The 72,089-nt window shown below is 37.3% G+C and overlaps 1 protein-coding gene and 1 long non-coding RNA gene across 2 annotated transcripts; both read left to right on the plus strand.

Annotated features, from left to right (window-relative positions):
- Nucleotides 1-9,051: 9,051 nt before the first annotated feature.
- LOC110913062 lies at nt 9,052-10,995 on the plus strand. Its single transcript, XR_002578352.2, has 3 exons — nt 9,052-9,669; nt 9,784-9,850; nt 10,837-10,995. It is a non-coding gene; the product is annotated as an uncharacterized LOC110913062 (long non-coding RNA).
- Nucleotides 10,996-34,973: 23,978 nt separating this feature from the next.
- LOC110913063 (protein TIFY 11B) lies at nt 34,974-35,903 on the plus strand. The gene is made up of 2 exons (XM_022157930.2): nt 34,974-35,201; nt 35,281-35,903. The coding sequence occupies exons 1-2, from the start codon at nt 35,060-35,062 to the stop codon at nt 35,757-35,759; spliced, it is 621 nt and encodes a 206-aa protein (XP_022013622.1). The 5' UTR covers nt 34,974-35,059; the 3' UTR covers nt 35,760-35,903.
- The last annotated feature ends 36,186 nt before the right edge of the window (nt 35,904-72,089 follow it).

Genomic DNA, 72,089 nt, shown 5'->3' on the forward strand with positions numbered 1-72,089 from the left:
CCTACTTATTCTACTGACTCGAGCAGGAATCACCCAAGCTCGGCCAGAGGCGGTTTGGAACTTAAGTTTAACGTTTAACCCGAAATCGGTATATCTCTCGGTAGAACCCGAATCTTGAACCATGTGTTTGTTTAGATTGATTTGTAAATCGGTTCAAGTCCCGTTTTCACCTTTTTGAGTGTAAAAGAGTTGAAAGATAGATGAAAACCCATCTTCCAATCCTTTCCCACCGTGAAATGTTAAGATCTTTGGAAGATTTTAGGTTATTTATGTGGAAATCGGTTAGATCTAAGTTATTCATGGTGGAATGATGCCAAAACTTAGTGTTCTTGAAGAACACATGATGACATCACCCAAGAACACCTAGATCTTGGTGATTTCATGGATGAAATCCAAGTTTTGAAAGATAGAAAGGTGTAGAATCGATTAATGAACAAAAACGTACAAGGATTAGAGCGAAATACTTACCGGTTTGAGAGAAATCTGAGATTTAGTGAGAAGAAGAGGCTGGTCGGTCAGAGCTTTTCCAAAAGTGGAAAGTTTGACAAGGACAGCCCTATTTATAGGCTTCCAAAAGAGGAAAGGGTCAGCTGATCGAACAGCATCCCTGATCGAGCAGCTGCCCGATCGAACAGCCTGTTCGATCGGCTAGCCTGTTCGATCAGGTTGCCCTGTTCGATCGGCTTGCCTGGTTTTGAGTGTTTCGCGACGATTTTTGATATTTCGACTTCGATGAACGATGATTTGAGAATGATAGAATTCCTAATCAAATTACTTTTAGTCTCAACTACTATATCTAACATACGAGCATCCTTACAACCATTTCGGGTTCGATTTCCATTGAGTTTGATTCACCTTTGATTCTTGATTGACTTTGATTGATTCACCACACACTTTAACATAAAGTAAACATGCACAAGCAACACGTAAGGCACACACACACGTATAAAAGCATTAAAATTATCCATACTTGAGTTCGATGATTGATTTGATTAGCTTGATTATTGATTGACTAGCTTTATTGCATTGTTACTTCCTATCATTCACAGTCGGTCGTTGTTTCACAGTTCGGCTATCGGCCGATTAGTTTGATTATGCAACACTTACTCCAAATAATATGAAAATCAAAATGAAACTAAAATGAAATTAATCTTTATTGATCTTTAATTCCAATAACAGTCAACACTTGACTTTGACTTTGACTTTTGGAAAACACGGGGTGTTACACAAAACCCATGCGGCATGCGTCCATTTGGCTCACCTTTTTTCAAAGGGCAAAACCCATGCGGCATGCGTCCATTTGGCTCACTTTTTTCAAAGGGCCAAAACCCATGCGGCATGCGTCCATTTGGCTCACTTTTTTCAAAGGGCCAAAACCCATGCGGCATGCGTCCATTTGGCTCACTTTTTCCAGAGAGCCAATAACCAAACGGCACGCGTCCACTTGGCTCACTTTATATTCACCAACTTCAACGCGATGCACAGAAGCCACAACTCTCATAAGTCCAGAATCCCTCCTAGACGATCAACTCAACTAGAAGGCACACTGGACTGGGGGGACTTGAAGAGGTATGGTCCCAATTCCCTGCCTACATGGCAGGGACCACACCACTTTTTGTGCACACAAGGCACCCACGTCACCAAGACCTTCTAGAAGCTTGCAGAAGACATCTAGGCGGTTCATAGCTGGCATCAAAGATGCTTTGCCCAACATAAAGGACAACACGTGTCACCATTAAGAGAAGGCCACATAGGCCTGCGACGATCCAGGGAGCAAGTCTGACGCAACCAGTACGAGGTATCCAGCGTAAGCAAATAGAAGGACGCCACGTGTACCACTACACCCTTCGCGACAGAGCAGACCAAGAGGATATTCCCCTTGGTCGGACAGCTGGCGCACACTCACAGCTGGCACAGCTGCTTCCTCCTTCTTCACCATCCGGCTATAAATAGGACCCTTCATCATTCAGGTTAAGCATCTTGGCTCTCTTTACTTACTCCATACACACACTGTTTTATTCACCTCAGAGCAGTACTTATTCTCACGCCGGAGCCTGGTTAAGAGGGAAAACCCCCTTTTCCCCTCTTAACGAGACTAACGGTGTTTACTGTTTTGCAGATCTCAGGCCTTTGATACGAGCAAGAGAAGAGGTTGAACCCCATAAGTGAAACGACCCTCTTGGTTATCCTTTGTGCTAACCATTGTTTCAACAAGTTCTCAACTAGCTAACATATAAAAGAGATAGTTATTTAACAGACCTAAATTTGTATATTTTAACTAATTAAATTGTATTTTTCTCATAAAGAAATTTTAGTGGCTAAAACTATGATAATTTATCCAAAATAAATACATGTTTTTTTGAGATGGGAAGAAAGGAATTCATAAACTTGCACAAGATGTTTACTTGGGCGTCAAGTTTTCCAATGTTACATTTTATTCCCAGTCGTAGAAATATTCATGGCTTTGTTTTCTTGGTCACGAAGGTTGCTTGATAAAGCAAAATGTTTGGTAAAAAAGGAATATGTGATATGTTGGGACTAAAGAAGTAGATTTTTTTTCCATAATTAGGATTGCGACCCGCCACAATACGGCGGGGATTCTTTAGTTATAACTAAGTCGATCTACGACCTGCACGTTATGTTAAACCTGTCAAATGGGAAAAAAAATAGAGGATGTAAAAACGTTCACCCACACACGCACGTTGCGTCGTATTAACTCGCAAAATTTAGAAGGAAACGTAAAAACGTTAAAACAAAGATGCACGTTGCGATGTGTTAAGTCACAAAATTTAAAACCAAGCATAAAGCGAAAAATTTGTGGAAAATGAAAACTATAAATAACCAAAGTTGAAAGTAAAAAAAGTTGTGAGAATAGATTGCAAAAGATAAAAACTTTTGGGGTAAAAGTAAAAAAACAAATAGTTTTGGGTTAAAAGTAATATATGAAATACTTTTGGGTGAAATGTAAAAAAATCAATTTTTTTTTTTTGGAAAAGCCCCAAAGTCAAGGTAAAAACGTTGAACCACACATGCACGTTGCGCCGTGTTAATTTGCAAAATTTGAAACAAAACATAAAAAAGTTGAACCACAGTCGTACGTTGCGTCGTATTAACTCGAAAAATTTAGAACTATATGTAAAACAAAAATTTGCGAAAGATGAAAAGTATAAGTGACAAAAAATGTGAAGTTAAATTGCAAATAATGAAAAGTTTTAGGTTAAAGTTAAAAAAACAAATTATGTTGAGTTAAAATTGCAAAGGTAAAAACCTTTGGATTAAAAGTAAAAAATCAAGTTTTTTTTTTAAAAATTCCCAAAGCATAACGTACAAGTTTGCCTAAATTTGTTGCTTATTTATAGTAATAAAATAAAATAAAATTAGAAACAGATTTTCAATATTTGATAATTAATTAATTTTTTAATAGAGTAAACTTTTGTTTCACTCCCTGTGGTTTGGTCGTTTTAATGGTTTTACCTCAATACTTTAAAAATAGTCATTTTACTCTGATAGTTTACCATGTTTTTTCCATTTTGTTCCCCGACTCTTAACTCTGTTAAATCATTCAACTAATGGCATGGTATTTCAGTAATTTTATATATAAGTAATTAATTATATATTATTAATTCTTCCCTTCTTCTCTTTTCCCCAAAACTCTTCTCCACTTCATCTTCCTCGTTCTTCACCACCGCCATCTCCACCTTTCACCACCACCACCTTCCACCTAAATAGAAGTGGTGGTGAAGAATGAGGATGATGAAGCCAAGTTTTCTCAACTCAAGTGGGTTTTCATTTTATCCATCCTCTCTCTCTCTCTCTCTCTCTCTCTCTATATATATATATATATATATATATATATATATATATATACAGGGGCGGCTATGAGGGTGTGCGGGGAGGACTTCCGCACAGGGCCCGTGATTTCGAGGGGCACGTGTTTTTTTAAACCGATATATATATGTTAATAAATAGTAATCGAATCAAACAATATACATAAAATGATCTTTGGTGCTGTGGCGCGCGTGGTTTGGTTAGTTTTGATGGGCCCCGTGAGACCCGGGTTCGAGTCCCTTGGTTCACTTCTTTTTTATTGAGTTTCATTTAACAGTTTTCAATAATTGCATAACTGGTCCCTGCAATTAAAAGTTCTAAAGAATTACCAAATCAGTCTCTTCAATTAGGAAATTAGTTTAATCTAAAATTTATAACTAGGTCAGTTATTTCTTTTGTAATTATTAACGGGACTAACAAGTTTCATTCATAAAATTAATATTTTAAACCCGAAAAAACTAGTTATAGTAGTTTCTAAATACGCGAATCTAATATAAATAAAAAAAAGTTCGTTTAGGATCCGGTTTTCAAAACGGATGGGTATTGGAGATCCGTTTTTGGCGGATGTTACACATTGTTTATCGAATAATACGATTTTGTCATTTTTCGTAAATGCCTTGTTTATCGCTAAGATATAAGGGCACATTTTTTTGACCTCGAACAGGGTACATGAATTCTCAGAGACGCCACTGTGTATATATATATGAATTATGATTATTATTTAGTGATTGGTTTAACTGATTTTAATAAAGTAGAATGTAATAGTGAAAAGAAAAGGCCACTACATAAAAACCAAGTTTCATAAACTATTGAGTTTAAGTTGAATGAAAATGCAAGGCCGAGGCGTAATTATGTTTAAAGAAGAAATAAAGCAAAGGGCAAATGACGTATTAGCAAGCAAGCTAGGCTTAATTAATATGATTCATAAGTTTAGATTTGTGCTACAATGATATAAAAAACATTCTATCTCCAAAATAAATGTTGAAAAGAGTTTTGCCAATACAAGACAAACAACAGCATCCCCAGAATCCCAGCTAAACCCCATGACGAACTCCCAATTCCTAGCATCCATGATGACGACGATGAATCATACTCGCACTCACTCCATGATGATGATGACGACGAAGACAAAGAAGAAGTGGATTTAATGGCAACGATCAACCCCAAAAGCAGCATAGGCATAACAAATCCCGAGTTGGTCTCCAAATGTGTTTCCTTATTCACATACAACGGCGAGAGCACCACCGCGGCGACCATGGCTAAAACCATCGCCACTCCTCTTCTTTGCGACGTCTCACACGCCATTAGATTTAGGTAATTAGAAGATTGTAACAATGGGGGGCATGCATGGGTTAGTATTATTTATATATACAAGGGGAAAGAAAGAAAGAAAGCAATTAAAAGCTTGAAAATGGATCCACGGAAAAAGTGTAAGATGACAGCCGTCCAAAAAGAAAGTAATGGGAACATCATCATCAACTTCTCCGGCCTTTAGGTTTTGGATTAAACTTCCTTTCCAAACAAAGAATCTTTCTTTCTTTATTTATTTATTTATTTATCATTTTGTTTCCATTTCCTATATATACGTTGATGATGTTTATTTTCTTATATTTTTGTTTATGTAAGTTTTCTTAGACATGAATATGTTGTACAAAGATTATATACTTGTAAACGTTATAAAATCTTAGTTATATATATTCGTTTAAGAAACAAACGAAGCATAGACATACATCACGATAAACAAACGATTTTAAAAAGATTTTGAATATTTGATTTGTATGGAACCCTATGTTTGTAAGTTATAACGGAAACGGATTGGAATTTCTAGAAGAAATTGGAGTTTGTATGAATTAACTTCCGAGTTTATTAAATCTTTGAGCCCGAGTTTATGTAAATGTTGGGCCCGGGTTTATGTGAATTGTTGGGCCGGGGTTATATAAACAGTAGGATCGAGGAATCTAACGTCGAATCAAATAACTCGCACGAATATCGATAAATTTAACGTTTAATTCCAACGAAATTGGACGTATACTGGTCGTATAAGGTTATACGGACCGTATAAAGTGTCATATACATTATATACGACCAGACAAAAATCTTATTCTAACATGGTGTACGCGGGCCGTATAAGGTTATACGTCCCGTATAGAATAAAGTCAACTGACAAAGGCTGTGCCATTACCATGTGTGATTATTAACTCTCTTTTATCTATAATACCTTATTAAGAGAACTGAGTTTTCTATCCTTTTTTTTGTAATTTTGCCATGGGTACAAATCTTGAAGCACCATGTACAAATGAAGCAAGCCATTTTAGAGGGGGGAGGGGAACTTGGACATTCTCCAAAGTTTTAAGACACTTTGAGGGCAATCTAGACATTTCATCCATGGAATCCATGCTCACTTATGTCTTCCATTAATTGAATTAAATTAAGGAATTAAATAAAAGTTTTATAATAATTAAAGGAATTAATTGATTAAATTAAAGGTTAGACATCAATTTTTGGGATTTTCATGATTTAATAGTATGTATAAATATAATAAATAGATTTATATGGACTATATCTATACTATATTATAAAACATTTCACAATGGTTCATGCAAAAGTTAAGTATTAATTACAAGCTATAATGCTTATGGTACAACACTTAATTAGCATAGTAAAAGGGGCAAAATTGTATTTCTGCATTACTATTAAAATGAATAAAATTTATAAAGAAATTCATTAATTTAGGCATTTAAAGTAATTGAATTTGGTTTTATGCCATTTAAGAGGTAAATATTAAACAGTGGGCCTATGTAAATTAACTTAAATATTGGTTTTATGCCATTTAAAAAGGTGAACACAAAACGGTGTAGACGGTAGTGTCGTTTTGTTTATAGTGCTGAAGTTTCAAATTGTTGTATCATAAATGAAATTAATTTAAAACTAAAACCATTAAGTGAAACCATTAACTGGTCCATATTACCTACCTAGATAACCGAAAATGATAATAAAAAGAATTCAAAGAGTTGTTGTCTGCTTCATGGTTTCTTAATGAACAAGTTGAATTACAACAAATCAGCTGAAGAGTTGCATGATCGATCCATATTTAAACCCTTCAACCTCTCATTCGAAGTCACGCGAACCTCACATTTGTTTTGGGTGGAGGTATTACATCCGTGAACCACAAACACACCTGCTACGAGTCCCCGTTGCACTACCATCCAGACATCGAATCCCTGTACTACCATCCATGTGTTCAAATGTTTCGATTAGTTCCCAACCAGCGACCTAGGTACTGAAGTCGGTTATTCTGAAAGATGATATAAAACCAAAGTTTACTTTTATTGGGATTGAAGTTGAAGATGATATTTTGAAGCCGAAGAACGAGTATCTTGGATTGTTCGAAAACTGCTGATATTCGAGCGGCTACGATTGATATTTCCTAAGCCGGGTTTGAAGGATCTTGCAATTGATATTTTGGGGCTTTACATGAAGAAGCTGAAGCATGTGTGTATAAGCAACTGAGAGGCTAGAGAGTTGAATGAAAATCAACTCGAGTACGCATGTGTCGATGCTTATGCTTCGTACAAGGTCGGTCGCAGGGTTTTACTTTAAAATGAAATAAGTTAATGGTGGTTTTTTGTTTCTTTTGGATTATTTGAACTATGTACGCTTTTCGTTTCGGTTTCGATTTCAGCCTATGAACGCTACATGAGATTAAAAAACAAGTTTAACCCCCAACAATTCACATTTTCTCAGTTTGGTTTTAGGTTTTGAACAATCTGCCATAAATCCGACTTGAAGTCAGCCAACTTATATAGATTATGTTTTCTTTGTCTATATGCATCTTCCCTTTGTCTCTTGTAGCTTCAAATTATGCAATGTCAGAATTTTAACTGAGAATTAAACACCTACAAGTCTAGACCTAATATTGAAAAAAAAAAAAAGAACTGAAAAGATATGAAAAAAACCATTTGAAATTCTACCATTCCATGCGTTAGAAAAATGCAACTTTTGTAAGTCAGACTCATGGCTTCTCGAACACCAATTAAGATTGTAGGCTTATAAAATTGATTAGGCAAAACAGTGCAAAATGTCGTTGTCGTTCAATTTTCGAACTGACCTAGAAACTACTAAGGTAAGAGTTACGACCATTCATTAATTACATATTTTCCATATATGTTGTAAGTGTTAATTTTATCTACGATTACCGTTAAATTGTTTCTGGTGGTTGGAACTCTAAGAACGTGCAAATTGAACTATGTATACCAAGGTTTCATAACTAAGTAATTTAGCTCGGCCTTATTAGTCTTATATTTCTGTGAGTCAGAATTTAATATTTTGATTCCTACCACACCTCCAACATAGCTAAATTCTTATATCTGTAGCCATCCATTTGCCAGTGTGAATATTCAATTACCCAATCAAATATTGCATAACTACTGAAATTAGTAGTGTACATATTCTGAGATTTCAACATTGTATAATAGATTTTTTAAAGCCATTTGTAACAGACATCATAAGTTGGGACACCCGCCTTTCAACGCACGGATATTCCCACTGGTAACTCAATAAGTTAAAAGCAAGGGCGCAGGATTTAAGGGGCAGGGAAGGGCGCCCGACCCCCTGAATTTTTCGGTCCGTAGTGTTATATATGTACGTTTCGTATATGATTTTGTAGGTATACACGTTTTCGACCCCCCCCCCCCCCCGGTTTTATAAAAAATAGCTATATACGTTTTCGACCCCCTGGTTTTAATTTTTTTTATTTATATAGCCAATATAAAATATTTAATTAGCCCAAATCATTATATTTGGTAGAATACTAACCCAAATCAAATCATTATATAGCCCAACTTAAAAGCCCACCCTATCCAAAAAAACTCAAATTCGTTTACTTTGAATCTTTCTGTAACTATGTCTAATTTTATTTATTTAATCTTATTGTGATTTGATTTAGAAAGAAATTAGAGTTTGAAATTTAGGGTGATTTGTTAACTTGTTTTGTTATTAGATTATGCTATGAGAAAGAATAAAATGATAACTTCTTTTTTAATGTTTGAGAACGTTTTTTTATTTCTCGGCCTGAATCGAATCACTGACGTCCGACTCGAACATCCACCTCAAAACTACGCGACAAGAATTTTTTTAGGTCCGTTACCTTTCGACCCCCCGAACTTTTTTTCAAGTTTCGCCACCGGTTAAAAATACCTCCTAAATAAGCTAACCCAAACACCCCCTAGACTCTTCACCAGAATCGTATCGTAGATTTCAAACACCCCCAAGGCCTGGCCTGGCCTGGGGATAGGTAATTTAGGGTTTATAGATTCTTCTTCTTGTTCTTCATGTCTTGCAATTCCAGAGTCTGTTTTGATTTCAAGATTCGTTGATTATTATTAGTCCCGCTGATTCGGCTTGGGTTTTGATTAGAGATTGTGAGGCTGATTTAACAGAAAAATTTCCATATACCGAAATCTTTTACTTCAATGTCGTTGGCAGGCCCCGAAGATCTCTATCTCTCTTGTATTTTTCTCCAATAACGTATGTTCATATTTTTTTATAATATCATCACAAAGATTGGTGTCAAGTCATTCTGTTATTAGTCAGCTCAGCTGAACAAAGTTTAGGCAATAACATGCTACCAATACAAGTCAGTCGGTTGTTTTACCATTTCCAAAGATGAATCTCTTGATGTTTGTATCGGTTCGTGCTTTACTATAAGGCGTTCCGTCTAACTCTGTTGAGCGCTTTTAGTAGTAAAAATGTTGAGAAGTTGGTTTTGAAGGTGCGTGTGAAAGAGTAATTGTTTTATTGTGATATCCCACTAGGTTTATATGTAATCTGTGGCAGTGGCAGGTGAGAATGTTGTTTTAATTGGCGACCTGATAAGACTTTCTTCATTTCACCTTTTGTTTCATGTTGATAGATTAATAACTCTTTTTTTTTTTTTTTCTGATAATGCTTGCTTAGGAACTGGAGAAGGAAGAACTTCCCCCTCCTCATATGACTCGGGTTTCCGAAGCTGAGATAAAAAAGGGTAATTAATTTTAAAAACTCTACGTACCTTCTTATGCTTTGTTTAAGTGTATGATAACCAACAACACATATCTTCTTTGTCCCATTATTTCTTTGCTTTTTTGGGGGGATAAAATGTGTGGAAGTCTAACAACTTTTTTATTGAGGCCAAACATATACTGAATACTTACCGACGTATGTATCTTGTTTCATATCATTTGACGGAAAAGAAGCCAGGTAGCAAAAAATCGAAAATGCTCGTTTGATGAGGTGTGAACATGTTTGTTATTGGTTAAAGCTGTTGTCTTTTCAATAAAACTAAGGGCATTTTCGGCATCTGGTTTGTTTTTGCACTTGTTGAAACCTGATTCATACTTGGTTGAGGACTTGAGGTAGTTAAAAATTAAACATATATATGGGTAGCCTTAGTGATAAGAGTTGAATACTTTCACATATTCTATCTCTTTGTTATTTTTTCTTTTTATTTTGTGAATATTTCTTTCCGGGAATATTTTTGACAGACAGAGAGAGATAAAGGAGTAGTTGAGTGAAGTTAAATCAACAACCCCATTGAAAAAGATGAAATTGTTATCATAAAATACAAGATATTTTTTATGGATTACTAGCCATACAAAAATAAATAAATAAATAAAAAAGAAAACTAGCCTTAAAAAACAAAACACAGTTGTTACGCCTGTGACTCCTAGCAACTATGTTTTGTAGCATATTCTAGTAGCACGTGTATAATATGGTTTCTTTTGCTGATGAACATCACATGTGACCCCCTTCCAGATTTTTGTTTTTGTAGGGCATCTCATTTCATTTCATTTCTTTTTATAAAAATTCAACAACCTTTACCTCCAGCAACCATATGATTACACCACATACAAACCAAAATTAAAACACACCACAATCTAGTTCTCTTTAAAAAAATATAGAAATAGTTGTGGTAAAACTGACATATCCTTTAATTTGGTAAGAAATGAATATGAAAATTGAATATGACAGGCTTAGAAGGTGGAGAGGGATGCTACGGGTACAATGAGTAGAAAAAGGATGGAATTTCTGGATATGGACTAAATCTGGTTCTCTGTACTAATGTCATGAGTAGATATTGTTTGTGTTATCATTGTGTTTTGCCAGAATCCAAATGCTCTTTTCTTTTTATCTAACGCCCCAGCCACATCAGCCCTTTAACACTCCAAACTCCAAACGAGTGGCGTAACAGGTGTGAGAGGAGAGGTGGGTGTGTGGACCCCCTATGGGCCAATGAAATGTTGAGGGACGCCAAATCACACTGTATCGCATTGTTTTTGTCATAAAATCAGCTTCGTTTGCGTTTTCTTTAAATGGGCAACCCACCTTACCTGCTACTTCTACTGTGCTAACACAACCTCCAACTTCCATGAACAGAAGCTCTAAAACACAAAAATAAAGAGAGAAAACAAAAGCTCTAAAACACACAAAGAAAGAAGGTGATGATGGTGTGGGACAGTAAAGAAGTTAACGTGTTTTTTTCATTGTAAAACATCCATTTTTTTCAACAAAATAATGCTATTTATTATTATTATTATTATTATTATTATTATTATTATTATTATTATTATTATTATTATTATTATTATTATTATTATTATTATTATTATTATTATTATTATTATTATTTTACAAACAAACACACACAACCTCTAATTTTACCTCAAATTTACATATTTGTTCATCATGAGACTTGAAACGCTTAACATCACATGAAGTAGCATCTTTTCTTCGCACCTTTGGATAAGAATGCTGTTTGGCATACTTTAAATTGGGTTGGGTGGATACTAAGAATTTATGTCGACATATTCAAATCATCTTAAAAAACTGTTTATAAATTTTTGAGTCAACACTTGTGATCGTTGCCAGGAAATTTATGGAAAAAATGGTTTGGTCTTTGAATTTGATAGCTTTCTCCGTCCATGGCTGCGCCCTTGTTGCAATTTGTGGGACTGCACCTTCAAAACTGTGGCCCCGTTAAATATTGATTTCTCTTTATAATAGATTGATGATAAATTGTTTTATTCGATTATAATTTTTTTTTAGTGTGGTAATAGAGTGGAAATGTATTTGTAAGTATGGGTGTAGGACAAAAAAAATGAGTGTTTTTAAGAATTGTTGGATTGTGACGTGGAAGCTGAGAGGACACATCTATGGGTGTTTTTTATTTCCTTGTTTTGGGGTATACAACGCTCTATGGGCATGTTTGGCTAAGCTTTTTCAACCCAACTTATGACTTATTGACTTAATCAAAAAGCTAAAAATGAGTTTTAGTGTTTGACAAACTTAAAAGTCCTTTTCAAAATGACTTTTTGAAAAGGAGAAAAAGTTATCAAAAAGTCATTTTTTGAGAAGTTAGGGACTTGTGACTTTTTGATCAGCTTATAACTTTTCAAAGACCAAATTACCAGATACCCCTGATTTAACACTCCTTATATTTGTTGACTTATGAAAGAATGTCCCTTTTAGTCATTTTACATCAACAAGCTAAGCCAAACACTTTTTAGAAAACAACTTATTGACTTATTGGTTTTTCCCACCCCAGAAGTTAATACAAACACTTTTTTAAAAACTCATTTTCAAAAATTCATAAGTCAATAAGTCCTTTTCACAAAAAGTCCTTTTTAGGTAAAATAAGCTTAGCCAAACATGTCCTATGTATCCTCTTAACGTTTTTGCTAAGTGTGTGTGGTGTGGTGTGTAGTTGCAGGTTGCCAATCCACCTTTGATATTAGTACATATTAGTACAAAGTCTCTAGACAATTAGAAGGCAGAGAAATAGCTTGTCTATTAGACCTTTCGTAATGGGCGTGATTACCCCATTCCACGCCCCCTAATCCCTATCACGCCCACACACCGCCCTCTCCCTCGTAAATTCCCCCTTTGCATGACTCTTAGTTTGATTCACACCTTCATCACACATTTCTACACTATTCACCTCCTCTATTGGTTGGTTTTGTTTGATTCACCCAATTACACCCATTTTTTGCTTCAAATACTTTGTTGATATGGCCTTCACATGGCGGAAAACATCCCCAGCTATGAGGATGAACCACTACGGATGGTCTTAGGGTGTTAAACAAAAATTAACATAACAAAACATATCTAAGCATAATAACCACTAACAAAATCTTAACACTATATTATGTATACGATGCTGGTATATACGGCCCCTTATAAGTTATAAAACATTCGGAGGACCGCTAAACCGACAAAAATAAATAGTATATATTCAAATCGATTGGCTTGATTCAATTTGGGTTTGAGTAGTTTTGTTACTTATGAACACTCTCTTCTGTGAATGGTTAACTTTACTGATCTTTAAGTACAAGTCTACCTTTGCCAGATCGGCATGTATGATGCGGTGGGTAATTGAGGAGTTGCAGTTCCGTTGAGAGCGTGACGGTCTAATCCCCGACTGCTCTCACTGCCTCGACAATATGCAGATCAACCTGCGACACCCAGGGGCGGACTGTCACACCCCTATTTTCCACGTGTCACCGGTGGGCCCGGTGGGGAGTATCGTGACATAGTTGATATCATCATAGTCAAACAACACAAATTTAAAATGCACAGCGGAAGCAAAAAAGATAGATTTATTTCAACCGAATAAATATTGTAATATTAAGTATCACAAACAGTTGAAATAGATCCACAGGCGGATCAAAAGAAAAAGGAAACTTGTTCAACATATTTATTTGCATCCAAGCTTATTACACGTAGTACCTGCACTTAATCTTTTTGGGAAAATGCGTCAGTTTACACTGGTAAATACAATTTAACTGACTCATTTTGAAAAGGTTTAAAATTGATTTGAGTGCACATGGCACAAAAAGATTTTTATAACTTGGGATAGTTATTTGAATATAAACTTGTAAAAGATTTACATGTTTCTTATGTGTCCAGTAGCCCGGGTCTACACCGGGTTAAAGATCAATAGACACACCACATGATATAACCCCGCAGCGGTTTAACCCAAAACCGGCGGTTATACCTTAATATTTATGCACAACGGGTGTACGCCTACACCCGTATGCTTAGGTCGTGGACATTTCGTAAAATGATGCCAAGGATATCCGAGACATGGTCATTAACCCCCCAAAGGCTTTAAGCAAACATAACAATTTTAACGGGTCATTTCAATGATTTAACCTACATTTGATTAAAGATTCAATGCCCGACCAAGCGGTATTTTATATACCGTACCCCAAACCCGTATAGGGAAAATAAGTTAAAAGTATTTACCTGAGCAAGTATAGTCACAATAAGCAAGTGCAAATATCTTTTACTGGATCTCCTATTCTGGAACGAAGGTTTATAATAACCTATTAGAATCTTAACGGGTCTTTAATTTAGCCTAAGCTTAGACCGGTTAGTTTTAAAGAAAGAATACGGTTCAAACGCATAATAAAGCGAAGACCGGTTTAGAATGTGGTTTTGACCCGACAAGCTTGCATGCTTGTTTAATATGGGTAACTTAAACACATTCTGGATTTTGAGACAAAGACGGTATGGTTTGACCCGTTACGGCTAATATACGTAAACTAGTTACATAAGCCGATCCAAACGCGAAAAGTGCGTAACGAGTAACCATATGAATCATATACAAGTTCCCTAAGTTAATATGCACTAAATATGTTGTGACATCAGTAAGATATCTCCTATTATGCCCAAAATGATTTAAAACTCAAACTATGCCTCATAAGGGCATTTTGGTCTTTTTAAAGGGTATAAAAGAGTTTAATTAGTAACCTGAGTTACAGGTCTGAATAAACCAGTAATTATACTCATTTTAATGGGTTATAACAGTAGGGTATCATATATATGTGAAATTTATTAATTATAACCATACTCTGCACCGAAGGGGCATTTTGGTAATTTCACATAAGCCTAAAAGGTCAAAACTGGAAATCTGAGTTTAAAACCTTTGTTTACTGTTATAATATAAAATTTACTGAATATATAAGTAGGTATCAAACTTTATATATATAAACTAGTTTTGATACATACTATGTCGTTAAAACGCTTAAAAAGGCGATTTAGAGCCATTTCCGGGTTTTGTATAGAAAGCTGATATTTTTAATATTCCAGAAGGCTCAAAATAATTTATTTAACATATTGAATCAGTAGAAAAAGGTTTGAGGCCAAAAGGATTTATAAAACTCATTTTATAGCCCAAAAGGGCAAAACCGGCAATAACCGAACTAAGCTTAGAACTCTAAGTTATGCTCAGCCTAAAAATAAATAAAAATCTCCAAAAATCCCAAAATATTATTTTATATCAGTAGGTAAAAAGTTTGATATTAAAATTTGGGTTTAGATAGGCTATATGCTAATTACGCCATTTAATTACTAAGAAGGCTTCTAATTACGCTAATGAGCATAACTCTAAATCTAGACCTCAAACTGATGCCAAATTTTAGGTACAAGTTTATAAATCAGTAATTAAGGTGTCTACTCTTTTATATTTTCAATAATCATAATTTAAGGTGAAAAGGGCATAATAGTGAACATTTTGGCAATTAACGGAAACTTGCATAATAATCGGATATCTAATGAACCAGGTTGTATAATCACAGAGGGTTATACTAACATGTAACTAGGTCCAAAAGAAGCTCTAAGGCAATCCTAAACTAGGCTTAAACGGGTCAGAACTGAAAGTCAAAGCATAAGTCAAACTATGCGACTTTCGGTTCCAAACCGAGCCTAAACTGAAAATTGTCGAGTTGAACATGTTTAGACATGTTCTTATATTAATTACCAAGTTATATTAATGATAAAACAGGTTACATGGATCCTACATTGCTAATTATGTATTAATTTGAAATAAAGCTTTCTGTTGACTTTTTTTAATTAGCTTTGACCCGACAATTGACATAGTTAGAGTGGGAATCAGAGAGTACCCTTTTAAGGGTTTGATACCCACATAATTACCTACTTATAGGTATTTTAAATTCGAGATTTGACTGGATAATTATTGAGTAATCTCGAAGTCAAACCTTAATTACGACGGTTTGACTTTTAGCTAATTAACTAAGCTAAACTGAATTAAAGGAGGTTAAGGACACTTACAAGAGTCCTAATTATGCTTAGGGATCCTAGGAGAAGGTGGTTGTTGTCCAGAGAGCTCCAAAGATTAAATGAAATGAGCTTGAATGAAGTAATTAAAATGTTACAACTTCACTTCCTTATATAGTGAACAAAATGACACAAGATCATGCCAAAGTAGTCTACTAATGTTGCATGATCATCCCATGTGTCCCTACGTTGCTATATTCCAGTTACCAAGTCCCTGATTTCAAAAACCACACTACTAAGGCGGTGCAACACGCTGAACAGGCAGCTGTCCAAAACCTGCTGCCAGCGACAAAGTTACGGACCGTAAGCTGAAGCCTTTGAGGTTCGTAAGCACCTACTTGCGGACAGTAAGCCTATACGGATACGGTCCGTAATCGACCCTGGTCTGATGCGCCCAGGTATGCCTCTTGCGGACCGTAAGCTTGGACCCTTACTGTCCGTAACCGATGGTCTGAGGACAAAAATTTTGCAACTTTCAAGTCTTGACCATGCAACTCTTACAAGTCCGAATCTCATGCTATCCTTTTCAGTTGAGGTTCCCTTTGCTCAGCCCTTGCATGCTTTGCATGCACTTACACCACTTTGGCTCTATGTGTAAGGTTTTTGAAGTGTAGGAAAATCAAGAATTCACCTTTGGATTCTTATGGAGGTTGGCCATGCCTTATTAAACTAAATTCAACTTTTTTTAAACAAGAATTAAATCAGGATTTTGTAGTAACATTTTTAAAGAACCCAATTTCCATATAAGAATGGAATTTATCTATTTAGGAACAACCGGTTAACATATTAGATGTTTATCATAACGATTTAAGGATCTTGGGATTTATAACTTGGGTCGCTCAGAGGTATTTTAATAACATGTCACCCTTCATAAATCCTACCATACATCTTTTATTTGATCCGGGTTCCTGACACGTTTGTCTTACATGACACGTGTCTTTATTTTATTAGGTATGATTTTACGAGGTGTTACATCCTCACCCCCTTAAAAGAAATCTCGATCTCGAGATTTACTGAAACAATTGAGGGTATTTTTCTTTCATTGTGGACTCTAACTCCCACGTATATTCGGGACCTCTACGGGCATCCCATTTGACCTTTACAATAGGTACATGCTTCCTCCGAAGCTTCTTAACCTGTCGATCCTCAATCGACAAAGGTTTTTCCACAAATTTCAAGCTCTCATCTATGTGCACATCTGTGTGTGGTATGACTAGAGATTCATCAGCTAGACATTTCTTCAGATTGCAGACGTGGAATACATTGTGAATACCACTGAGCTCTTCAGGTAAGTTTAACTTATAAGCCATTGTTCCTACACATTCGATGATCTCGAATGGTCCTATATATCTTGGGCTTAACTTACCTTTCTTGCCAAATCGCATCACCCCTTTCCAGGGTGATACCTTAAGCAGAACTTTATCACCAACCTCAAACTTCAGAGGTTTTCGCCTTTTATCCGCATAGCTTTTCTGCCTATCCCTGGCAGCTTTCAGGCAGTCACGAATCTAGACAATCTTGTCCGTCGTTTCAAAGACTAGGTCAGGACCTGATAACTGAGCTTCTCCTACTTCAGCCCAACAAATAGGCGTTCTGCATTTTCTACCATATAATGCCTCAAAAGGCGCAGCCTGAATGCTGGTATGATAGCTATTATTGTAGGAGAACTCGACCAATGGTAGGTGCTTATCCCAACTGCCACCTAGATCAATCACACATGCACGTAGCATGTCTTCCAAAGTTTGGATGGTACGCTCACTCTGTCCGTCCGTCTGAGGGTGGTAAGTTGTACTGAAATTTAAGCGCGTGCCCAAAGACTGCTGGAAACTTTTCCAAAAATGTGACGTGTATCTGGTATCTCTGTCAGAGATAATAGCCACTGGTACTCCATGCAGAGATACAATCTTATCAACATACAGTTGGGCTAACATGTCAGAACTATAAGTTTCCTTAATAGGTAGGAAATGTGCTGACTTAGTCAGTCTATCTACTATCACCCATATAGTATCATTTCCTTTCTTTGTCTTAGGCAACTTGGTGATGGAATCCACTGTCACCATTTCCCATTTCCAAGTGGGAATTTCAGGCTGTTGTAGCAAACCTGACGGCTTCTGATGTTCAGCTTTAACTTGCGCACACGTCTAACATTTAGCTACATAGGCAGCTATAGACTTCTTCAAGCCTATCCACCAATAGTTTGCCTTTAATTCCTGATACATCTTATCAGCTCCAGGATGAACGGAATATTTGGAACTGTGGGCTTCCTGAAGGATGACATCCCGAAGTCCTCCATAAACAGGAACCCATATCCTTCCATTTAATCTCAGGATTCCGTCTTTGCCATAGGATAACTGTTCTTCAGTTACTCCTAACTTTTCATCGGGATAGTTAGCTTCCAACACAGCTTCCTTCTGTGCAGCTAACAACCTTTCATTTAAACTGTTTTTGATCTCAATGCTCTTGGCATTGATTCTTATTAGCTTCACTCTTTCCTTTCTACTCAAGGCATCTGCGACTACATTGGCCTTGCCCGGATGGTATCTTATTTCACAGTCATAATCATTTAAAGTTTCCATCCAACGTCGCTGCCTCATGTTTAAATCCTTCTGATTAAACAGATGCTGAAGGCTTTTGTGATCAGAATAGATCACACATTTAGTTCCATACAGATAATGCCTCCACAGTTTTAGTGTGAATACAACGGCACCCAGCTCCAAGTCATGGGTGGTGTAGTTCTTCTCGTGCACCTTTAACTGTCGTGAAGCATAGGCAATGACCTTGCCTTTTTGCATAAGCACACACCCCATCCCGGTGTGTGATGCATCACAATATACTACAAACTCATCAATTCCTTCAGGTAACGTCAGCACTGGAGCGTTGCTCAACTTCTGCTTCAAAACATCAAAGGATTCTTGCTGCTTAGGCCCCCAATCAAACTTGTTATTCTTTTGGGTGAGAAGAGTCAAGGGTGCTACAATTCTTGAGAAGTTTTCGATGAATCGTCTGTAGTATCCTGATAGTCCTAAGAAACTGCGAATCTCCGTAGGCGTCTTCGACTCTTGCCAGTTCATGATAGCTTCAATCTTAGCGGGATCGACTTGGATACCACGCTCACTAACAACATGTCCAAGAAATTGGACTTCTCGAAGCCAGAATTCACACTTAGAAAATTTGGCATAGAGCTTTTCTTGATGGAGCAGTTTCAGAATACAATGGAGATGCTTCTCGTGGTCAGCTTGGCTCTTTGAGTAAATGAGGATGTCATCGATGAAGACGATGACGAGTTTATCCAGATAAGGCTTGCAGACTCGATTCCTGAGATCTATGAATGCGGCAGGTGCATTTGTGAGCCCAAAAGGCATCACTAGGAACTCGTAATGTCCATAACGAGTCCTAAATGCAGTTTTGTGCACATCTTCATCTTTGACCTTCAATTGATGATAGCCTGACCTCAGATCAATCTCGGAGAAATAGCTTGCTCCTTGAAGCTGATCGAACAGATCGTCGATCCTGGGCAAAGGATACCTATTCTTGATAGTGACCTTATTAAGCTCACGGTAATCGATACATAAACGCATCGACCCATCTTTCTTCTTGACAAACAAGATTGGCGCTCCCCATAGAGATGAGCTTGGTCTAATGAAACCTTTGGCTAGCAAATCATCTAACTGCGTCCTTAATTCCTTCATCTCTGTTGGTGCCAACCTATAAGGTGCTCTTACAATAGGCGCTGCTCCTAGGATGACGACGATTCTGAACTCTACTTGTCTATCTGGTGGCAAACCAGGTAGTTCTTCCAGGAAAACTTCGGGGTATTCAGAAATGACTGGAATATCTTCAATCTTGGGCTTCTGTTCATCAATGGTCACTTGTGCCATATAAATGACACAACCCTTCTTCAAACACCTAGATGCCTTGAGCATAGACGCATGCTCAGGCAGTCCATGCTGGGTATCTCCTTGAATGGTAAGTGGCTCACCAGACGGAGTCTTGATCACCACCTGCTTCTTGTTGCATACAATCTGGGCTTGGTTATGCGATAACCAATCCATGCCTATCACTATATCGAAACCGGCTACATTAAACGGAAGTAAGGACAAAGGAAAAGAGTGGTTCCTAATGGATATGAAATATCCATCTAAAATGGTTGATGCGGTTTCTATGGTTCCATCAGCTAATTCCACTTCATACTTCACACTTAAAGGCTTTAACAAGCATTCTTAATAACTCACAAAACTTATTATCTGTAAAAGATTTATCTGCTCCTGAATCAAATAATACTCTTGCGTAGACATCATTAATAAGAAAAGTACCTGTTATGACATTATCATTCTGGATCTCCTCCTGTGCGTTCATCTGAAAGACCCTGGCATTGGTCTTCTCTCCTTCATCAGCTTTCTTTGCAGCTTATGGGCAATTTGTCTTAATATGCCCTTTTTCATTGCAACTGTAGCAAGTTGCATCCTTCAGTTTCTTGCACTCTAGGGTCTTATACTCAGTTGATTTGCAAATCCCACATGGCCTTGGCTGAGATTGGGATTTTGAGTCATATCTGCACTTCCCAAAATGGTGCTTCTTGCAAACCTTACACTTGGGCTTGTCTCCAGATTGATGCCCATCCTTCTTAGATTCAGACCCCTTCTTGTGGTCATTGTTTCCTCTGTGCTTCTTGCCTGTGCGTCATGAGTTGTCATCCTCACGTTTCCTCTTCTCGGCATCCGTGTTCCTCAGCGATCTTTGCCTGACCGCGTCTGATGTGCGTTAGGTGTAATATAATTTAGGTGTATATTTTAAGCCCTTTTTACACTTTTTAGCCAAGTTTTAAATTTATAAAACACGATATTTACTAACACTAAACACACATATGGGCAAGTGCACCCATCGTGGACGTAGTATAGTGTTGGTAAGATACCGAGGTCGTCCAAGGACACAAGTGCTTTTAGTACCGGTTTCTCCTCAACGTCTAATCAAATCAAAATGTTAGAAAAAAGGTTTTTAAACTAAGAAAAATAAAACTAACTAAAATACTGAAAAATAAAATAAAATAAAAAACAGATAGACAAGATGAATCACTTGGATCCGACTCGTGTGTAGTGTAACCTTTGATTATTTTCGCACTTTTGCACTTATTTAAGAGATTATCTTAGTTATTGTAGTAGGCCCCTCTTTTGAAGGCGACGTTACCCTCAACCCAGTAGTTTGAGTCAGCAAGGATACAATCCTAAAGGGTCGGATTATTGAAAGATAATTAATTAAGTTATTAATGCATAATGTGGTAGGCCCCTCTTTTGAAGGCGACGTTACCCTCAGCTAAGTAGTCTGACTCAGCAGGGATACAGTCCTAAGTAGCTGGGTTAAAGTTTTAATAGTAGTTTAACTTATGAGGGGATCAAAGAGTTTAGACCCCCGCCATCCAATACCTTTGGGTATTGAAGGAGGTCCTACTAAATTTGACCCAGGTCCTTTGCAGGATCTATACACTGAACAACGGCAAGACTCTTACCAAACCGTTCCCTTAACCCCTGACCAGGTAGCCAACATACCTCCATATAGACCGTGGAGATATCAATGGTGAAAATCTTTTATTTTATATAGACAGTAAAATAATGCCAAGACACCACGGACAAACGATAAGGAAGAATCACCTTCAACATAAGAAACTAGTAATTAAAGTCATTAATACAAAACCAATTAAAAAGTGCAAAAGATTAAAAATAAAAAGTATTACACTTAACACTTGTCTTCACCAAGTGATGTAAGAGACTTAGGCAAACATGGCCTTTGATTGTCAAGAACTCTTACGATCAATCTTGGATCCCGAGACGACTCACACACTCTATGATGGACAATGGATGATGGTGGTGGATGATGGTGTTATGGTGGTGGTGGGTGGTGGGTGAAGTGTGAGAGAGGTGGTGTGACAAGGGATGAGTTGCAAGAGCTCCAAACACTCCTATTTATAGGCTGAACAGAAGCTCGGGCACGGCCCCGTGTCCGCTGGGCACGGCCCCGTGTCCATCCGAATCTCTCTCTTCATTAATTGCAATTCGCAATTACAATAATGCGTCTGCAGGAAGCTAACCACGCCCCCGTGTCCGCTGGGCACGGCCCCGTGGTGGGCAACAGAAGCTTCTATGAGTTTGTCTTTTCTGCTGACCTTCGGGCACGGCCCCGTGCTCATTGAGCACGGGGCGTGTTCAGTCTTCTGTCTTTTTTGTTTTGCTTGGGAAGATGCTGTCGGGAGGTCGGGCATGCCACTTTTGTTCCTTTTCTTGTATTTATGTTAGATTTAGCTGTCTTTTTGCTTCTTTTGTTCATTTGAGCTCATTTAATCCTGAAAATACAAAAGGAAGACAAAAGCACACTTTTTCCAACATTAGTACTAAAAAAGGGTTAGTTTTATGCCACAATTGATGTAATCTATATGTTGCATTTTGTGCACATCAGCTTCCAAAGTGAGGGACAAGGATATATCAGCTACAGACCTGAATGTAGTTGGCCGAGAAGCCTTTACACTTGCCTTGATCTCTGGGGCTAAACCCCCAATGAAACGAGCTATTCTTTTGGGTTCCGGGGTCACCAGATAAGGAACCAACCTTGACATTGTATTGAAACTCGTGAGGTAGGTTTGACAATCCAGGTTCTTCATAACCAGAGATAAGAAATCAGCTTCAATCTTTTCAACCTCATGCTGAGGGCAATAGTTTTCCTTGATCAGTGACACAAACTGTTCCCAAGACATATTGTACAATGGGATTTTCCCTGTAGCTTGGATCAAAGACCTCCACCAAGCTAATGTCTCACCCTTAAAGGACTGAGATACAAACTTCACAATATCTCTTTCAGCACACCCACTTATATCTACCATAGTGTCCATTTCATCCAACCAAGTCATGCAATCCACTGCCCCTTTCTCTCCAGTGAAATCCCGGGGTTTGCACGAAACAAAGTATTTATAGGTGCAACCTTTAGCACGTGGTGCATTATCAAACACTATCTTCTTGGAGGGAACACTGTTTTGGTTTGAGGAATGTCGATCATCATCTTTCTTTGATTCCTCTTTTTTAGGTTTAGGTTGGATAGAGGGTGGCTTGCTGTGAGCTTCAGAATGAGTCTTAAGCTTGGAGTGCGGTGTGGATAGGGTCCTACTTAGAGTCCCACTTGACTCACTATTCTGCCGATCCAAAGCCCTTGTAACAGCATTATCAACTAGTGCTTGCAGCTCTGCACCAGTCAGCTGTATCTTAGCATTCTCATGGTTTTCCACCGGATGACTGTTTACCTCATCCGGCCCAGCCATGTAGCTTCAATTGCTACATATAGAAAAATAATGGGCAAGGTTTTATTTAGAAGCTTTTACAATATTTTATGATTTATTAACCATGGTTTTAATAGCCATTTGTGGTTAACTTGTTAATTATTCATGTATTCAAGACCTTTATTATAATCCTATATTTTAATTTAATAATAGCACAAAAAGGGCATAGTCATAGAGACAAATTTAATATATAAACCAAGACTTTTATGGAGTCAAGGTATTAAGGCTTTAATCAAAGTTTATTGCCTTATTCTAGACAGGGAGTTATAAGCTACTACTGTCTTTGGTCCAAAAAGGACATTTGTTATAGCCCGCAGGCACTTCATTCTTAAGGGATGGTTATATAATTAAGGGAATTTAAAATAACCCAATTAAAGGATGACCTATGTGATTTAATCGCATCACAGTTTGTCATGAATGTTAACATGCTTTCAGATGTTAACAAGAATTGGAATCTTTTGTGTAGGTTCTACCATCTTGGCCATGTCTGCAACGACATATAGGCTAGGTTTTACCTTTAAGATTCTTTTAATAGTTAATGCGGAACAGTTCTAAATTGAGATGTTAATATGGATCTGAATCTAATTATGGAACTACCATCTTGGCCCTGTCTTATGATGACACATGGCTAGGTTTTGTCCTTTTTTAGATTTTGCCATTTTAATATAATGCTAGATCTTTTAATAATAGAAATTATTTTCATTTATTTTTTGTTTCATGCTCATACACATAATAAATAACAAACAAATGAAAATTTTAAATTAACCATCTCATTAATAATTCAATCAAGTATATTTTTGCCCTAAACGGGACTTCTACAAAATAACATGCCCACGCAGGGGCAAAACAAACAACAAACCCACGCAGGGGTTAACAAAAGACATGCCCACGCAGGGTCAGAGTACAAAAAGACAAGCCCACGCAGGGGCTGAATACTGAAACAAAAGTCCACGCAGGGACTTGATTACAACCAAATAAAAATAAACAAACAAAGGTCTTCAATGACCCCTTCTTTTGGACTTCCCCTTGAGTAGGTCCGACAGACCTTTGAAGAAGCCTTGACGTTCCCTGCGGTCTTCTTGAACTTCCTGCTCAACTTGGTTCAACCTATCGAGAACCTCTTGTTGGCGTTCTGGCGGGATCAGTTGCGGCTGCGGCGGCTGATACAGAGGTTGAGGAGGTGGTGGACGCTGGTACCCATAAGTTGGGTAACCAGTGGTCCAAAGACCACCATAGGGTCCCTCTGGGTGACGAGCATTATAGTCCCACGCCTCCTGGTACGGGTCCACATTGGCATAGTTGTAGCTGTTGTGGCCCGGTAGCTCGAACGGGTTATATGCCGCTGAACCGGCATAAGCAGGGATTGGGTTATCAAAACCCAATGGTGGCACCGCAGATGCAGAGTTTGCTTCCGAGACGGGGTTTGATGGTCCCCCCATCTGTGGGTCTTCTTCTTGGAGTGGCTGATAGTGGCTGCCACTCGAGGGCTGAGGAGTGCTGATGCGGACTCCTCCTTGCACGGACATCCGCGCGTTTGATCTTCTCCGCCTCGGTGGTTCCGGAAGCAGCTGCTCCACTGGTGGTGTTGGTGGCGGAGTGACTGCCACAAATCGGGAATCCTCGGAAGGATCCTGTTGTTGCTGCTGCTGCTGGTATGGAGACGAGTGTCCAGAGGGTGTAAAATACCAGTCCCACTGGTTGAACCTCGCCTGGTAGCTATCTGGACCGCGGTAAGGCGATCTATGAAACGAGGACCCATCCGAGATCTCGATGGGATGGTTTGGGGTCCGATTGCAGGCTCCACGGGATCCGTATCTTCATCCATGTCGTTGTCACCCGAAAAATGATCTTCAGGTCCTAGTGGGTTGAAACCCACGGGTTCTTGAATGGAATTAGCCAGGTTGAACCAGCTCTGAAAAGCAGGGGTAGGGTCACCGAAAGAATGGTGCGAGTTTGATCGCTGTAGTGGCATGAAGGATGCTTGGGGGTTGTTGGGCTCGTTTTCAGACTGAGGCCCAAATGAGTGAAAGTAGGATGGTGAGGAGCTTAGGGAGACAGATCGCCTCCCGGGTTCGATATACGTCCTCCAGGGCTCCTGAGGACTCGTGCTCATAGTGATCGAGGGTGTACGCCGGTGAGAAGGCCCGACTTCATGGTCATGGCTGGTGAATGGAGCCTTTCCTCGTCCTCGTCTCATCCTGGGTGGCATTCTCAAACCTGCAAACATAATTAAAGATAACAACATGAATATATAAAATAAAAGACAAAATAAAACAAAACAGAATTTGTCCTATGTTCTTTGTCTAGACTCGGAACTCGAGGAATGTGCAATTTGTGCACTGAGATTAAACACAAAAGGCTAGTGTTTAATTCACTCAATGTTGGCTCTGATACCAACCTGTCACACCCCTACTTTCCACGTGTCACCGGTAGGCCCGGTGGGGAGTATCGTGACGTAGTTGATATCATCATAGTCAAACAACACAAATTTAAAATGCACAGCGGAAGCAAAAAGATAGATTTATTTCAACCGAATAAATATTGTAATATTAAGTATCACAAACAGTTGAAATAGATCCACATGCGGATCAAAAGAAAAAGGAAACTTGTTCAACAGATTTATTTGCATCCAACCTTGCGAGACTCTAAATGATGCTAAGGAGAGGCCAGCCTATTACGCGTAGTACCTGCACTTAATCTTTTTGGGAAAATACGTCAGTTTACACTGGTAAATACAATTTAACTGACTCATTTTGAAAAGGTTTAAAATTGATTTGAGTGCACATGGCACAAAAAGATTTTTATAACTTGGGATAATTATTTGAATATAAACTTGTAAAAGATTTACATATTTCTTATGCGTCCAGTAGCCCGGGTCTACACCGGGTTAAAGATCAATAAACACACCACATGATATAATCCCGCAGCGGTTTAACCCAAAACCGGCGGTTATACCTTAATATTTATGCACAACGGGTGTACGCCTACACCCGTATGCTTAGGTCGTGGCCATTTCGTAAAATGATGCCAAGGATATCCGGGACATGGTCATTAACCCCCCAAAGGCTTTAAGCAAACATAACAATTTTAACGGGTCATTTCAATGATTTAACCTACATTTGATTAAAGATTCAATGCCCGACCAAGCGATATTTTATATACCGTACCCCAAGCCCGTATAGGGAAAATAAATTAAAAGTATTTACCTGAGAAAGTATAGTCACAATAAGCAAGTGCAAATATCTTTTACTGGATCTCATATTCTAGAACGAAGGTTTATAATAACCTATTAGAATCCTAACGGGTCTTTAATTTAGCCTAAGCTTAGACCGGTTAGTTTTAAAGAAAGAATACGGTTCAACCGCATAATAAAGCGAAGACCGGTTTAGAATGTGGTTTTGACCCGACAAGCTTGCATGCTTGTTTAATATGGGTAACTTAAACACATTCTGGATTTTGAGACAAAGACGGTATGGTTTGACCCGTTTCGGCTAATATACGTAAACTAGTTACATAAGCCGATCCGAACGCGAAAAGTGCGTAACGAGTAACCATATGAATCATATACAAGTTCCCTAAGTTAATATGCACTAAATATGTTGTGACATCAGTAAGATATCTCCTATTATGCTCAAAATGATTTAAAACTCAAACTATGCCTCATAAGGGCATTTTGGTCTTTTTAAATGGTATAAAAGAGTTTAATTAGTAACCTGAGTTACAGGTCTGAATAAACCAGTAATTACACTCATTTTAATGGGTTATAACAGTAGGGTATCATATATATGTGAAATTTATTAATTATAACCATACTCTGCACCGAAGGGGCATTTTGGTAATTTCACATAAGCCTAAAAGGTCAAAACTGGAAATCTGAGTTTAAAACCTTTGTTTACTGTTATATATAAAAAAATTACTGAATATATAAGTAGGTATCAGACTTTATATATATAAACTAGTTTTGATACATACTATGTCGTTAAAACGCTTAAAAAGGCGATTTAGAGCCATTTCCGGGTTTTGTATAGAAAGCTGATATTTTTAATATTCCAGAAGGCTCAAAATAATTTATTTAACATATTGAATCAGTAGAAAAAGGTTTGAGGCCAAAAGGATTTATAAAACTCATTTTATAGCCCAAAAGGGCAAAACCGGCAATAACCGAACTAAGCTTAGAACTCTAAGTTATGCTCAGCCTAAAAATAAATAAAAATCTCCAAAAATCCCAAAATATTATTTTATATCAGTAAGTAAAAAGTTTGATATTAAAATTTGGGTTTAGATAGGCTATATGCTAATTACGCCATTTAATTACTAAGAAGGCTTCTAATTACGCTAATGAGCATAACTCTAAATCCAGACCTCAAACTGATGTCAAATTTTAGGTACAAGTTTATAAATCAGTAACTAAGGTGTCTACTCTTTTATATTTTCAATAATCATAATTTAAGGTGAAAAGGGCATAATAGTCAACATTTAGGCAATTAACGGAAACTTACATAATAATTGGATATCTAATGAACCAGGTTGTATAATCACAGAGGGTTATACTAACATGTAACTAGGTCCAAAAGAAGCTCTAAGGCAATCCTAAACTAGGTTTAAACGGGTCAGAACTGAAAGTCAAAGCATAAGTCAAACTATGCAACTTTCGGTTCCAAACCGAGCCTAAACTAAAAATTGTCGAGTTGAACATGTTTAGACATGTTCTTATATTAATTACCAAGTTATATTAATGATAAAACAGGTTACATGAATCCTACATTGCTAATTATGTATTAATTTGAAATAAAGCTTTCTGTTGACTTTTTGTAATTAGCTTTGACCCGACAATTGACATAGTTAGAGTGGGAATCAGAGAGTACCCTTTTAAGGGTTTGATACCCACATAATTACCTACTTATAGGTATTTTAAATTCGAGATTTGACTGGATAATTATTGAGTAATCTCGAAGTCAAACCTTAATTACGACGATTTGACTTTTAGCTAATTAACTAAGCTAAACTGAATTAAAGGAGGTTAAGGACACTTACAAGAGTCCTAATTATGATTAGGGATCCTAGGAGAAGGTGGTTGCTGTCCAGGGAGCTCCAGAGATCAAATGAAATGAGCTTGAGTGAAGTGATCAAAATGTTACAACTTCACTTCCTTAAATAGTGAACAAAATGACACAAGATCATGCCAAAGTAGTCTACTAATGTTGAAAGATCATCCCAGGTGTCCCTATGTTGCTATATACCAGTTACCAAGCCCCTGATTCCGAAAACCACACTACTAAGGCGGTGCAACAGGCTGAACAGGCAGCTGTCCAAAACCTGCTGCCAGCGACAGGCTTACGGACCGTAAGCTGAAGCCTTTGCGGTTCGTAAGCACCTTCTTGCGGACGGTAAGCCTATACGAATACGGTCCGTAACCGACCCTGGTTTGATGCGCCCAGGTATGCCTCTTACGGACCGTAAGCTTGGACCCTTACGGTCCGTAACCGATGGTCTGAGGATAAAAATTTTGCAACTTTCAAGTCTTGACCATGCAACTCTTACAAGTCCGAATCTCATGCTATCCTTTTCAGTTGAGGGTCTCTTTGCTCAGCCCTTGCATGCTTTGCATGCACTTACACCACTTTGGCTCTTTGTGTAAGGTTTTTGACGTGTCGGAATATCAAGAATTCACCTTTGGATTCTTATGGAGGTTGGCCATGCCTTATTAAACTAAATTCAACTTTTTTTAAACAAGAATTAAATCAGGATTTTGTAGTAACATTTTTAAAGAACCCAATTCCATATAAGAATGGAATTTATCTATTTAGGAACAACCGGTTAACATATTAGATGTTTATCATAACGATTTAAGGATCTTGGGATTTATAACTTGGGTCGCTCAGAGGTATTTTAATAACATGTCATCCTTCATAAATCCTACCATACATCTTTTATTTGATCCGGGTTCCTGACACGTTTGTCTTACATGACACGTGTCTTTATTTTATTGGGTATGATTTTACGAGGTGTTACACGGACCCACATGATGCGGGTCGGGGTCCACGGACCCCAATGTCTATCTTGAGACATTGTAGATCGTAAGTAAGATTTTAACAATTTCAACTTTGAAAAACTTCTTTCTGCAGATGCCATGGTGACTGGAATAGTTAACAGTATTCTATATGCAATGCATGCTTCTGGGAAATAATCATCTTCTTTCATATGCTCTAAAACATCTATAGGGTTGCTAAATTTACTGGTTAGTAATACACGAAAGAACTTAAGCTCCATATATAGTGCCTCGCCATCAATATCTGAGCTCCCTTCAAACTTGAGTGCATCTTCAAGACGATAACAAGACGACTTAGGATCTTCATCTTTAATAGTCCTCAACTTCTGTGGAAACAAAAAGCCAAATAACCCCTCATACCATTTGAATTGGTCAAATCATTTCTCTAAAGAAGCTATAGCTTAATCAACAATATATAAGAAATAATTTACTCTGAGCTCCCTCCAAAGTCTATACTAGTATCTCTTTTAGGACCTTTCTCGACCAATACTTTAAGCTCATCTGCATTAAGTCTTTCCCACCTTCTTGGATCAAATATATCCACACGTTCTTGCTCTTGTTGCTTTTCAACATTTTCTTGTTGCTTTTCAACGTCTTCTACTTCAACACATTCTTCCTCGTCTTCTACTTCCACGTTCTTGTTCTTGTTCCTATTCTATTTCTACTTCAACCTCTTCTTGTTGATTTTCAACATTAACTATAGGTGGATTAGGCGCCAAAAACTTTTGTATAGCACCAGCTTGAGATTTCACCAATTCTTCCGCTCGTTTCTTTTTTTGATGTTTTTGCCATCCGGATGCTTGTTTAGGAGCCATTAACGCCTAAAAATAATAATCGATGTTCAATTAACAAGAATTTCATACAATGATTCCTCCACTGATGGCAACTTATACAATGATATTTCTTTTACATACATTAATATTTAATACAAGGTTTACAAATTACAACCATTCACGAATCACAACACAACTGTCTAGTATGATTAATATACAATTTACATTGTTATTTGCAGATTACTGCGATCTATCAATATAAGACAATACTCAATAGTCAATTCAATACGATATGCCGTACACAGATACGGGCAACATGGTTCTGATGTTAACAACAATTAACAGACTAACAATTTAACAATTAACACAAAACTGACAAACGGACCTTTTGAGTTCTGAATCTTCTGGTCGATGTTCTTGTTCGCGTCTCTAATCGATGTTGTTCTTGTTCACATCTCTGAATCTTCTGTTGGCAGCAGCCCATGCCCAGTGATTCAATGAAGTTATGATGAAGTGATGATGTTCGACTGTTCGGACCTTTGATGAGTTTGTTCGTCTTATCCTTTCAGATTCTAGGAGTCCATGAAATTCTCGTCATGTGTTATAATTTTTATTAAAATCATATTAGTATTGGGCCAATAAACCTAATGTGTAGTGGGCTAAATTAAAAACCATTAAAATCATATTTGTATTAGTATTTTTTTAAATAATATATATATATATATATATATATATATATATATATATATATATAGTGGAGAGTTCAAATGAGAAGAAATTTTTTGTAAGAAGAAAAAAGAACAAATTGCAACCAATAAGAATGCTTTATTTTACTTCATTTAATATAAGTATTTAATGTTACTATAAGGGTACATTGGTAAATCTACATAGGTCATTAATTTGTAGTCTTTCTAATTAATAGCTAATACATTAAATTTTTTGTAACTTATCTTCAAAATATATATATTTTAAAAAAAATAAAATAAAATAATTTAAAGTGTAGGATAAATTAGAAGTTGTGTAGGATAAATTACGACTTGTGTAAGATAAATTTCAACGTGTAGGATGAATTTCGAAATATGTAGGACAACTTTTTGATGTGTGTAGGCAAAAAAAGTTAGTGTGAAAGATAATAGTCTTTATGACTAATTAATTAGTCAAAAATGATAATAAATGAGATAAGTGGAAAAACTCTTTAATGTTTTACAAAATTACCCTTTGTTCTTTTTCTTCTCAATTAATTTTTCTTCTCAAATGAACCTTCCCCTATATATATATATATATATATATATATATATATATGGTAGGGTTCATGCGAGAACCACCTTTATTGTGAGAAAAGTGAGAACCAATGTGAACACAACAAAATAACCTACAAAAACCTAAAAAAACCTAACCCCCCCCCCACCCACCCACGCTAAATGCTAAAAACTAAACCCCCCAAAAAATCTTAAAAAATCTAAAAAAACACACAAAAAAATTTAATTTTTAATATTTTTATGTAAAATATCGCTACTTTTAGTAGCAAAAAAAATTAATTTTTTTTATTTTTTTAACAACGAAATCCAGCGATTTTACATTAAAAAATATTAAAAAAAACATTGTGTGTTTTTTAGCTATTTTTAGGTATTTTTGGCTGTGTTCACATTGGTTCTCGCAATAAAGGGTGGTTCCTAAATAATCATTCTCCTATATATATATATATATATATATATATATATATATATATATATATATATATATATAATCATGTGTCCCTCGAAATCACGGGCCTTGTGCAGAAGTCCTTCCCGCACATCATGATAGCCTGCCCTGATTCTTTTGGTGGTAAAATTCATGATTTGGTGGTTAATTACTAGATTAGGAAAGGGTTTTGAATTTGGAGGGAATATATTAAATTAACAAGAGAGACTAACATTGTAAATAAAGATATGGGGGTATCTAGGTCTTTTCACATCAAAACAAACATCCATTAACAACATGGATGCTATTGTTCCAAACCGACAACCAGATGGACTCGATTATTCAATTTTGACAAAGAGAAACTGAACGTGTCATTGGGTGTTTGCCACAAAGACCGAAATTGTGGTTACTCTCATTTGTGGTTAGTCTTATTTCTAATACAACTTTAGTTCTCTTTGATTTGTGGTTAGTCTTATTTCTAATACAACTTTAGTTCTCTTTGATTTGTAGCATATTTTTTCTTCGTATCTATGATGAGTGTAAATTATTTATTTATTGAGGTAGATATTTTTTCTTCATATCTATAATGAGTGTAAATTATTTATTTACTGTTTGAAAGGCGGAATCAAACAAACAACCTAGAATCAGTAAAATCACAAATTATATCTGAGGAAGGAGTTCGAGTACGGTTTAGGATAACCTGAAAAATATTAATTTAGATATTAAATTTATTTCTTAATAACAAAAGTTAAATAAAATGATGAATAACTAACTTAATTAATATTAAATTTATTTCTTAATAACAAAGTTAAATAAAATGATAAATAACTAACTTAATTAAACCAAATATAAAATCATTTTTAATGGCATCAAATCCATCACAGCGAACCCATTTGAGCAGCCATGGTCTTAAACCTGTTTAGATTATATTATTTGAAATCGTTTTAAAATTTTACACACTATTTTCATGTTGTTTGTTGGGTCTATTTGACGAAATCGTTTTAATATTGTTTTATCTTTATTTTTATTTAAAAATTATATGGCATATCAATATATTTCTCTACCCGGGTTTCTACACGTCCATCGGACGGGTGTCCACCTAGAGTCATTAATGATTTCATTATAAACTACTAAGTTTATTTCTATATCAAACATGTACACTAACACATACTGTCTTTAACATTGTTTTATAAAGATATGTAACTAAATACAAAGAATTTAAATAATATATTATAATAAGTTTTTTAGTATTTGATTCCGATCGTTATTAGAACAAACCCGTGTATTCACACGGGTGTACATCTAGTACTGAGTTATAAGGTTTGGACTAAAATGGCAAGTTAAAAAGTTTTTAGTGAAAATACAAAAAAAAAAACCCCTATTATAACCGGGGTTTTTAGACGGAGTTAGACAATGTGATCAAATTGGCAAAAAATGTGAAAAGTCAGGAACTCAGAGGAGAAAACAAAACTATTTAGATTAAAGTGACAATTTGATACAAACCTCAAGGACTAAAATCGCAATTTACCTAGATGAATTCGATAATAATTTGAACTAGGGGTAGTTCCCGCGCTTCGCGGCGGGAGCGGCTCACTTTTAACAAATTTTAAATGAAAATGTAAACACAGTGATAACATGAATGATGGAATTCGGTCGGTATATGTTCGCTTTATTACGGTATCAGCACACACTCGTTATAAAACCCGCGCTCCGCGGCGGGGCGACCCAGTTTTTAATAAATTTTGTAGGCTCGGTATGTGTACTTATCTGTATATCTCCGAGTCTCATGTCTTGAAGGTCGTGTCTTATCACCTAATTGTGTATACATCTAAAGTTCCGTGTGTCGCGGCTACTTGTCCAAGTTAATCAGCTAATGTAATATTTATATCCCACGTCTCATATGTCGTGTTTAGGCATATATTAAATAAAATCATATCTGGTTTATGCATACCTAAAGTCCAAACTAATATATATGTTCTTATGTTTTCACATAAATATATATATAGTCGATTACGGTGTCTTAGGTCGTTATGTCTCACACTTGATACGCTATCGGTTAATCGTTTATACATATCTATATCCCCCGGGTGACTGTTGATGACCAAATCTGACCCGACTTGAAACCTCTTAATGAAAAGTTTTGTATTAGTAATAATGTATATCATTTAGTGAAGAAAGTTAAAATCACAAATTATATCTGAGGAAGGAGTTCGAGTACGGTTTAGGATAACCTGAAAAATATTAATTTAGATATTAAATTTATTTCTTAATAACAAAAGTTAAATAAAATGATGAATAACTAACTTAATTAATATTAAATTTATTTCTTAATAACAAAGTTAAATAAAATGATAAATAACTAACTTAATTAAACCAAATATAAAATCATTTTTAATGGCATCAAATCCATCACAGCGAACCCATTTGAGCAGCCATGGTCTTAAACCACCATCCCGACACTAACTGTGTTTGCCAAGAGGCGAACAACCACCAGTATCAACCGTCACCGATGACCACTGTTCACCGCTGACCGGATTTCACCAACAGTTAGCTCCCGAAGTTTTTATTCCCGACTCCGAAACTCTGCCGAACAACAAACAATATCCGGCGACGTCCTTGCTGCCGCCGATCATTACCGTCATTGGAACCACACGACAACCCTCAACAACTTCATGTCACCCGTGGTCTCTCTTGAGTTTCTCTCTCTCTTCCGTATCTCTTTCTACTTTCTATCATGTACTCTCTCCTCTCTAAATTGGAAGAAAATGAAGTAAAAAGGAGGAGAGTGATATGTATGTGTGTAGGGTAGAGAGAGAGAGAGGGGATAGTAATTGTGTATGGAGGTTTCTAGTTGATGTATAATCATATTGAGAGACCAAAGTCTAGTGCCATAAACACAAAATATCCCATAAAGCTGTGGTCAAAAAGCAAAGAACAAAAAGTTGGCTGGCGCAAAGTTGTGTTAGTAATTGATATATATATAATAATAATAATAATAATAATAATAATAATAATAATAATAATAATAATAATAATAATGTGACGTTGCTATTATTAATATAATAATAAATTTGTACAGTTTGTGTGGGCAGCACCGCCCTATTCCTTTTCTCTGGAAAACAATAAACACGTGTGTAATAAACACGAGAAACGATGGGTGATTTTAAATGGATGGGTGTCCCTACCAACCAATAACCTCCTTTCCTTTTAAAATAAAATGCAAACCCTCCATTTCTTTCCACCCTCCTTCCTTATCCATCACCACCAATAATAATAAAGATATTTTAATTAGGTATGTCGCCGCCCACCGGAAAGCCACCGCCGGAGAAGTCAAAGTTTCTCCAGACTTGCAATCGCTTGAGCCTATTTCTCAAAGAAAATAGCAACATCCGAGATCTCAATTTCGGCATCATCAACGCAAAATTTGATGCTACAGGTAGGTACAGTACAATTATGTTTAGATCTCATAATAAATAAGTGAATTATATATAAACTCATCTGTGAACTCGATTCAGGTGTGTTAGAGACAGAAGAAGCTAGGAGGACTATAGACCTGTTAAGCAGCGTAGGCGGTGAAAAATCAGCGCCTCCTGAATATGTTATCTTAGATTCTTCCAGCTGTGGAGTCGAAAACAAAGGTAGCTCATCAGTTAACAAGGCACAGATGACTATTTTTTACGGAGGACAGGTAGTGGTTTTAGACGATGTTCCGGCCGATAGAGCCAGAGATCTCATGTTAATCGCAAATAGCGGTCAGCCTCAGCCTCAGCCTCAGGTTAATGAAAAATCCGAATTGGCATCTAAAAATAAGTTGAAATCTGTTGGTGGTGGTCAAGGAGAGAAGGATTCAGATCTGCCGATTGCGAGAAGAGCATCTCTGCACAAGTTTTTGGCCAAGAGAAAAGACCGGGCCACCGTACGAGCAGCGCCTTATCAACTGCACAACCACTCTCCCGGTGGTTCGTCTTCCGGTAGTTTTGACCTTAATATGTAACCTAAGCAAGCTATCGGTTACTTTTTAGTGCGTGCGTAAACCAGAATTTGACTTCTATTTGGACTGCAATGTAACGTATTCATTTATCGGAGGACTTTGATGTAAATTTAATATGTTAGTATCATTCAAGAGTTTTGTTAGTCATCTTCTTTTGTTTGCTCTACCATATCATCATAGGATTTGTAGTATGTAATTGAATTTAGAAGCTACGGTAGTGATTTTCCGTACCTATGTCCAGCACAACTTTATTTGGTATACGAGATGGTATATTTTATAACAACAACAAACGTATCTAGTAAATCTCAATAAATAGCCAAATCATTTATAAGATCTGAAAGAGGTAGGATGTAGACAAATCTTACTATTATCTCTAAAGATAAAATGGTTGCTTCTGGTAAGACCTTCCACTCCTAAACAAACAAACGATATAAATATAAAGATATAAATACGCACAAAACTAAGAGGATAGAAATAGAAAAACTAAAATATAAAAAGGGTGAGAGAGTGAAATGAATAAAGATAAAATAAAGTAATTTAATTTGGTTTTAAAATAAAATGAAGCACGTGTCTCAAATATAAAAATATCGGTCTAAATTTAATGAATTCATCTCAATATAAAAATATCGGTCTAAATTTAATGAATTCTTTCATGTATGCTTGACAGCTTGAGTGGATCAATAATAGATTACAGAGCCATGAGTTAATAAGAAAAACAAATAGTCAAATCAGGCAAGAAGAATATTTGTGTCACGTTTTTCTTTCATCAATACGATTAGGTACTCGACAAAGACACTGTCGGCCACCTTAGCAAATTTTGTTATTTCAAGTAAAAAAGATATTAAATAATTACTTGGTTTTTTTTTGTTTGCAAATATTATAAAGTATAAATTACAAAACTCGTCCTTTATGTTGATACTAGATTGTAAAGTGTGTTCTTTGTCTTCAAAAAGTATAAAAAAACGTACTCGATGTTTGCAAACCATTGCACGTTATGTCCGTTAGCCCTAATACAGTTATTTTTCATGGTTAAATATGAATAAGTGGACCTCACATCAGTGGCGGAGCCACACTTTGAACAACGGTGTCGTCCGACACCATTGAATTTTGTGTAGCAAATACAACGTATAATAGGAAAAATTCGTGCGACACCATTGTTTTTTACGAGCGACACCATTGTGTTTTTACAAACGAGACCATTGTTTTGTTTTCTTCTAAAATAATTACATAATAAATTTATATTTCAAGAATTAAGCACAGTTACTTGAATTTAATTAGTATACTTTAAATCATTAAAGGTCCATGCTTAATTTTTATTTGAGTTAATTATTGTTTTCGTTCCTGTGGTTTGTCAAAAATCACTATTTCAGTCCATTAGTTTAAAAATTGTGATTTCAGTCCATTAGTTTAAAAATTGCGATTTAAGTCCCTGTGGTTTCACTTTCGTAACCATTTCAGTCCCTGTACTTAACAGAATAATGGATTGAAATGGTTACGAAAGTGAAACCAAAAGGACTGAAATGGTTACGAAAGTGAAACCACAAGGACTGAAATCACAATTTTTAAACTAATGGACTGAAATAGTGATTTTTAACAAACCATAGGGACGAAAACAGTAATTAACTCTTTTTATTTTTTTAATCCAGTAAGCATTATAGCCCTATGTCTAATTGGTTTTGTTCAATTGTTTAACCTAACAAGATATTTGATGATCATTTGAATGATGTTTGCACTTGTTTGTTGTAATGAAAAAGAGGTTTTTTTCAAGTTGCCATTGAAAACATTATGAATCATTTTCAAAACATGAAAAGGCGTACAGAGCAACTATTAAATTCATTTTATTACATATTTCAAATGACTTTGTAATTTGACCCGACTAGATCCGAACCGATCCAAAAAAGTTCGACTCCGGGTTACCATAAACCGGGTATCCATAAAAAATAACACCATAAGAAAAAATTTCTGACTCCGCCACTGCCTCACATAAAGGTATTTTGGTCATTCTACCCTATTTACTCAAATTAATAAATTAAAATCAAACTACTCTTAAATTCTCTCTCTCCCTACCAGATTTATGTATCTTTCTCTCTCTCTTTACTCAGCATCTTCATCTTCTCCAATCCTCTTAACATTTCAACCCTAAATCACCATACCTCCACGATCAACCAACACAAAAGTGGGCAAAGTCACAAGCTTTGCCTTAAAAGAAATCCCAAATACATCAAATTTCCGACATCCTTTTCGATTCTCTTTAGGATACGACACCGTACCGGCCATACTACCACCGTACTGCGGAATCCCGATGTTCCCGATCGCACTATCGTGATTCCCCTTTATGCTATCAGGTGATGATACAATTAAGTTGTTCTTTTCCACTACAAATCGACCCATTACTGATTGATAGTACAAACAAGTCAAGAACAGAAACCCTAGAAGTGATTTAGCCATGATAATCGATTGGTTTGAGCAAGATTAGGGTGGGATTAAAAGAACCCTAATAGATGAGAGTGTGTGTTGAAATCGGGGATTCTGTGTGAAGAAAAATGTTGAACGTGTAAGCGAACAAGAATTGTTGAGTTTTGATGAGGAAAATGGTGTTGTATAAATAACGTACTCGATCAATTGTAGATCAGCTTTCGTTGAATCCTTCACTTCTCTCCATCCTTTTGGGATGAACAAAAACGCTTCTCCGCCGTCACGGCGGAGCTCGTCGCCGGTGAGAAATTAACAATCGTAACAATAATCTGTTGAGATTCCGGTGACGGTTTTGCCCTAATTTGGCTACTGTATGTGTGTGTGTATGTTTTGTAGGTGTGAAATCTGATGTATGGTGTGTTTGTAGGTGTAACAATCAATCGTAGGGGCAGATGTTAGTGGTGGGTTGTGGCTGTAGGGGGCAGATGTTAGTGGTAGGTTTGAGTGGCGGTGAGATGTCGTGTGGGGTGTGTGGAGGTGGTGGTGGTTTAATTGAGTGTATGGAGGTGGTGGTAGTGGTCCGGTGGGGTGCATGGAGGTGGTGGTAGGTGGGTGGTGGTGGTGATGGGAATAGACGGTGGTGGTGAGAACAGTGATTGTTAGAGAGAGAGGTGTTTATGTATAGAATAACAAAATACATATAATAATTTAAGACTTTTTTTCTTTATTATGTTAATGATTATTTATTTTTGTATTTAGAGTAAAATGATCAAAATACCCTCATGTGGGGTCCATTTGGTCATATTTAACCATAAAAATTAACTGAGTTAGGGCTAAAGGACATATCTTGCAAGGGTTTGCAAACATCGAGTATGTTTTTTGTACTTTTTGAAGACAAAGGACACAGTTTGCAATGTAGTGTTAACATAAAGGACGATTTTTGTAATTTACTCTATTACAAATTTGGTTTCAGTGGTTTACTAATTACAGAGTTGGTCCTAGTGGTTGCAAATTTAGCACTCGGGTGATCCTTATCACCAACCCATGTTAATTTTCTCAGTGAAATGTATACGAAATGACTAGATTTCCCCTGAACAATAAAAAAATAAAAATTGCTCACTCTCATCTTCTTCCTTCCTTCCCTCCATCTCTCTAAAACCCACCACCACTGCCACCACCTTCAACCCACCACCACTACCTTCAATCCACCACCTCCACTGTCACCTTCAGGAACTGGAGGCGAGTCAATCACGTGCGATGGTGCATTTTCCTTCTTTCCCTTCTTCTTGCTAGGCGTCGGGGCAGCAGCCTCAGGTGCCGGAGATGTAACATCCCGTGTTACGAAAGTCAAAGTTAAAGTCAAGATTGAAGTCAAAGGAAGAAAAGATTTCTAATTGCGATCTGTCACTCCTTGCTTAATTATTGTTTTGACTTCTTTGACTTGCAATCGAATCTTTTGTTTTATTTGCTTTAGTTGTATTATGTGGAGTATCTGTTAATAATCGAGATTTAATCGATGTTTATCGCTTGTCTTATCGTTTTATCGACTATCGCATCGCAATCACATTCGCAACCCGAATTATGTGTTCTGGATATTGTTTTACGTGTGTGTGCTCTTTATGTGTTACTTGTGCATGTTTAATTATGTTTATGTTTGTGGTGATTAATCGAAATGCAATCGCAACTCTATCGCAATCGAATCGCAAACGACAAACGCCAGTTATTTAGGATGATTGTATATTAGATATAGTAATTGAGTGTTTATTATTATCCTATCGCATCGCTCGCCCGAAACACATCGCAACGCTCAACACGCGAATCGAAACGACAAAACTCAACGCGCCGGACGCCAGGATCGAGTCGCCAACCGATCGAGTGGCCATCCGATCGGATTGCCACCCGATCAGTGACCAATCCAACTCTGCGCACTTTCCTCTTTTGGAAACCCTATAAATACCCTCCTGTCACATCACGTGACAACTCGTATTTCAAACCTCTTTATATGTTTAATGTAACGTTATGTGACTATGTGACTTGGTTGATTTATTTAATGTTATGCTATGTGTTTATGTGTAACAAATGTACGTAACCCAAATCGCATAACAACCATTCAATCGCACAAGCCCGTTTTGGCCGTATTTCTTGTACTCGGACCAAGGGCAGCTCATGATGGGCTGACCCACTCTCTTTTACACACATAACACTTAGGAGAAAGGGTTACTCCTCATAACTTGCAAAAACACACACACACAAAACCCTAATCTCTTTTTCCCCCTCTCTCGAAGCTGACGGAAATTCTCATAGCCGAAGCCATCTCGTGAAGCTTTCTTGATCGGATCACCTTTGTGTTACCTTCTAATCGGTTAGTGTTCTATTGCTGATTTCATGATTGAATGATGTTATGATTCATATGTATTACATGATGGGTTAGGGTTGGTATGTGTTTGATTGTGATGAAAAATTTATGTGGTATGATGTTCATGAAAATCGATTCACATGTGTATGATGTTAAAGAACCGAATACATGATAATCGGCTGGGATATATAATCAATCGGATGAATGTTGTGATTGTTATGATTAGGATGCATGCTAGTAATCAAGTTCGTGAGCCGTGTTGATGATTATGATCGATGTTTATGTTTAGAATATGATTAGAGTTCATATGAATTAATGGAGATTTGCTTGGTTTGATCGAGATTATGCATGGTTGAAACTGTTAGCATTGATTGATTGAATGGAAATTTGGAAACTTTTGAATGATTGTAACAGAATAGCATAATATCCGGATAAGTAAAACGAATCGCACAAGCCTCTCGTTCGCACAAGATCAGGTCACACAAGACCAGACCTGATTGCACAAGACCAATCGCACAACACAAACGCACAAGCTAAGTACAACCGTCTAGGCTCAGGGTACTGTTTAGTGATGCATGATCGCACAAGACATTGTGGATCGCATAAGACAGTGCCGATCGCACAAGGCTTGGACCACACACAGACAATCGGACTGTTGGGCCTTAAAGCCCAATATCCACTCGCACAAGTCTTCCGGATTGCACAAGTCGTCCGGATCGCACAAGACTCATGTTTATTGTTTGGGCCGTTTACATGCTGGACTGCTTATATTTTATTGGGCCGGGTATTATTGGGCTTCAACGGGTGAATCGCACAAGACTGTTAGACTTGTGCGAGCCCATTCTTTTGAATCGCACAAGTCGGACATGTTATGTACTTGACTGTTACGTGTTTGCCATGATCCATACGTGCTCGAAACCTGTTAGTTATGTGTAAACATACGTGCATTACTTGAACCTAGTCCTGACTTGTATGGTAACCATGCTAGGACGTGGTTGACCACTTATAACTCAAGTACCCTTTTCGTGTATCTGCCGAGCAAACCAAGGTGAGTTCACACTCTTACCAAGGCATGGGATTCCCGGGGTTGGGAATGGGATTGAATGATTACTTGTACATTTATCGTTACGGGAATACGTACCACTGACCTCGTTAGGGAAAGGTCACTTATAGATACAGCTAGACTAGTAACACATGGGAAGCCCCCACTAATCTTCGCACACATGCCTGGAAAGGCCGCGATACGAATACTAATCTTCGCAAACATGCCTGGAGGGCCGCGGTACAAATACAACTAGTCTAGAATACATGGGAAACCCCCACTAATCTTCGCAAACATGCCTGGAAGGCCGCGATACAAATAAATATGATACATGGTTTACAAAACGAATACGTGAATTACGAAACGAATACTATAACTAAACAACCAACTGTGAACTCGCTCAACTTTGTTGTTGACTCGTTGTTACATGCCTTACAGGTCATTAGGTACTCATGGAGCTTGCACTGGGAGGCACAGTCGTTGTGGACATGGATCGTGGATGCCACGTTAAACATTTATGACATTTCAAACTTATTACTTGAGTTGGGTTTTACATTTATGCTTCCACTACACACTTGATAATGTTTGGTTTTTGAACACCTTTAGTATTGATGAATGACTTTTACTTAATACTTATAATGTTCAATACGATTGGTGGCTTGATCCTGGTCATGTCACGCCCCCATGCGGTGGTACTCCGCGTGTGGATTTTGGGGGCGTGACAGATTGGTATCAGAGCCATTGGTTATAGTGAACTTGGTTTTAATAAGGGGAAAATGCTTTTATTGAAACCAGACTATAACCTGTACAGTGCTCAACGATCCACAACGACGCTTCGCTCCACGTGCAAGACTCAACATTCTAGGTGATATGGTATATGTTTTATTGCCTACTTGCTAGATTACATAGAACTTTGCTCATGGTATGCTTAGATACACATAACCACTATTGCTTGAGAACACTTGTGTGCTTACTCTCTTCTGTCATCACACTTTTCGCGAACCTCTCTCACTTATGTTCCCTTGATATGAAGATCATGAGTGGACGCGTTAACATGACTCAAGCCCAGTTGACGGCTTTGATTAACGAACAAGTTTCTGCGGCACTTGCAGCCGCACAAGCAGGAGGTATACCCTGCAGTCGCAAACTCACTCTAAAGATCCTACACTCCTAAACCAATTCTTGTGTTAAACCTTGTCCTGTTCTTATACACAACAGGTCAACACGCTCAGCTACCTGTTTGCACTTTCAAGAATTTCATGGACTGTCGTCCTAGCACATTCAGCGGCACTGAAGGAGCAGTTGGACTCCTCCATTGGTTCGAAAAGCTCGAGTCCGTATTTGAGATGTGTGAATGCCCTGAGGCTCGCAGGGTAAAGTACGCCACTGGTACTCTCGAAGGCATTGCGCTGACCTGGTGGAATGCGCAAGTTCAGATTTTAGGATTCGCAGCTGCTAACGCCACCCCTTGGAACGATTTCAAGGAACTAATCAAGCGGGAATACTGCACTCGGGATGACATCCACAAGTTGGAGGTGGAATTCTTTAATCTGAAAATGGCGGGTCGGAGATTGAAGCTTATACTAAAAGGTCAAATGAGCTGGCCATCTTGTGTCCAACTATGGTGGACCCTCCTATCAAGCGTATTGAGTTGTATCTCAAAGGGCTAGCACCAGAAATCCAAAGTCATGTGACATCGGCCAACCTTGATAATATCCAGGATATTACACGCCTTTCTCATCGCCTCACAGAGCAGGCAATGGAACAGAACAAGCTGCACAAACGTATCGGTGCTACTAATGCTACTACTTCCGCTACTCCCAGTGACAACAAGCGGAAATAGGATGGGGATTCCAGCAAGGGTTCAGCTACAGCTCAGTCCCAGGTACAGCAGCGAAAGACTGAAAACTACCAGAGCCCTAGTCAGCAATCTTCTGGTAGTCAAAGACAGGGTGGATATCGAGGAAACCTCCCAAGGTGCAATACATGCAACTGGCACCACAATGGCCAGTGCAACAAGGGTCGTTGCCAGAGGTGTCTCAAGATGGGTCATGAAGCGAAAGATTGCAGGAGCTCGCGACCTGCGAACCAGTAACAACAACCACCAGCTCCACGAAACCAGCAGCAACAACAGCATCGAGGCAACAGGGGATGCTATCAGTGTGGTGCTGAAGGCCACTTCAAGCGAGACTGCCCCCAGTTAAACCAGAATCAGAACAACAACAACAATAATCAGGGCAATGGGAACAACAACGGTGGAAACAATGATAACAATGACGCTAGGGGTCGAGCATTTGTGCTGGGTCAGGGTGATGCAAGGAATGATCCTAACGTAGTGATGTGTAAGTTCCTTCTCGACGACTTTTATGTTACTGTATTATTTGATTCGGGTGCGGATACCAGTTATGTGTCTCTAAAAGTTAGTCAATTGTTAAAGCGTACACCAACACCCTTAAACACCAAACATGTCGTATGTCACGGCCCCGACCCGGTTTGACCCGTTTCAGGAGCCGCGGGACAGAAATCATGCGGTATTTAAATTTTAGGCGACAGCGGAAGTCTTTTTAAAACAAGATCTTTTAATAATTAAAACTGCCCGTTTTATAACTGAGGGACAAAATCCCTTAATTTACAATAATGTGATTTCTCCGGGAAATCTTTATTTTCAAAACATGTTTCTTTTATTTATTTACAATGAGCCACTTTTCTAAGCTGGGAGTGCTTCACGGCACTTCTCTTTCTTTGCTCACAACATATCACCTGAAACATGTTTGAAAAAAGTTTTGTCAGCGGGGAAATACTGAGTGAGTTCATTCAGTTTTTAGGAAATGACCCATAGTTATAAATTACAGCATAAGAGCGATTACAATGGTTCCTATCCTATCTTTATCTGGCCTTCTGTCACAATGGTGACAAGTCACAATGGTGACGATGGTCATACCACTATTAGGTCAATGAACTCTAATAGTGACGTTCCTCTCTAGTAGGTCAATGAACCTAACTGGGAGAAATAGTAATGTGCACAATACCCCACTAACCAATAAATCAAGATATCCACGACTTAGTCCCTGTAATTATAACACTTTGAAAATAATTTGAGGTATTGTAAAACAGTTGATAAAAAGAGAATGACTCACATTGCAGATTTAACGAGCAGTGTATAAGCCTTACTGATTTGCCTGTGATTAACCTAATTTAAATAATAATGCACACACACAACCGGGTTAGTGATCAATACAACATTTACAATAACTCACGAGATCAAATTCTCACAACGAACGACAAAGTGCGATACTTAAACATCCATCGATTTAACGACGAACGACAAAGTATAAACCTATGTGGGCGGCACTTAAACATCCATTGGATATATTGATCAGTCAGAAAATGAATCGTAATAGCGATTGAGTTATTACCCTGATTGCGGCAGCACTTCGTGAATTGTGTGTGTTTGTGAACAATTTCTATGATATCTCAGAGCATAATTCGAATTTTAACGTCGTTTCAGTGTCAGAATTCAAGTCCCAAGGCCCTCTATTTATACTCAAAAATTGCACCCCCCGCTAGTCGCGGAAGAATCCGTGTCACGTGCCGCGTATCGCCTGTGGTGACATTTTTAGGGTAGGGTAGGTACGTGTCCAACTAGCTCAGGTGAGTCGACAGTTTCGATAAATTTAATTTAGACAGCGAGTTTTGATGATAATTATCAATTAGGGTTTACCCCCTGAGTTTTAGGGGCCCTAATCCTGTTTCCGATTGTTCTAAAAATTTTAGGGTTTATGCGGAATTACTTGGGTTCCTCAATTAGGGTTTCCTTAATAGATAATTAACACACTAAGTATTAATTTTAGTGAGAGTTGTTACATCCTCCCCACCTTAAGAAAAATCTCGTCCTCGAGATTTATTGGAATTGTTGAGGATACTTTCTCTTCTCTTCTGATTCCCGTTTGCAAGTGTATTAGGGTCCTATCTTTGAATCCCACTTTACTTGAACTAACACTAATCGTTTGGGTTTTGAGAAACTTGATCTTTCTATCTTCAATTTGTAGTGGTTTCTCTACAAATTCAGCTTTTTATTTACCTCTACATCTTAAAGAGGTACTACCAGGGATTCGTCTGTGAGACATTTCTTGTGATTGGATACATGAAACACATCATGTACTCCTGCTAACTCTTCTGGTAGTTGTAAACGATAAGCTACTGGTCCTATTCGTTGGATTACTGGAAATGGTCCTACGTATCTTGGACTTAGCTTCTTTTCTTACCGAATTTATAAATTCCTATCCAAGTAAATACTTTCAATAGCATTTTGTCTCCAACTCGAACTCCGACGGCTCTTGTTTATTATTTGTATAACTCTTCTAACCGTCTTCAGCCTTTCCTTCGTGATACTAAATATCACAGTCGTAGTCACCGAGGATTTCCTTTTCCTCATGTTTAATTCTTGTTGCTCAAATATGTATCTTAAATTCTTATGCCCCATATGGATAATAAACTTGCTTAGATAATGTTTCCTAATCTTAAGGGTAACTTGTGGCTTCTAATTTTTTTAAGTTTACAAGTGGTATGGCTTTCTTCGTGCTTTTGCAATTACCTTGATGCATACACAATTACCTTTTTGTGTTGCATTACCATACATCCAAATTCTAGCTTTGAAGCATCCCAGTATACTTTAAAATCTTCTGTTCCTTCTGGTAAGGCTAGGATTGGGGTATTTGTTAATTTATGCTTTAAGATCTTAAAGGCTTCTTTTTTGTTTATGTTCTTATTTAGAGTTAGCTGTTTTAGCTTAGTTAAGGATATATCTATCTAAGAGAATCCTTAATAAACTGCCTATAGTATCTGGCTAAATTTACAAAATTCCTAATTTCCATTTAGGAATTGCGAAACCTTCCATTTTAGTAATTTGCTGCTATCTTAGCAGGACCTAAGTGAATACCTTCATGATTCATCATGTGACCTTACGTGGTTTATTTCCTGTAATCATAAATACTTCTTCGGCGGGTGCCTGGATTTTCTATAAAGTTCTTATCACCGAGAACTCGAGCAGGGTTGGCTACTAACCAATCCATTTCTAACACAACATCAAACTCGGCTAATTTCATAGGAATTAGATTGGCGAAGAATTATATAACCTGAGAGTTCTATATTTTCCTTTTTGCCTTTTCGACTGTAAAGATTTGCCTAAGTTTGATTAATGATAAGTTAAGAGTTTGACAGAATGAAGTATTTATAAAACTTTGGTTTGCACCAGAGTCAGATAATACTTTTTGTGTAAACGTTGTAACCTAGGATGTACCGGCTATTACATCTGGAATGAGCTCTGCTTCCTGAGCAGTCAATTGAAAGGCTCTTGCATTCCTTTTTGCTTCTTCTGCAGGTTTGGCTTTAGTGTCAGATGGTTTGTTTAGTTTTGGACAATTTGGCCTAAGATGTCCAGTTTCTCCACAGTTGTAACAAACTGAAAATTTCTTCCTCCTGCAGTCTTCTTCCTGATGCCCCGGAATTTTGCAAAAATTGCAGTATCATGTGCATCTTCCAAAATGCTTTCTTTTGCAAAAATTGCAAAATGGACTAGTGGAAGATTGCCCATTCCCTCCTTTCTTGAAATCGTTATGGTTATCCGAACGGATTACCTGGGTAATCTTTTGGGCTACTTCCTTCCTTCTATTTTCTTCTCTTGTCCGTACTAGTTCGTCAGTCAGAGTATTGGCTAAATCCACCGCATCATCAATCGTGCGAGGTTTCGCAGCTTTGATGATGTTACGGATTTCAGAAATCAATCCCCAAATATATCGAGAAATAAGTACCGGCTCTGGCGAAGCCAGGGTTGGTACTACTCGAGCATACTCGAAGAATGTCGTAGTATACTTTCGACAATCTACATCCACCATCCGGTGGGTTAGAAACTTGTTTGTCATTTGTTCCTTTTCATATTCGGGACAGAATTTTCTTTCTACCAAGCTCTTAAATTCTTCCCAGTTCATAGCATACGCCATCCTTCTTCCTTTTGATTGTAACACCGTATTCCACCATTCTAGCGCCCCTTCTTTGAAAAGATTTGACGCGTACATGACCTGATCATCCTGAGCACATTTACTTATGGCAATTACTGCCTCAGTTTTCTCTAACCAACGCAGTGCCGCAGTCGCTCCTCCATTGCCTGCAAACTCAGTGGGTTTACAAGCAAGAAATTCTTTGTAAGTGCAACCGGGCGTTGCAGCTTTCATTTTCTTAGGGAGCGGTGCTTGTTGTGGTTCATTGTCATGATTAACATGATCATTGCCTCCGTTTACGCTATTACTGAAGTTATCTTCAGAAATACGTTTGCTAGGAACGAGTTGTTGTGGTTCTATTGGATTTTTAACAGCAGCAACGATTGCTGGAATAGCGTTGGCTATCCCTTGAGCTATCATTGTTGGAATAGTGTTGGCTATCCCTTGAGAAACGATATTTTCTATATCCTGCCTAGTCATATATTGATCCCCCGGTTGTTGCTCAGAATTATTAACTGGTTCATTATTCGCGTTTTCCATCTGATAATTAATGTATATATATATATATATATAATTTATTAGTATCAACAATTATACCTAAAATTATCATATAAATTTCACAATATACATATAACCAAATTATCGATTTCTTGATTCCTATTTTTATATTTTATAGGAGACATTAATACACATTTTTACCTTGTAATGATTTTACAGATTGATTTTTGCTATTACTATTTTACAAGCACAGTTCCATAGATCCCCTATCCTGTGGTCAGATGATATTCTAGTAACGGCGTTCCCACTCATCGTAGTTCCAGGAGATCTGTCCCCCAATCTCTTGGATCCTATTCCCAGTATCCATTAGTTCTTCACCAAAGCGAAGTTCAGCCGTATTCTTGTTACTCATTGGTGGATTTAGTAAAGGTTCTAGATTGAACTGAGGAAAAAGCTTATAGGGATTGTTTTGTAACTGTATTTCATTAGTCAACCATTCGTCTATTCCGAAAGGTTGCGAGTGGATTGAAGGGTTTGGAATAGCTGGTTCTAAGTTCATTGGTAGTTGTGTTTCAAAAGAGTGAATAAAAACATTTTCATTATCAGGCTTAATAGTATTATAGCTTGCCATTATAAAATCTAACTCTTCCTGAGATGGTAACTTTTCAATTTGCCTAGAACTTTCCCCAATTTCTATTTCCTTGGGCTTGGGTTTCTCGAAAGGTACAACGTTGAATTCTATAGGTTCCTCTATGTCTGGTATATATCTATTGAAATCTCTGGAAACTTCTATTCTTACTGGATAGAGATTTAAATTCTGAAGGGCCTCAGACAAGTTACTCATGCTGTTTAGCAAAATAGACATAGTCAGAATTTATAAAATTTATAGAAAACTTTTTAAATATTACTTCCTACTGGGTACTATTAAAATAACTGAAATTTACATCACACGAGGTTTTATTTGTAAATTTTATGATTTTCTTGATAAGACTTCTAGACTGTAGATAATAAAGGTACTAATACTTGAGTCAAATTATTTAAGAATTTGCATTACTGGCTACATTGACTTAGCATATAAAGATCTGCTCATACTGTACACAATTAGTCAGATAAATAAACAAATAATCTTAAAATAGCAATTAATGGAAATTAAGTATTTTCTAAATACTTAATTGGCTTAAATCAGTGGCTTGAGAAGTAGCTCTGATACCACCTTATTTCTGTCACGGCCCCCGACCCGGTTTGACCCGTTTCAGGAGCTGCGGGACAGAAATCCTGCGGTATTTAAATTTTAGGCGACAGCGGAAGTCTTTTTAAAACAGGATCTTTTAATAATTAAAACTGCCCGTTTTATAACTGAGGGATAAAATCCCTTAATTTACAATAATGTGATTTCTCCGGGAAATCTTTATTTTCAAAACATGTTTCTTTTATTTATTTACAATGAGCCACTTTTCTAAGCTGGGAGTGCTTCACGGCACTTCTCTTTCTTTGCTCACAACATATCACCTGAAACATGTTTGAAAAAGGTTTTGTCAGCGGGGAAATACTGAGTGAGTTCATTCAGTTTTTAGGAAATGACACATAGTTATAAATTACAGCATAAGAGCGATTACAATGGTTCCTATCCTATCTTTATCTGGCCTTCTGTCATAATGGTGACAAGTCACAATGGTGACGATGGTCATACCACTATTAGGTCAATGAACTCTAATAGTGACGTTCCTCCCTAGTAGGTCAATGAACCTAACTGGGAGAAATAGTAATGTGCACAATACCCCACTAACCAATAAATCAAGATATCCACGACTTAGTCCCTGTAATTATAACACTTTGAAAATAATTTGAGGTATTGTAAAACAGTTGATAAAAAGAGAATGACTCACATTGCAGATTTAACGAGCAGTGTATAAGCCTTACTGATTTGCCTGTGATTAACCTAATTTAAATAATAATGCACACACACAACCGGGTTAGTGATCAATACAGCATTTACGATAACTCACGAGATCAAATTCTCACAACGAACGACAAAGTGCGATACTTAAACATCCATCGATTTAACGAAGAACGACAAAGTATAACCCTATGTGGGCGGCACTTAAACATCCATTGGATATATTGATCAGTCGGAAAATGAATCGTAATAGCGATTGAGTTATTACCCTGATTGCGGCAGCACTTCGTGAATTGTGTGTGTTTGTGAACGATTTCTATGATATCTCAGAGCATAATTTGAATTTTAACGTCGTTTCAGTGTCAGAATTCAAGTCCCAAGGCCCTCTATTTATACTCAAAAATTGCACCTCCCGCTAGTCGCGGAAGAATCCGTGTCACGTGCCGCGTATCGCCTGTGGTGAAATTTTTAGGGTAGGGTAGGTACGTGTCCAACTAGCTCAGGTGAGTCGACAGTTTCGATAAATTTAATTTAGACAGCGAGTTTTGATGATAATTATCAATTAGGGTTTACCCCCCTGAGTTTTAGGGGCCCTAATCCTGTTTCCGATTGTTCTAAAAATTTTAGGGTTTATGCGGAATTACTTGGGTTCCTCAATTAGGGTTTCCTTAATAGATAATTAACACACTAAGTATTAATTTTAGTGAGAGTTGTTACATCGTAGAGTTAGCTTATGGTAAAAGTCTAGAGGTCACACACATAGTTCAGGGTTGTAATCTTATCCTCGCCGGTCAGACTTTCTCTATCGATCTCATTCCCATAGTTCTGGGTAGTTTCGACATCGTTATCGGGATGGATTGGTTATCTCAACAACAAGCAGAGATCTTATGCAAGGAGAAGATTGTTCGTATCCCTCGTTCCGGTCAGGAACCTCTCGTGATTCAAGGCGATAAGAGTGGTACCGTGGTGGGCATCATCTCTTTTCTAAAGGCCCAGAAGTGTTTGCGAAAGGGCCACACCGCTATTCTAGCGCTTGTTACTGACGCATCAAAGAAAGAGAAGAGACTGGAGGACATTCCGGTAGTACGCGACTTTCCTCAGGTGTTTCCTGAAGATTTACCTGGGCTACCGCCTCATCGCCAGGTCGAATTCCAGATCGAGCTAGCTCTAGGAGCAGCACCAATAGCTCGTGCACCGTATCGCTTAGCTCCATCAGAACTGGAAGAGCTATCCAAACAACTGCAAGAACTCTTGGATAAGGGTTTCATTCGTCCTAGCTCTTCTCCTTGGGGAGCTCCAGTGCTATTTGTGAAAAAGAAAGACGGTACCTTCAGGATGTGCATCGACTACCGTGAGCTCAACAAGGTGACTGTGAAGAATCGTTATCCTCTTCCACGCATTGACGACCTGTTCGACCAATTGCAAGGGTCGAGCTATTATTCGAAGATAGATCTGAGGTCAGGCTACCATCAACTAAGAGTCCGGGATGAGGACGTCTCAAAAACAGCATTCAGAACTCGTTACGGCCACTACGAGTTTCTAGTTATGCCATTCGGGTTAACAAACGCGTCTGCGGTCTTCATGGATCTTATGAACAGAGTGTGCAAGCCAAACCTGGACAAGTTTGTGATTGTATTCATCGACGACATCTTGATCTATTCTACGAGTCAGGAGGAACATGAACAAAAATTACGACTCATTTTGAAACTACTTCGAGCAGAACAGTTGTATGCAAAGTTCTCGAAATGCGACTTCTGGCTTCGTGAAGTCCATTTTCTAGGCCACGTGGTAAACAAGGACGGGATTCATGTTGATCCATCCAAGGTAGATTCGATTAAAAACAGGCCTGCACCGCGTACACCAACGGAAATTCGCCAATTCTTCGGTTTGGCAGGGTACTACAGAAGGTTTATCAAAGACTTCTCGAAAATTGCGCAGCCGCTTACGCTACTGACACAGAAAGGTGTTACTTATCGTTGGGGTAATACCCAGGAAACAACGTTCCAACACTTAAAAGATAGGCTCTGCAGCGCGCCTATTCTTTCACTGCCAGAAGGCACGGACGATTTTGTGGTCTATTGCGACGCATCCATTCAAGGTCTTGGATGTGTGTTAATGCAACGTGACAAGGTCATTGCTTATGCGTCACGTCAACTTAAGGTTCATGAACGAAACTATACTACGCACGATTTAGAGCTGGGAGCCGTTGTTTTCGCGCTTAAGATATGGCGACATTACCTGTACGGTACCAAGTGCACCATCTACACCGATCACAGGAGTCTCGAGCATATCTTCAAGCAAAAGGAATTGAACATGCGTCAACGACGATGGGTCGAGCTACTGAACGATTACGAATGTGCCATCAAGTACCATCCGGGCAAGGCCAACGTGGTGGCCGATGCCCTCAGTCGAAAAGATACTACACCTAGGTGTGTACGAGCGTCGCAACTTACCACTCAGTCTAGTCTTCCGGCACAGATACGAGATGCTCAGGTAGAAGCATTGAAGCCAGAAAACGTCAGGGCTGAAGCCTTACGCGGTTCAAGGCAATGATTAGAACAAAAGGAAGACGGCGCTTACTACGTAACAGGACGCATCTGGGTCCCACTTTATGGCAACTTACGCAAGCTTGTAATGGATGAAGCACATAAGTCTCGCTACTCGGTACATCCAGGTTCGGATAAAATGTACCACGATCTCAGGACTACGTATTGGTGGCCTAGCATGAAAGCTCACACAGCAACTTACGTTAGCAAATGTTTTACTTGTGCGAGAGTCAAGACAGAATATCAGAAACCCTCAGGCCTACTCCAGCAACCAAAGATACCACAATGGAAATGGGAGGAAATTTCCATGGATTTTGTTACTGGCCTGCCTAGATCTCAACGTGGGAATGATACTATTTGGGTGATCATGGATCGACTCACAAAGTCTGCACACTTCCTGGCTATTAAGGAAACGGATAAGTTCTCCACTCTAGCAGACGTTTATCTCAAAGAAGTGGTTTCGAGGCACAGGGTGCCAACCTCCATTATCTCTGATCGCGATGCACGTTTTACTTCAGAACTGTGGCAAGCAATGCACAAATATTTTGGCTCACGGTTAGACATGAGCACAGCTTATCATCCTCAGACGGATGGGCAGTCTGAGCGCACTATCCAGACTCTAGAAGACATGCTTCGGACATGTGTTATCGACTTTGGCAACAGCTGGGAAAAGCATCTGCCATTAGTAGAATTTTCATATAATAACAGCTACCACACCAGCATTCAAGCCGCTCCATTTGAGGCATTGTACGGGCGTAAATGTCGATCACCTCTTTGTTGGGCAGAGGTGGGTGATAGTCAGATCACTGGTCCAGAACTTGTGGTAGACGCAATGGAAAGAATTGCTCAGATACGACAACGAATGGCTGCAGCTCGTGACCGTCAGAAAAGTTACGCTGATAAGCGCAGGAAACCACTCGAGTTCCAGGTTGGGGATCGAGTGCTACTCAAAGTCTCACCTTGGAAAGGTGTAGTTCGTTTTGGCAAATGAGGCAAACTCAATCCGCGGTATGTCGGACCGTTCGAAATCATAGAAAGAATAGGCAAAGTGGCCTACAAACTAAACCTACCAGCAGAACTCGGTGCAGTTCACAACGTCTTTCACGTGTCGAATCTGAAGAAGTGTCTGTCAGATGAGACCCTGATAGTTCCTTTGAAGGAGCTCACTATCGACGAACAGTTGCGATTCGTCGAGGAACCTGTTGAAATCACGTACCGGGATGTTAAGGTCCTCAAGCACACCAGAATACCTCTTGTTCGAGTTCGATGGAACTCCCGTCGTGGCCCAGAGTTCACCTGGGAACGCGAAGACCAAATGAAACAAAAGTATCCCCAATTGTTCGCAAACAGTACAACCACTACTGAGGCCGAAGCTACTGCGGAATTTCGGGACGAAATTCCAAACCAACGGGGGAAGGATGTGACACCCCGGGAAAACCAGGAAAACCATGCAACTTAACTAGCTTCCTCAGTGAGTACGTACCAAATTTCGGGACGAAATTTCTTTCAACTTGGGGATAATGTGACAACTCGTATTTCAAACCTCTTTATATGTTTAATGTAACGTTATGTGACTATGTGAACTCGGTTGATTTATTTAATGTTATGCTATGTGTTTATGTGTAACAAATGTACGTAACCCGAATTGCACAACAACCATTCAATCGCACAAGCTCGTTTGGGCCGTATTTCTTATACTCGGACCAAGGGCAGCTCATGATGGGCCGACCCACTCTCTTTTACACACATAACACTTAGGAGAAAGGGTTACTCCTCATAACTTGAAAAAACACACACACACAAAACCCTACTATCTCTTTCCCCCTCTCTCGAAGCTGGCGGAAATTCTCATAGCCGAAGCCATCTCGTGAAGCTTTCTTGATCGGATCACCTTTGTGTTACCTTCTAATCGGTTAGTGTTCTATTGTTGATTTCATGATTGAATGATGTTATGATTCATATGTATTACATGATGGGTTAGGGTTGGTATGTGTTTGATTGTGATGAAAAATTTATGTGGTATGATGTTCATGAAAATCGATTCACATGTGTATGATGTTAAAGAACCGAATACATGATAATCGGCTGGGATATATAATCAATCGGATGAATGTTGTGATTGTTATGATTAGGATGCATGCTAGTAATCAAGTTCGTGAGCCGTGTTGATGATTATGATCGATGTTTATGTTTAGAATATGATTAGGGTTCATATGAATTAATGGAGATTTGCTTGGTTTGATCGAGATTATGCATGATTGAAACTGTTAGCATTGATTGATTGAATGGAAATTTAGAAACTTTTGAATGATTGTAACCGAATAGCATAATATCCGAATAAGTAAAACGAATCGCACAAGCCTCTCGTTCGCACAAGATCAGGTCACACAAGACCAGACCTGATCGCACAAGACCAATCGCACAACACAAACGCACAAGCTAAGTACAACCGTCTAGGCTCAGGGTACTGTTTAGTGATTCATGATCGCACAAGACATTGTGGATCGCACAAGACAGTGCCGATCGCACAAGGCTTGGGCCACACACAGATAATCGGACTGTTGGGCCTTAAAGCCCAATATCCACTCGCACAAGTCGTCCGGATCGCACAAGACTCATGTTTATTGTTTGGGCCGTTTACATGCTGGACTGCTTATATTTTATTGGGCCGGGTATTATTGGGCTTCAACGGGTGAATCGCACAAGACTGTTAGACTTGTGCGAGCCCATTCTTTTGAATCGCACAAGTCGGACATGTTATGTACTTGACTGTTACGTGTTTGCCATGATCCATACGTGCTCGAAACCTGTTAGTTATGTGTAAACATACGTGCATTACTTGAACCTAGTCCTGACTTGTATGGTAACCATGCTAGGACGTGGTTGACCACTTATAACTCAAGTACCCTTTTCGTGTATCTGCCGAGCAAACCAAGGTGAGTTCACACTCTTACCAAGGCATGGGATTCCCGGGGTTGGGAATGGGATTGAATGATTACTTGTACATTTATCGTTACGGGAATACGTACCACTGACCTCGTTAGGGAAAGGTCACTTATAGATACAGCTAGACTAGTAACACATGGGAAGCCCCCGCTAATCTTCGCACACATGCCTGGAAAGGCCGCGATACGAATACTAATCTTCGCAAACATGCCTGGAGGGTCGCGATACAAATATAACTAGTCTAGAATACATGGGAAACCCTCACTAATCTTCGCAAACATGCCTGGAAGGCCGCGATACAAATAAATACGATACATGGTTTACAAAACGAATACGTGAATTACGAAACGAATACTATAACTAAACAACCAACTGTGAACTCGCTCAACTTTGTTGTTGACTCGTTCTTACATGCCTTGCAGGTCATTAGGTACTCATGGAGCTTGCACTGGGAGGCGCAGTCGTTGTGGACATGGATCGTGGATGCCACGTTAAACATTTATGACATTTCAAACTTATTACTTGAGTTGGGTTTTACATTTATGCTTCCGCTACAGACTTGATTATGTTTGGTTTTTGAACACCTTTCGTATTGATGAATGACTTTTACTTAATACTTATAATGTTCAATATGATTGGTGGCTTGATCCTGGTCATGTCACGCCCCCATGCGGTGGTACTCCGCGTGTGGATTTTGGGGGTGTGACACATCAGTTGTGATGTGACAGCTCCTCCACTCGACTAGCTCGCTCAAGCACTCTTTTCTCTCGATTTCTCGCGATTCTTGTAAGTTTTCAACCTAAATCTTGTACTTCTATGATCTACATGCACTCCTTCATCTTTTTCACCTTCGAATCTTAACTTTTAACCGTGAAATCAACGGATTTGAGGTGTTCTAGGATGATGTCATTATGGAGTTCTTATAAACTTCAAGTGTTGGTCTCATTCCACCAAGAACAACTCAGATCTGAAGGATTTCCACATGAATCAACGAAGTTTTTGCATAGATCTACACATGTTCATGGTTAAAAGGATTGAAAGATGGTTTTCTAACTTTCTTTCAACTCTTTTACACTCAATGCACTCAAAACCGATAGAATCGGAGCTCGTTCTGATCTTCTACTCTTTCTTAGTGATGTGTTGGTTCAAGATCTGATTTCTATCTAAGAGACAACCGATTTCGGGATAAGCATGAACCACCGTCTCGAAACAGTTAACTGATCGGACTAGGGTGATCCCTGTTCGATCGGATCACTTGGGTCTTGATGGGGTTTATGTTGTTTAGCACGTTGTCGTATCGTCTCAAGCAAACCACAAAATTTAACAACTTCCAAGTTAGCAACACGATCAGGTCGCGGGATGGATTATCGTCCGATCGGATTGCCATCCGATCGAACCGCAATCCGATCGGATTGCACTTGAGGGTTAATACTTAAACTTTTCTTCAAACTTTTCAAAGATCTAAACATCGAACGGATTGCCGTCCGATCGGATAGCCATCCGATCGAACGACCATCCGACCATGTGATGTTTGGAACTTCAACACTTAGCAATTTTCAACATGTTCAGTACATAGTCAGAACCCACGGATTGCCACCCGATCAGTAGACCATCCGATCGAGTGACAATCCTACTGTGAACTTGTTCTCTGAGAAATGCCTCGCCGAACGGATCGTTATCCGATCGAACCACCGTTCAATCAAATGACCTGAAAGGTAGAGATACTTCTCTATTTTCAAAATGCTACAACAAAAACTTCAAAGACATCATACACAAACACATCCTTACCCAACAAGATGTCGATCCAATCGAATGGCCATCCGATCGGATTACCATCCGACACTTAGAAATTTTGCACTGTTTTACGTGCCACTCATTGTTTATGCTATCGTTAACTGTTCAGGCTAATCTCTCTCAGCGCTCCCTTCAATCCAAGAGAGTGTTTACTTGTTAAACACAATCTGTGAGTATACTTGATTCCTTTTTGCTTTACGCACTTTTGGGTGTTACATACGTTAAATATATTCAAATCACATCAATCACACAACACTATTTATACGCTAACCGTTATTGCATGTTACGTGTTATTCGATGAATGCTTGTATGTTATGTTAACACAGTGATTATTGTCTGACACCTTAGCAACGATAGTACTATAGTTTGGACTCAGCACCTGTCGTGGACAGGGGTTGTTAAGGGCTTTACTTCACGTGTCCCAGTGGGGATATGTATTGCGCATTCTACAACTCGCAGTCACGTCTGTGCATATTTCTCTGTCGATAACCTACTTACCTTCACTTTATACATGTTACATGCTGGTTATGCGTAAACTATTTCGAACTCTATTATGCTATATCAAACTTGTATGCTCGCCTTTACACTATGTGTATTGACCTCTTTTTTAACGTATGTGACAGGTGCTTAGGATGTTTTGCTGCTATGTGGGAATCAAGTTAGGATGGAGTCTTAGAAACAAACAATTTAATGAAATTTGAGTTGTCGGAATGGATAATTTGTCTTTGAGAACAATGTCTGTAATAACTGTTTTTATTTTATATGTTTGTGGTATGGGACATGAACCTTTAATATAATATAACTAATAGTTGTTATGGATTCTCCTGGACAATCTGTTTCGCTCAGTGTCGCACCCCGATGATTCCGCCATCGGTTGGGGTGTGACAGGAGAAGTCTCGGGTGTGGGAACTGGTTCAGGAACCAGAAGCAAGTCAACCACTGGTGGTGGAGAACTCACAGGCACCGAAGCAGGAGGAGCGCTCACTAGAGTCGCAGCAGGAGGAGCAGTCACAGGAGCCGTCGGAGGAGCTGCCACCGGAGCCTTCACTGGATCTTTCACTAGAGCTACTAGAACAACAAAAGGTGGGGGTGGGGTGGGTTGAAGGTGTTGGCGGTGTCACACCCCAAAAATGTCGCAGCAGAATATAAAACGTAGTGGTGACGGAAGTTGGTGCCCATAAATATCTTGTTGAACGATGCATTGTTAATGTTGGACATTCAACTTACTTAAAACATTTTTAAAACTTTAAGTTTTAAAGTACGTCACAACCACATCATAGTTAAGTTGTTTTGATCCTTATGGATCTTATTACATAGGTCCCAAATTTGTTTTAAAAGTTGTCCAAAACATTATCAAACCAAACATGCATCAACAACCACAAGATACGCCATAATTCCCGAAGCCGAACTCAAGTACCTAAAGAACACGTTAAAATCAAGTGTCAACATAAAGGAGGGTGAGTTCACATATCCAAATTTAAATAATTTGATCCAAGGAAAACTTTCTAATTATGTGTTTATTATCAAAACATCCATATAATTTACGAAAGTTAATTTATTTCCTTAATAAAAATCTAAGGGTCAGTTGTCGCAAGCGTTTCCCAAAAACCTTCGACCAAAAGCATCTTCCCAAGTTTACATATTAAATTGATAGCATCATATATTCGGATTCGTAAGTTTGCAAGACATTACGAACTATATATTAACAATGAAAGTATAATCAAAGCTAGACTATAATAGAATATCAATTCATCGTTTGACTTGACACGGAGCGACCGGTCACGACGGGGTGGTCAACCCGATAGATCTACCAACAATTCCATGCGTGTAATACTTAAATGATTAAACAACAATATTTACGCATGCACCCATAACGGGCCATCTATACTGCTTGCCTTATGAACAATATATATATCCTACTAATACTGATAAATTTAATATATCATGTTGTACGAATTCCCCGAAGTCCCCACCGAGACATAAGCCAATATCTGATACTTATTCTCTTGAGATCAAGCAAATTCGTCCAAACTTTAGATTTAAGCATTTTTAAATCTACACGCTCGTTTTCTCCAAAACATCGTAATAATCCCCATTTCTCCCGAAACATATTTATTCAACAAAACCGTTTCTACCCGAAACATATTTATATCATCAAACCATATGTTTTCCACAAAAATATGCAATTTATATAACAAAAGGTATATTTTATTCAAAAACATCTTTAATCCTTTTAAGGCGTGTTCTTCCCCCAATACATATACAAAACAGTAAAAAGAGAGGGTTTAGTGACACTCACCTTTGGGTGCGTATTATAAATAGCGCAATCCCACAATTGATTCTACACGTCCTAATATACGTAGGAACGATTTATCAATCAACATATCACAAAATTCTTAAGTTTCTCCAAATCTTAGAATTTTCACATAACTTTGAGATTTTCTCGAAAAGTCATTATTTTTTATTATGTTGGCATATTAATATATATACGAGTTCATATATATATATATATTAAGATTTTGCGACTTGAACGATTTTATTGGTGACCTTTATCATGTAAATCCGTTTTCACTCCCGTTTATACGCAATATATCTACGATTTGCGCGTCATAATATATATACATAAACGTGCACATATACTCAATGTCATAACACGCGAAATCTTGTTAACTTATACACTTTACCATTTTTAAATCATTTATACATGAAATAACTTATCAAGTTAACCTATGTGTCAATTTTCAAGCTCGACAAATAAGTTACACACTTAACGCGATTTTACCGATTTTAATCATACAAGTGTACATGCATAGTCTAAATTCCCGCTACCATGTCAACACTTAACATATTATCATACACACATATCTAAATCACATAACACATTTTAACACATAAGGTTCACCCATAAACAACCCATTCTAATGTACATTGTAAAACGCGTATTTTAGTGATTCAGTAACGTTTTCGGGCGTCGAAAGTCACGTATGACTAACCAAACACCAAGTAAACTTAATATAAGTTAAAATACTTATATTTATACCAAAAATATCAGTTTACTTACTGATCTAAAACATTTTTGTAAAAATCCTCCGAAAAGCCGATTTTTAACCGTTTTACCATATAGTTTTGCATCAAACGTTACCATAACCATCCAAAATTGTAACGACTTGATATATTAACATAATCCATGTTGTGTAACACCTCGAAAATTCATGTCCAATAGAATAAAGACACGTGTCATGTGGGACAAACGTGTCAGGAACCCGGATCAAATAAGGATGTATGGTAGGATTTAAAAAGGGCGTCATGTTATTAAAATACCTCTGAACGACCCAAGGGCGACATGCTATTAAAACACCTCTGAGCGACCCAAATTATAAATCCCAAGATCCTTAAATAGTTTTGATAAACATTTGATATATTAGCCGGTTGTTCTAAGTAAAATTTTTTTTTTCCATTTTTATATGGAAAATTGGATTCTATGAATTGTTACTACAACCTTCGGTAAATAAATTCTGGATTTAAAAGAATTACACTTGAAATATTATTCATGTCCAACCCTCAAGAGAATCCAAGATGTATTCTTGGAAATTCCGTCATTTCAAACCTTGCCATAAGGATCCAAAGTGAGAAAGTTCATGCAAGGCATGCAAAAGCCTGCCCACATGGTCCCCTACTGCAAAGCATGCATGAGAATCCGTCACTACACAATTGCATGGTCAAATTTTGGAAGTTTGCATGATTTTTGGCTTCTGACCATCGGTTACGGACCGTATGGCTTTAAGCTTACGGTCCACAAGGAGCATATCTGGGCGATTTGAGCAAGGGTCGGTTACAGACTGCAACCGTTCAAGCATACGGTCCGTAAGAGTTGCATACGGACCACAAGAGCTTAGGCTTACGGTCCGTAAGCCTGTCGCTGGCAGCAAGTTTTGGACAACTGCCTGTTCAGCCGGTTCCACCGCCTTATTAATGTGGTATTCGAATTCAGGGAATTGATAGGCAGTCGCTAGTCATACCACACACATATGTGCACAAAGACGAGAGCTTGAAATTTGTGGAAAAACCTGTGTCGATTGAGGATCGACAGGTAAAGAGGCTTCGAATGAAGCTTGTGCCTATTGTCAAGGTGAAATGGGACGCCCGTAGAGGTCCTGAATATACGTGGGAGTTAGAGTCCACGATGAAAGAAAAATACCCTCAATTGTTTCAGTAAATCTCGAGGTCGAGATTTCTTTTAAGGGGGTGAGGATGTCACACCTCGAAAATTCATGTCCAATAGAATAAAGACACGTGTCATGTGGGACAAACGTGTCAGGAACCCGGATCAAATAAGGATGTATGGTAGGATTTAAAAAGGGCGTCATGTTATTAAAATACCTCCGAACGACCCAAGGGCGACATGTTATTAAAACACCTCTGAGCGACCCAAATAATAAATCCCAAGATCCTTAAATAGTTTTGATAAACATTTGATATATTAGCCGGTTGTTCTAAATAAATAAAATTTCCATTTTTATATGGAAAATTTGGATTCTATGAATTGTTACTACAACCTACGGTAAATAAATTCTGGATTTAAAAGAATTACACTTGAAATATTATTCATGTCCAACCCTCAAGAGAATCCAAGATGTATTCTTGGAAATTCCGTCATTTCAAACCTTGCCATAAGGATCCAAAGTGAGAAAGTTCATGCAAGGCATGCAAAAGCCTGCCCACATGGTCCCCTACTGCAAAGCATGCATGAGAATCTGTCACTACACAATTGCATGGTCAAATTTTGGAAGTTTGCATGATTTTTGGCTTCTGACCATCGGTTACGGACCGTATGGCTTTAAGCTTACGGTCCGCAAGGAGCATATCTGGGCGATTTGAGCAAGGGTCGGTTACAGACTGCAACCGTTCAAGCATACGGTCCGTAAGAGTTGCATACGGACCGCAAGAGCTTAGGCTTACGGTCCGTAAGCCTGTCGCTGGCAGCAAGTTTTGGACAACTGCCTGTTCAGCCGGTTCCACCGCCTTATTAAGGTGGTATTCGAATTCAGGGAATTGATAGGCAGTATTTAGCCACATAGGGGCACCTGGGATCATCTCACTTCAATTGTAGAGCTACTTGGCACAATCTTGTAACCTTGGGTGCACTATATAAGAGCTTAAAGTGGTGAACTTTGGACTTGCTCATTTACAATTTGTTCAAGCATCTTTGGAGCTTCTCTGGACAGCAACCAACTTTCCCTTAGGTCCTTAATCCCACTTAGGACTCTTGTAAGTGTTCCTAATCCTCTTTAATTCATTTTAGCTTAGTTATTTAGCTAAAAGTCAAACCGTCGTAATTAAGGTTTAACTTCGAGATTAGTCGATAATTGCTTAGTCAAATCTTGAATTAAAAATACCTATAAGTAGGTAATTATGTGGGTAATAAACCCTTAAAAGGGTATTTCCAGATTCCCACTAACTATGCAAATTGTCGAGTCAAAGCTTACTTTAAAAAGTCAACAGAATGCTTAATTCCAAATTAATACATAATTAGCAATGTAGGATATATGCAACCTGTTTGATCATTAATATAACTTGGTAATTAATGTAAGAACATGTCTAAACATGTTCAACTCGACAATTTTTAGTTTAGACCCGGTTTGGAACCGAAAGTCGCATAGTTTGACTTTTGCTTTGACTTTCAATTCTGACCCGTTATAGTCAAGTTTAGGATTGCCTTAGAGCTTCTTTTGGACCTAGTTACATGTTAGTATAACCCTCTGTGATTATACGGCTTGGTTCACTATTTGTCTAATTATTATGTAAGTTTTCGTTAAATGCTCATATATTGACCATTATGCCCAAATGACCTTAAAATATGATTTTTGAAAATATAAAAGAGTTGACATCTTAGTTACTGATTTATAAGCTTGTACCCAAAATTTGACATCAGTTTGAGGTCTAGATTAAGAGTTATGCTCATTAGCGTAATTGAAAGCATTCTTAGTAATTAAATAGCGTAATTAGCATATAGCCTATCTAAACCCAAATTTTAATATCAAACTTTATACCCACTGATATATAATAATATTTTGGGATTTTTAGAGATTTTTATTTATTTTTAGGCAGAGCATAACTTAGAGTTTTAAGCTTATGTCGGTTATTGCCGGTTTTACCCTTTTAGGCTATAAAATGAGTTTTATAAATCCTTTTGACCTCAAACCTTTTTCTACTGATTTATTATGTTAAATAAATTATTTTGAGCCTTCTGGGATATTAAAATATCAGCTTTTTATACAAAACCCGGAAATGGCTCCAAATCGCCTTTTTAGGCATTTTTACGACATAGTATGTATCAAAACTAGTTTATATGTATAAGGGTTGATACCTACTGATATATTCAGTAAATTTTTATATTATAACAGTAAACAAAAGTTTTTAACTCAGGTTTCCAGTTTTGACCTTTTAGGTTTATGTGAAATTACCAAAATGCCCTTTCGGTGCATAGGACGGTTATAATTAATAAAATTCACATATATATGATACCATTCTGTTATGACCCATTAAAATAGTTATATTTACTGATTTATTCAGATATATAACTCAGGTTACTAATTTAACTCTTTTATACCCTCTAAGATGACTAAAATGCCCTTTCGGGGCATAGTTTAAGTTAAAAATCGTTTTGGGCATAATAGGAGATACCTTACTGATATCACAACATATTTAGTGCATATAATCCCAGGAAACTTGTATATGATTATTATGGTTACTCGTTACGCACTATCGCGTTCGGATCGGTTTATGTAATTAGTTTACACATATTAGCCGAAACGGGTCAAACCATATCATTTCTGTCTCAAAATCCAGAATGTGTTTGAATTACCCATATTAAACAAGCATGCAAGCTTGTCGGGTCAAAACCACATTCTAAACCGGTCTTCGCCTTTCATGCGATTGAACCGTATTCATCCTTGAAAACTAACCGGTCTAAGCTTAGGCTAAATTAAAGAACCGTTAGGATTCTAATAGGTTATTATAAACCTTCGTTCCAGAATAGGAGATCCAGTAAAAGATACTTGCACTTGCTTGTTGTGGTTTGTACTTGCTCAGGTAAATACTTTTAACTTATTTTCCCTTATACATGCTTGGGGTACGGTATATAAAATACCGCTTGGTCGGGCATTTGACCTTAATCGATTAGTGGTTAAATATTATCAAGATGACCCGTTTGAAAATTTGTTTTACGCCTTTGGGAGTTTAATGACCATGTCCCGAATATCCTTGGCATCATTCATGAAATGGCCACGACCTTGACACGCGGGAGTAGGCGTACACCCGACAATGTGTCCATATTTATTAAGGTATAGCCGTTGGTTTCCCGCCGCGGGTTTATACTATGTGGTGTGTCTATTAATCTTAAACCCGGCACGAACCGGGCGACTAAACGCATAACAAACATGTAATTCTTTTACAAGTTTAAATTTGATTAATTATCCCAAGTTATAAAAAGTTTTGTGCCATGTGCATTCAAATCAATTTTTTAAACGTTTTCAAAATGAGTCAGTTAAATTGTATTTACCAGTGTAAACTGACGTATTTTCCCCAAAAAGATTAAGTGCAGGTTCTACACGTAATAGGTTGGCCTCTCCTTAGCATCGTTTAGAGTCTCGCAAGCTTGGATGCAATAAATCTGTTGAACAATTCTCCTTTTTACTTGATCTGCCTGTGGATCTATTTCAGCTACATTGTGATACTTGAATATTACAATTTGTTTGGTTGAAATAAATCTATCTTTTTGCTTCCGCTGTGCATTATAATTTGTGTTGTTTAACTATGATGATATCACTACGTCACGATACTCCCCCACCGGGCCCACCGGTGACACGTGGAAAATAGGGGTGTGACATGTTGTTTAATGATTAAAATGATGGTTATAATCAGGTTAGTACAGTTTTTATGTAAGTCACATAAATCATGCGATTTCACATATTTTACAACTCTTTAAGCACCATGTACAACATGTAAAGCTAGTAAACCTTATGACAAACTTTCATGCTATTATAACGCTTCAAATATTAATATTTTTAGTGTTTAGAACCTGATTAAAAATCATCTTTATCATACCATATCATTTTCATCATCTCATGATCATTTTAACAACATGCATGCTTATGTAAAGCATCTAATGCATCCAAATTACATCATCATCATCATCTTATATGAACTTAAATATATCCAACATATATTTAACTCATGTTCAAATAATCAAGAACGTTATAATCTTCATATGATCATCACCTTATCATTTGTCATAAATGCAAGAATCATGTTCCTACACATTTAAGAACTAACAACAAAAATCCATATGCATGCATACATACATATACATACACGGCACACACATATATATGTATATGCTTCCAAAAATCCACTTTTCATGTATTCATCTCAAATCACAAAACTTTCATATGACACCTTTTTGATCATGCATGCATTCACCTTTTTGATCATGCATGCATTCACCTTTTTAGATTCTTATCAATCAAGAACATTCAAAAGTCAAAACTCAACTCTCATACATATATATACATACATACGGCCACACATATACATACATACTCATCCAATTTATTTTTCTTTAAAAACCCATTTGTTTTAGTTTCAAGTTTGTGTTTAAATCCAAGAACAAGAGAAACCTTCCACTATCATCTTCATCACCAAGAATCAAGAACATGTTTAAAAGAAATGATTTTATATCTTCAAGATTCAAGTGGATTTTTGATAAAAATGATGATATGAAGCTTGGTTCTTGCTTGAAACTCCTTGGAATCACCTTTGAATCTTCACATGGACTTGAAATCACCTTGAAATGGAATTGAATTCTCAAGAACAAAGTTGAAATTTGAAAATGGATGAAGTTATAGGGGTGTTCGGCCGAGTATGTTAGAGAGAGAGGAAGTTGATTTGTTTTTGATTGAGTTCTTGGATTATGGGAGATATTGGAAGATTTGAAAGAGTATAATCATCACATAATATCTCCTAGGCCAACAAGTGGAAGAGAGAGGAGAGAGGAAGAGCCCTATGACCACCACCTTCATGCCCACTCTCACATATCATATATACATACATATTATATATATATATATAGGCTAAACACTAGTATTTTACTCGATACCGGTGGTTACACAGGCGCGATGGTAGTGGTGATGCAGAGGTGGTTGTGATGCAAAGGTACGATGGTGGTGGTGGTCCAAAGGTATGGTGGTGGTGGTGGTGCAAAGGTGGGGGTGGTGGTGATGCTAAAATGGTGGTGGGTACAGGAGGTTAGAGAGAGAGTTAAGATAGAGAGAATGAGAGTTATGCGAGAGAGGATATAATTTATTCTTTTTTATATTTTTTAAATTCTTTTTTGTTTATTTATTAGAGATATTTTAAATAAATTAGTAAAATTACCAATATACCCTGATGTAACATTAAAATTTAACTGAGTTTGGGGGGAAAGGACATAACGTGTTAGGTTTTGCATACATAAAATATGATTTCCGTCAACCTTAAAGACAAAGGACACGCTTTGCAATCCGATACAAACATAAAAGACGATTTTTGTAATTCACTCTTAATTAAATAAAATCACACTAATATTAAAACACAAACAAAAAATACATTAAAATATACATCCTAAAATTAAAAAAATATAAATTAGCAACATTTTGTTTCTTGGGTGGAGATAAAATAGGAAGTTTATTTCACTAGGAAGGATAGGAAGCAATCATAACCGTCCAATTGCACAATCTACGGTCTAGATCAAAATCAAATTAAAAACTGTCATTTAAACACGCTCTCTGGGGGTTCAGGGGTATTATCGTCAAAATCCAAAATAACCGCCGTTGAATATACACAGAAATCCTTCGAAAAAAAATGCATTACGTTTCACACTTCCATTGAACGATCAAACACACACAGAAATTTGAGAAAATCATACTCCATTGAACTTCATGGCGTCGTCGAGAGATAATTTGAAGGTTTACATTCGAGTTACTCAAAAGAAATCCGTCGCTGAAAACCCTAAATCATCAAAGAAGCAAAAAACATCATCAGCAGAAGAGAACATAGATGAACAAGAAAATATTAGCCGAAAATCACCAATGAAACAACAAAGAACTAGAAAACGAAAAGATATTTCAGACAATGGTAATTTTATCTATTTTTGCTCTTTAACTGAATTCATGTTACGTTTTATGAAGTACAATAGACCTAATATATGATATCCGCTCCGAAAAATAGTTAATGAGTTATATCTTCCCCTATCTTAACATTTTTGTTAGTAGAGACTACATTGCGTTTTATGTTAAAACTATGATCTAAGATGCTAATGCTTCTTATGGGATTTATATATTGTGAATTAATGCGTTTTACCTTAATAAAGTTGCATAAACAAAGAGATTATTATTATGAGAATTGTAATCGAATTTTAGAACATTGCATTTTATCTTTGATATGTTGAGATACATATGTTGTTAACTATTGCCTGTTAAATAATATGATTTAAAGTATTGCGTTTTATCTAAAACATGGGAATCACTGCTTTTTATCTTTATAGTGTTAGCTAATTCGATTTATCATAAATTTGTTAATTGACATTGTTAACTAATGCTCTTTTATATTAATTTATCATAAAAAACAAAATGAGATTATGTAATGTTAATTTGCTGTGTTAAATAATATGATTTAAAGTATTGCGTTTTATCTAAAACATGGGAATCACTGCTTTTTATCTTTATAGTGTTAGCTAATGCGTTTTATCATAAATTTGTTAATTGACATTGTTTCATTATTCTATTTGAAGTTAAAAAACAAGAGGAAAAACAAAAAAGGAGAAGAAAGAAAGTGGTGATAGAATCATCAGAAGAGACAGTTTCTGATTCCAATGATAAAAAATCTAGTCGAGCTATTGTTCTGCATACTTCCGAACAACAAGTAAATTCAGGTAACATAAAACGCATTTAACAAATTTCAAGAAAAAAATATATGTTTTTAACACAATTCAATGTGTCAGATGATGATTTTGTTGATCAACAACCAAGAGTTAACCCGACAAAAAATCAAAAGAAGGAAAAGGCAGAATCAAAACCAAAGAGATCACAGAGGAAAGATAAAACAAAAGAACAACCAGAACAACAACCATATTATGATTACGACGGAAAAAAAAATCAACATAAGATGTGCAGTCAATAATCTAAAAGATTATATTGAAAGTTTGTCAAAAGAGCAAAGGGATACTGTTAGAGAAATAGGGTTTGAGAGCATACTAAAATTCAATCTGCATTCAGTTCCACGCAAATTTGGATATTGGCTGGTAAAAAACTTTGATGCTGAAAATGATGAGATAAATACCGGAGATGAAAAGATTAAGATCACAGCTGAATTTATCCAAAAGGTACTTCAAATACCAAATGGAAAAACAGAGATTGAGGAAAAATTGAGACCAAAAGACATTGATCTTATAATTAAATTCTGGCGCGGTCAATTCAGCAAAGATATATTGAAGAGAATGTATGCGCACAACTTGATTGGTTATTTAAAATCAAGAAATGAGCTTGGAAGATTGTTCAAACTAAATTTCTTGGTTATATTTTTTACAATCATGGCAGAGGCAATGCAAAGTAGTAATGTTAATCAAAGATTCTTGCCATCAATGAAAAATGACAAAAAAACCCAGGATTTTAATTGGTGTGAATGTATTCTGTCGGTTTTAAGGCGTACAAGAAGACAATGGCCTGGAAATGAGAAGCTCTTCAATGGACCTATTGCATTGTTAGCGGTATGAAATCTGATCTTTCACTATTGCTGCATATTTGCTGAATGCTTGTTTAGGCTGCTTGTTTATATTCTTTGTTTGTTTAAAATTTTACTTTATAAAACGCAATTTATATTATAAAACCCAATGATCTTTCATTTTTGTTTCTTTATATTCTTTATTTGTTAAAACTTCTTTTCTAGTGTAAAACGCAATATTTTTGTAAAACGCAATATATTTAAAGTTACAAAACATTAGTTTTGTAAGTTGTTTACAATGATTTATATTTTAAAACTCATCAAAATTTGAATTGATTATATTTCTAAAACGCAATGCTTCATACAGATACTATATGCTTACAAAAAAACAAGGATTTGACGATGCTGAAAACACTGAAGTGTTCTCTCTTGATAAAATTGACTCTACAACATTACAAGAATTTGAAGATGAATTGGAAATTGCTGCGCAAAATGAGGGGAGATGTCTTGTGATGGAAAAAAAAGAAAAAAGTCAAAAAGACTAAGCAAAAAAAAGAAAGATGAAAATGATGAATTTTATGTTTATCCAACTGAATCCAAGAATGAAAACGAAGAAATTTTTGAAAATGAATCTGAAGAAAATGATGAAGACGATGCTGAAGAACAACCAATCACATTACTTAAAGCTGCAACAGACTGGATTGATCAAGAAGAGAATCAAGAAAATGTTCAAAACAGCCCAATTAAAACCAATGAAACTGAGAAAACACAAACAGAAAGTGGAGGATCATGGGGGCAATTCTTCATTAAACCATCAATAGGAAATAAAGATAAAATGTGGGTAGACAGTCAAAGCCGACTGCGTAATTTCATGCCATCACAAAATCAAAGTGAAGGTCTTTCTGACATTCATTCAACAAAAAGTGGCGATGAAAATATGAAGAACATTGAAGATAAAAGATCACATGAAGAATATCTTGTGTCTGTTTTGGATAATCATTTAAAAGGATTTGAAGATATTTTCGAAAACATCCAATCACGCATAGATGAGCTTGTCGAAGAATATCCAAACAGTGAAGCTCTTCATAACAAAGTAAACGAATGGGTTTCATTGATGGAAAAATTTAACCCTCAAGCAAAAAAGCACAAGAAAGTTAATATTGATTCAAATACGATGGAAACACCATCAAGATTTCTAAATTTGAGCCAAAATGAAGACACTGAAAATCAAATCATTTCAACTCCATTGATTATAAAACGCAATGATGATGATGATGCAAAACGCAATGAGGATAACACAGCTGTAGTCCAGTCCTCCAATCCAGAAAAAAACAGTAACAATGACCCTGCATCTATTCTGCAAACACACATGGAAAAACCTTCAATGGAACAATCATCATTTAGCGAAGAAACTCCATCATTAATGTTGGAGATGATCAAAAGGACAGATGAAGAAGAAAAAAAATCAAATCAAAAGAAAATTCAGGATAATGAGGTACCATCCTTTGATTTGAAAATTTCTCAGTTGTCTTCAAATGTTGATGAAAGTGAAGTTGAAGTTGATGCTACTCCTCACGCTGCACAAACCGAAATTCAAGCGGAATCTGAAAATAGATCAATCGAAAAAGAAGTTCAAATTACTGGAATACAAACAATGTTTGAGAGAATTGAAGAACAGGATAATACTGAAAAGCAAATCAGTGATCTAATTCAAAACACATCATTCCTCAACCCACAAGAAGATCCGTATAAAACACCTGCAAAATCAGTTCATCAAGAACAAACAACAACAGATATAAGCAAAACAGAAGAAATAATAACAAAGATGGTACGACCTGATCGAGAGAAAAATATACCAGAATTATTTTGTTCACCGTACTATCTAAGACAAGTAGCAATGAAGGAAGCAAGAACGGCACACGAAAACAACATATCGGGATACGCTTTCCATGCAGAAGGAGAAATGATGTAAAAATTCATTTATATAGACTAAAACAAAAATTAAAAAAATTATAATTTATTATTATTTTTTTTTGCAGGGATACTCTCTTTGAAATCAAAGAACATGTATTTCTATATAGATATGCTGTTGAAACAATGAGGCCAGGATTGGAAATCACCGGAGAAGTAATCAATTGTTGGTCTTATATTTTGAATGAAGAAGAAAAAAGAAGATCAAAAGACAACAAAACTCCAAGATTTTTCTGTACTATTCGAATGCTGGTATGATATATAAAACTCAATTCTTCTGTTTTCGTATAATGAAGTATTTTGAAGTTTGATTGAATGAAGTGTTTTTTTTATAATTTATTTCTTTAATAAAACGCAATGCTTAATGTTTGATTGAATGAAAGAATGAAGTTTTATAAAACGCAGCTTAATGTTTTATTACCTTCATAAAACGCAGCTGTATATTTATTAACTTCATAAAACGCAATAATATGTTAATTTGTTTAATTTTACGCAGACTTTTCCATTGAATGATAAGGAAGAAACAAATAAAGATAAGATGATAGAAGCATTCACAATGAACATAGAAAAAATTCTTCAAGGTGCAAAGCTAAAAAGCATAAAGGATTTTAAAATTATCCTTGTCCCGATTCTCCATATACAGCATTTCTTTGTGATCTCCTTCAATCTTGAAGAGAAACAAATATTCATCATTGACAACAGTGCCAAAGAAGAAACAAATAAAGCTAAATATGGGGATGTGCCTGAAAATACAGTAAGTATTCTTACTTATACTTTTAAAATACATATATAAACCACCTAATCTTTTTGTTTTGTTTTTTTTTTCTGTAGAGGAATGCTTTGGCAGCTTACCTTAAATCTGTTGGACATGAAAAAGCAGATGATATAAAGAAAATAACCCCTGTTAGAATGCAGATGAAATGGAGGACACAATATAATGGAATTGACTGTGGTATATTCACTATGCGTCATATGGAATGTTATCATGGAGAACCGGTCGAAAAATGGGATTGTGGGTTTAACGTGGAGTATGAAGAACCTGCAAGGGGTAAAAACAAAAAACCAGTCAACAAGCAGACCGCACAACTTGAAGATTTGAGAAGGAAGTTCATCGC

The sequence above is a fragment of the Helianthus annuus genome, chromosome 15 (assembly GCF_002127325.2).
Source record: "Helianthus annuus cultivar XRQ/B chromosome 15, HanXRQr2.0-SUNRISE, whole genome shotgun sequence".
Classification (NCBI taxonomy): Eukaryota; Viridiplantae; Streptophyta; class Magnoliopsida; order Asterales; family Asteraceae; genus Helianthus; species Helianthus annuus.

What these genes read in the sequence shown, in the direction of transcription:
- LOC110913063 (XM_022157930.2), top strand. Translation starts at nt 35,060, where the DNA reads ATGTCGCCGCCCACCGGAAAGCCACCGCCGGAGAAGTCAAAGTTTCTC. An exon ending in CGCAAAATTTGATGCTACAG is followed by an intron (nt 35,202 to 35,280) that starts GTAGGTACAGTA and finishes AACTCGATTCAG; the next exon opens with GTGTGTTAGAGACAGAAGAA.